At 42.3% G+C, this 72,089-nt stretch overlaps 2 protein-coding genes across 3 annotated transcripts in view; both read right to left on the bottom strand.

Annotated features, from left to right (window-relative positions):
* The window catches only part of RGS21 (regulator of G protein signaling 21), a 9,333-nt gene extending 6,878 nt beyond the window's left edge, over positions 1–2,455 (bottom strand). Inside the window, exon 1 of the mRNA XM_033151004.1 lies at positions 2,445–2,455. Within this exon, the coding sequence (XP_033006895.1) occupies positions 2,445–2,455 (11 nt within the window). The remainder of the gene's footprint in view (positions 1–2,444) is intronic.
* Positions 2,456–45,373: 42,918 nt separating this feature from the next.
* LOC117048051 (regulator of G-protein signaling 18-like) lies at positions 45,374–65,022 on the bottom strand. 2 transcript variants are annotated; one of them, XM_033151392.1, is made up of 5 exons: positions 64,998–65,022; positions 56,570–56,671; positions 53,127–53,188; positions 49,634–49,800; positions 45,374–46,257 (listed from the first exon to the last, which is right to left on the bottom strand). In XM_033151392.1, coding segments are annotated over exons 1-5 (591 nt in total). In that variant the 5' UTR covers positions 65,000–65,022; the 3' UTR covers positions 45,374–45,999. The 2 variants fall into 2 exon arrangements, with proteins under 2 accessions (XP_033007283.1, XP_033007281.1); XM_033151390.1 differs by lacking the exon at positions 64,998–65,022 and adding an exon at positions 59,071–59,419.
* Between the last annotated feature and the right edge of the window lie 7,067 nt (positions 65,023–72,089).

Raw genomic sequence — 72,089 nt, 5'->3', positions numbered from 1 at the left:
ACTGGGAAACACTGGGCTGAGAGTGCTCCAATTGGAAAACAGCCTTTACCAAAGGTGTTCCTTTAGCCTGCTGACTTCGTTTTGGTTTTTAAAAATATTTCCATGCCGCTTTCCCAACAGCAATGTTTGAGATCAAAGAAGCTAACAACAATGGCAAAAACATCACCAAAAAACAACAACCAAAACCAAAAAGCACAATTCCACCAGTGTCAAGAAAATGTAGACACCCAAGAAAGGGTGGTCCCACCCTGCGGAATAATTGACATCAAGTGTCATCAAGCGCAAGTGTCTTCTTGCGGGGTTCAGAGTGGATAGGGTGCTCTAAAGGGCTGGCTTCAGGGACCAGTGACACTGAATAGCTGGTATACAGGGACATTTTGGAGCAGGGAGATCTCTGAAATCTCTTCTTTTGCAGAAAGTTTGCCTTCCCCTGCCCTCTGTGCTCATGTGGACAGGCTGTGTCTTATTTCATGAGGTGGAAGGAGGGAAGAGAGGGTGAGCTTCTGTCCTGCAAGAGATCTGATAGGACAGGACATTTTCCCTCCTACCCCTGTGCCTTTTCTCCTAAAGTGCCAAAAACAAGCACAAGAGATGGACTGAGCTGACTGTAGTCCATCATGCCCCAGAATTTTCTGCATCTAAAATTTGCTGTTGGCTCACCTTGATGGAGAGATGGAGCAATATGTTTCATTAACATAGCCAGATATATTGAACACATTTACAAAAAAAGAGAGACCCTGTGCATTGATACATGTGGGTGTATCTAGTGGAGTACACTACTAAGGTAAAAGGTGAAGGCAAAGGACTCCTGGATAGTTAAGTCCAGTCAAAGGCCTCTGAGAATCCTTGAAGTAGAGCCTCCACAACACTCTTCCTTGTGACTGGTGTGCAGAAAGGAAGGGGTTCCCCTTGTCTCCTAGTCAGGTATGCCAATTGAATAAAATATGGGGAGGCAGGTACGTAAAGGTAAAAAAAGGTAAGGATCCCTGGACAGCTAAGTCCAGTCAAAGGCGACTATGGGGTTCCACTGCTCATCTCACTTTCAGGCTGAGGGAGCCTGTGTTTGTCCATGGACAGCTTTCCTGGTCATGTGGCGAGCAGGACTAAACTGCTTCTGGCTCAACGGAACACCGTGATGGAAACCAGAGTGCACGGAAATGCTGTTTACCTTCTCGCCGCAGTGATACCTATTTATCTACTTGCGCTGGTGTGCTTTCAAACTGCTAGGTTGGCAGAGGCTGGGACAGAGCAACGGGAGCTCACCTTGTCACAGGGATTTGGACCGCCGACCTTCTGATCAGCAAGCCCAAGAGGCTCAGTGGTTTAGACCACAGCGTCCCTTAATGCATCTGATATCTGCAGGAGCACCCACAGCTCGCCTATGCTCTCCAAACTTCCTGACATGAACTGGGCTTCCCCCACACTTCTGGCATAGTGATGGTGGGGAAGGCAGTGTCTATTGGGGTGCTGGTAGAATGGTAATGTTCATGGAAATCTCCAGGTCCCTTTGCATGCCAAGTGAAGTGCTGCTTCTAGTACAGCGAATTAATATGACAAAAGGGGAAAGAAGAGGACATTTTACTTTAGATTAAAATTAATGTGCAAACCTATGATGCAGACAAGCCCAATGAAAGTTAGGGCTTAAAGTGAATATCCTTGTTGCATAATTAATGGCCGTTGGAGTGAGAGTAAAGCAGAAATGAACTGATGATTTGCTATGGAAGTGAGTCTTTTAGATGGTATGTGGGTGCATGTGTCGTTTCAAAAAACAATGGAAGGAAAAGACAATGACAACTGTATTTGAGAAGGGGGTTCCCCCAGTTTCTCTTCATGGTGGGGAAAGTCAGATAGGCAGATAACGAGGGAGGAAAGAAGGCCGGTATTGACATTAGATGTTTTGGCCATGAAGAAGTCTTTGGGGTTTTAGAAAGGATGAGCACCAATTGAGAGAGCGTGGTGTGGTCATCTGTGATTTCATCCTAAGTACGTAAGAAATGCCCTCTGAGTCAGGCCAAAGGGTCATCTAGGATCTGAATGCAACAGCTCAAAGTGTTGGTCTTAATTGCTCCTATCAAAATAAAGTCGCTATTGCGCTGTTCATTGTGCCGTTCAATGAGAGTTTGGCCCATTTATCACCAACTTCACCATTTTATTTTCTCATAGTTTGTTTTAGTTGGTTTCCAGTTGGCCCAGTCAGATTGCGAAAGTTGTACCGTGGAAGAGGGTGTGCTGCTGAAAGGAGAATGAACAACATCTCCCTTGATTATAAGACAGCAAATGAAGTGTGACATGGCAGAGGCTAGGGAGAATACATTTTACATGTTTAAAACACATTTGGATGCAGTGATCCCACCTCCCCCAAGCTGATAATTATGCAACTTTTGAATTTCATATGTTGCCTTTTTTTGGTTAAAACCCATGAAAGTCATAAACAAGGAACTCACTTCACTGGCATGGCTTGCTCCACTGTTTGTCACAGTTAACACTTGCGTTTTCTTTCTGGTTGGTTTTCAAACTGTGGGTAATATAGGACAGCAGAACCATTACATTTAACACACCAATAAATAAATCATAGTTTTCAGATTGACATTCCCTATTTATCTGCTTTAGTGTAATTTCCCACAGTGCACCTATTATTCTCCCAGTGATAGCTGTGAAATAAAGAAGATAATAATAATAATAATAATAATAATAATAATAATAATAATAATAATACCCTTCAACCAAAGATCACAGGGCATTTTATAACATAAAAACACAAAATGCTTGTTTATTTGATTTATTGCATAGTTGATGGTCCTGGTCAGTGGTGAAAACCTATTTAATTCAGGTTATTGAGATGATTGACAGCATACTAGGATTTACCCTGCTTTTGAAATGTGTGTATGGTTTGGGAGGATCAGGAAAAATTGAAGTAGGTAAGTTAGATTATAGATAAGTAGATCTATGAAGCAGTGGAACAAAAGCAGCAACCAACCTCGATAAATGTGGGCCTTGCAATTATGTAGTCATTTTGCTCATTCTTCGGGGGGGGGGGAATTGCTCTTTCCCTGTCACAGGTCTTTTGTACAACAGCACTGGGTCAACTTGGGAAAAAAATGCTCATGGGGAAGAAAATCAATAAAATGTCATATATTTGCAGTAGTACCTAATCCTGTATGTCCTTGGGTATGCAGGACAATAGTAAGCATGCTAATCTTGAGCTTGCAAAGCAATAAGGTAATTGTGAAGACATGATTGTGTCAGGAGTCATACACTTAGACATAGGTTTCTTTAAAAAAACGATACTAGGGGCACTCTGTGTGTTAATTAAAATTGGAGACACATTTCACTCTTGTAGCCAAAAAGATGCACCTATGCTTTCTAGAACAGTTCCCAGAACAACAGATAGATGATAGATAGAGAGTGCTCATAGGCCTGCCATCAAAATTGATTAGACAGGCATTCCCTGGAGACAGGGACACCAAGGTGGTGGCCCCATGCTTGGAGAATTCCCTTTGACCAGTTTCGTTATCGGTTTCTAACTGGGTCTTGAAAACCCTTTTCATTTCAATCCTGCTTTTAGTTATAGGTGATGTGCTGGATCTTTATATGTATATACAGTTGCTGTCTTTGCTTAAAAAGGTTTCAATTTGTTTTAATGGAATTGTGCTGGACTATAGAATGCTTCACACTGTACTTTAGCTTTATAACCCCTCCTCCCAAAATGCACTTTTTACTTGTAATGATTTTTAATAATAATAATAATAATAATTCACACGCTAAACCCTTGAAAAACCAAGGCAAGATGGGAGGGATTTTTAGCTAACCCTAGGCTAGCTTCCAGCAATATGAAGCAAAAATAGATGTTGACAGCTGTTGCCTCATTTACAGCAAAATGCAGGGAAATGAAGACTGGATCTATCATACCTGCGATACAACCAATTGGGTCCAACAGAGTAAACCACACACCGCTAAATGCCTTCCATTATAAAAGAAAAATGGCATGATTACAAATGGTACAATTAGTATCATGCCCAGTTAGTCCCTCAGCTTCCAACCTCTGTTTCAGATATAGGTAAAGGTAAAGGGACCCCTGACCATTAGATCCAGTCATGTCCGACTCTGGGGTTGCGGCACTCATCTCACGTCACTGGCCGAGGGAGCCGACATACAGCTTCCGAGTCATGTGGCCAGCATGACTAAGCCGCTTCTGGCGAACCAGAGCAGCGCACGGAAACGCCGTTTACCTTCCCGCCGGAGCGGTACCTATTTATCTACTTGCACTTTTGACGTGCTTTCAAACTGCTAGGTGGGCAGGAGCTGGGACCGAGCAACAGGAGCTCACCCCATCACGGGGATTCGAACCGCCGTCCTTCTGATCAGCAAGCCCCAGACTCTGTACTGCCATAGCTTCCTGCAGAGAATCCTGGGAACTGCAGTTTGGTGGGGTTGTTACCTCTGCCTACCATCTCAGATTCCTAATTCTCAGCTTTCCTTGGGAAGCTGAGAATTAGAAATAACAGTGAAAGCTCATTAGACTCCTTCATAGTCTTGCCCATGCATCTTCCTGGGCTTGCTTGCAACACCAGCATAATGCAGTGAGGCATGATGTTTCATTCCCCGACTTGTCATTGTGTAAGGGTCCCACCCCGTCGACTTGCTTGCTGGCATGTTAAGCCTTAGGATCAAGCTATATGCTATTCAGTGCAGCCACAATTTATTGCATGTGAATTTCAGGCTGTCATCCTTCTGTTCGCCTGCCCTTTAGGGAAGAATCAGAGTACCTGTTACCCTTCCTCTTCTCCTCTTCATTTTTTAAGCTTCACCTTGTTCCTTCCAGTGCTTGGAATTGTATCAGTGAATTCAACAAAAGCTTCGCATCCAAGGCCAGCTCAAATTATTTTTCTGCCTGGGGTAAAAGACAAGATCACACCCTCTCTTTCCTTGAAATTCTGTACCATAGCTGACCAGACTGACAGCATAATCTTACTTCAATGCCTGCATCAGGACAGTATCAGACTGGTGGCAGAGACAGATGAATATGTCAGTTTTGTTTTGACTCATTTCTCCTTTCCCTGATCTTTAAATTCAGTTCTCCACATTAGTTTACAGTTCGTTTTTTTTTTTAAGGCCTCCTGAGGATTCACCAGCGTCTTAGTGCAAATTTCTCCTAATGTACATGTTTTTGCAACACATTTCCTTGGATGTGATGCATTTTGCGTGTTATTTTCACTAATACTTTAGTCCACGCATTTTGGAAACTTTCCTTGCCTGGAGAGGTGGATTGCAAAATTCAGAAAATTGTGACTTTTGAGGGATGGCTGCGTTTCGGTTGGTATCTTGTTTGGGAAAGTGTGAATTGGGTTTGTTTGCCTTTAAATGCAAACTGACTACAATTTCTCCCATGCCCCTCATTGGGAGGGCTCAAGTGTCAGCCGTCAGCCTCGCTGACACCCTTTCTTGACTCCTCTTGGTCCCAGTGAGTGGGAACATTGACATAACCCTAAGGGCAGTAGCACATTTCACACACTACGAAGGAAGAATAGCAAGCTTGGGTTGAAGGCACAAGGTAGTCTTTGCAGCACACATAGCTCTGCCCCCTTCCCCACTCATCAGCACCTGCAATCTGAGGCGGCTTCCTTACTCTGCGTAATGGTAGAGCTGTTTCCGACAGCTTCATAGATTTCCCTTGAATACTTACGGAACAAGCAAGACAGCACTAACAGTTTCAGAGTCTACTGAGTCCTTGCATGTCTCCCATCAAGTAATCTGCATTGTCCTTAAATTGAATATGATTCGTATCCAGATATGAGTTGGAGAGAGAGAAGGAGGAAGCTCCACTCATTCTCTACAGCATTTATTAAAACGGTTTCTGTCTGGGCACCTGTAAATTGCAACAAATGCTATTTTCTGGCAGACTGGGAATGAGTTTCTCTTAATTTGTCAATTATGCCTGGAATAGCTCTCTCTTGCCACATTATAAAGGAGTTTGGAAGTTATCAAGTCACCGCACACCAATGAATCAGGCAGTAACAACTCTCATTTAATTTGTCATCCTGCGACCACTTGAGGGTGTGTGGAGATTTTTGCTGTTGTTCTTAATCTTATGATTTGTGATGTCTGGGAAGTATTTTCTGAAGGAAGAAATGTGCGGTCCTCCCTCCTGCTGTGACACAGGTGCTTATAACACGGACGGGGAAACATAGGGCCCCCTAGGAATTGTTGTCTGCAAATCACATCAGCCTCATCCAACATGTGCAGCACTCAGGGAAGGTGGGGAGTTGTATTCCAGCAACATTTGCAGGGCCACAGGTTTCCCACCTCTGGTTTATAAGGACATTAGGAGAGCCCTGCTGCATCAGACTAAAGATCGATCTGGTCTAGGAATAGGGAACCCTTGTCAGAAGTGACATTCGCTTCTAGGCAACTTGTTAGTGGTGAGCATGTCTAGAAACAAAAGTGGGAAGAACAATGAATGTAAAATCACTCAAAGAATGTGCAGAGCATGGCTGCTGGGGCTGTGGCTTGTGGGGAGGACTAGCTAGAGTGGCCTGGGGGGGGGCTGCATTTAAGCCCTGGGTCTGAGGCCCCTCCACTTCTGAATTCACCCAGTATTTAATTTCCTGCCATAGTCAACCAGATATGAGCAGGAAAGCTCATAAACTATAAATGACTATAGCAGTCCTCCCCTGGTATTATAGACTCATAGAGTTGGAAGGGACTCCAAGGGTCATAAAATCAAACCCACTGAAAATGGGATCATATTTAATGAGGGTTCTGGTTGCGCATGTGCCCCTGACACAACCCCCACCAGGCTGAAGGTGCTGGGCATGGCCCAGGCCTTGTCTGTATGGCCCCACAATCACACCAGGCCATTTGAGTCAATCAGTGCAGGTGGAGTGATTTGTGGGGATCTATAAAAGTGGCAGCGCGATGTGGCTGAGGCACTTGCTTTGCGCTGCGGAGCACCCGCCCTCCTGTCCTTATTTGTAGGTGTTGCTGCTTTGGCCTTGCTTCAGATATTGGTTGGTCACCTGTTTTGGAACAGGGGCCAGGTAGGAATTTTTCCATTTGGCAAACTGGCAGTGGCCACTTGGTTTTCGCCTACCCCCTTAGCAACCATCACAACTTTGTAAGGTTTGGCGGTTAGGCATTGGCTTAATGAAGTGTGTGGGAGGGGAGGTGCAGCCATCACCTGCCCCTCCATGAATAAGGGTATTCCGGTAAAGGAATTCAGGGGTCTTGGATCTCATCTGAAGTCCGCTTGAGGGACTAGGGCCATGCCAGGACCACAGGAACCCTGGGGTGAGCTTCGGTTGATCTTCATCAATGTTGCTCCCTCGTTTGGTGTTTACCCTTTCAGACTACCAGCCAGAGAGGCAGGAGTCAGTTATAGTCTGTTGCCAAAGCCTAAGCCAAAACCACTCACTTTGCTGTAATCAATAAAGTTGTGGCCTAAATTTTGCCCGTTAACTTAAACCAAAATTACATGTCAGTGTGAAGTCATTTACTTGGGGAAGGGCTTGGGGGCCTCGGGGCACAATGCAGGAATCTTACCCAAAGCATCAAAGACAGATGGCCACCCAACCTCTGCTTAAAAACCTCCAAGGAAGGAGAGTGCACAACCCCCTGAGGGAGACCGTGCCACTGTCGAATGGCTCTTACTGTCATAAAGTTTCTCCAGATGTTTAGTTGGAATCTCTGTTCTTGTAACTCGAAGCCATTGGATCAAGTCCTACCCACCACAGCAGGAGAAAACAAGCTTGTTTCCTCTTTCATGTGACACCTCTTGAGATATTTGAAGATCTCCTCTTTTCCAGGCTAAACATACCAAGCTCCTTCAACTGCTCCTCATAAGGCTTGGTTTGTCCCTTGATCATCTTGGCTGCCCTCCTCTGCACATGTTCCAGCTTGTCAACATCCTTCTTAAATTGTGGTGCTCAGAACTGGACACAGTATTCCAGGTGTGTTCTGACCAGAACAGAGTGGGAGCTTCATGCACGGTATATAGTATACCTGAAGGAGCGTCTCCACCCCCATCGTTCTGCCCAGACACTGAGGTCCAACGCCGAGGGCCTTCTGGTGGTTCCCTCACTGTGAGAAGCAAAGCTACAGGGAACCAGGCAGAGGGACTTTTCGGTAGTGGCGCCCTCCCTATGGAATGCCCTCCATCTCATGTTGAAGAGATAAACAACTACCTTACATTCAGAAGACATCTGAAGGCAGTCCTGTTCAGAGAAGTTTTTAATGTGTGATATTTTCCTGTATTTTAATCTCTGTTGGAAGCCACCCAGAGTGGCTGGGGAAACCCAGCCAGATGGGTGGGGTACAAATAAATTATTATTATTATTATTATTATTATTATTATTATTATTATTATTATTATTATTATTATTATTACTACTACTACTACTACTACTACTATTATGTACTCTTTTTACCTTTCTTGGTAAAATGGTGGTTTTTAATGGGAATGCAGTGCACAGAGGCATGCGGGGGGGGGGCACTTGTCTCTTACCTCCCTAGTACAATTGGAACTAAAATCTGTTCCGATTCTTCTACCCGTTACTTTTTTCACCTGTTGCCTCTGTCACAAGAGATTAAGCGGCTTGGTGCCAGGAATTACTGACCACCTCCCCATGTGGGGAACTGCCTAACTGCAGCAAGAACATTCCAGATCTTTCCTGGCTCCATCCACTCAGGCTAGCCAACCTCCTGGGCAGGAATAAGTATAGAAGACTTGAGCCATTTGACTGCTTCATTAAAGCTTCATTAAAGCCTTATACTATGGAAATTGCAAAAAAATAAAATGCTAGTCACTGAAAAATGCAGATATTGAGAATGTTGAAGCGGTGGTGGGTGAGGAGAGAGACACTAGACATTTCAGAATCTTTCCTTTCTCCAGGAACATAGTTTCACTCCCACTATGATATAGTGCTGTCACTTCATGTTCCCCCTTCCAACCAGTGCCATCCAATGACAAGAGAAGCAAAACCACATGTCAATAGGATGATGTTGGTCCTAAGATAACCAAGGCCTAGCTGGTAGATTTCTCTCTGTGTACAGAAAGAAGGATGAGTTGGAGATTTCAGAGCTGCAGTGGGGAACCTCAGGTTTGAGGGCTGCATAAAGCCCTCTGGGCAACTCTTGAAACTTTCTTCAGGCCACAGTCCTCATTGACCCTGCGTCGGATCTCCAGGATGTTCTCCTTACTCAAATGTGTCCTCAAACTCTGATACTTCCTCTTGATTGTCTGGAGAGGACTGTGGGAAATGGATATAGAAACATTTCTTCTTCTGCCTCTTTCTGCCTCCAGCCCTACCCACCACTGACACATGACCCTCAGAAGATGGTACAAAAGGGCTGAAAGTATTCCCCCGCTTTTCCTGTTTTTAGAGGGCAGGCACAGCAATTGAGCCCTAAGCCCCTCTTGGATAGAAATCAAAGGTCCCCTTGTCACTTCAGGAACATTGTGAGGAAGATTTGTTGTTCAGTCGCTCAGTCGTGTCCGACTCTTCGTGACCCCATGGACCAGAGCACGCCAGGCACGCCTATCCTTCACTGCCTCTCGCAGTTTGGCCAAACTCATGTTAGTAGCTTCAAGAACACTGTCCAACCATCTCATCCTCTGTCGTCCCCTTCTCCTTGTGCCCTCCATCTTTCCCAACATCAGGGTCTTTTCTAGGGAGTCTTCTCTTCTCATGAGGTGGCCAAAGTACTGGAGCCTCAACTTCAGGATCTGTCCTTCTAGTGAGCACTCAGGGCTGATTTCTTTGAGAATGGAAAGGTTTGATCTTCTTGCAGTCCATGGGACTCTCAAGAGTCTCCTCCAGCACCATAATTCAAAAGCATCAATTCAGTTAAATTGCATTCCCCCTCCCATTCCTAGTTTTTAAAGGGGGGAGTGGAGGGAGCTAATACAATGCAGAAAAATGAAATGTGAAATGCCTGAGCAATTGTTTTGTTTTCTTCTGGCATTAAACAAGCCCTTTCCGGCTCTGTAGAAGAAAGGGGCACATCAGTGGGAGAACAGATTCTCACCAGCATATTGACCCAGGAGCAGTGTGGTAATGAATAGGGATATTTTGTTTGGCGAACTGAACAGCAGATAAATATTCTAGATGCTTTCCCAAAAAGCGTTGATGCATGCTGCTGCATTTCTTTTAGAGAAGGATTATGCTTTGTAGATCTGACATTGTTAACCAGGAGCCTGTTTTACTATCAAACAACAACAGCCCCCAGTGGGGCAGTGAAACTCAATCAGGTGTGTGGCAAAGCAGGTGTGCAAAAGTTTTATGTGCCAGGTAAATCTATCAGAAGAATTTTTTTTTTGAAGGGGGGTGGAGTTGCAACTAAATTACATAACCACCTTGGTAAGAGACCTGTGGTAAGAGATATCAGTTTTGAACTGGGATGGTTATGGATAGCTGCTTTATGTTATTGTTCTGATTTATTATTTCCTTGAACCTTGAATAGTTCTATATTTAAAAAAAAAACCTGTTGTTTTTGACTGTTTGCTATCTTGAATTTCTTCCAAATTATTAGAAATTGGAATCAGAAGAGATTTAGGCTGTAGTAATCAGAAGTTAAATTAAGAGAGGATATAAGAAGTTGGAGTTGTGTAATGTTTATTTTATTAGGAATAAGATTTTAGGTATATGGTGATTTGATTTGTAAGATTAAGATAAGTTGTGAGAAAGAAGATTTTACAATGTTACAAAGTTACTAAAGATTAGAAATGAACGCAGAAGAGAGGATGCGAGGAAGTCCCAAAATAATGATTATGAAGAGGATAAGGATAGATAAATAATTATGTGTAAGTTTTCTGTTTTTTGTATTTTTGTATTGTTTTGTAGTTTTTTGTAGTGTTTGTATTTTGTGTGTTTTTACTGTTAAAATCCAATAAATTCTTATTAAAAAAAATAAAATGAATTTCTTCCAAAAGATAAGAAATACATGTATTTAAAATAAGATAAAATGTAAGTGACCCATTGCAAATAAGAATACAGCAGCAAAAGGAAAAGCTGTTCACAATGATCCATTAGTAGCAGTTATTTGGAGTAAGTTCATTAGTAGCAAAAGAACCTGCTACTGAATAGTTCCACCGTAAGTCTTGGGTGTACCTGAAGCAGGTACCTTGCTGAAGCCAAGCAGGTCTGGCTCTGTTGCCTTGATGGAAGACCACCTGAGATTGCCATGCACACCTCCTTGAGTTCCATTACTGAAGAAATGTGGGGTATTATAAATGCACCAAATAAAGAAGATAAATAGTATCTGTGCACATCACACAGCAGTTACAAAGTAAGGAATGGTTTGCAAGATGGTACCTGTGATGCAATAATTATAATGTCTAGAATGATTTTTTTTTTAAAAACGAAGCTTTCATTTGTGCACAGAGAAGGATAGGGCAAATCTGTCAATTTCGTTTTTTCTTGGTTTTTTATTTATTTTCCCCATCTTAAGTTCAGTTTTCCACAGTGCACATAGGAAAAGGAATGTGCAAGAAGGAAACCAGAATGTACATCTACGTACTCTGTCTTTTGTGCCAAAGCTGTGTGAAAATCTTACAGGGGTTGTTACCTGTTTTTGGATTGTAAACGTGTAGTCACGACAAACTGGATTTTCACATGTGACATATTAACCCTAAATGGATCTCTCTCCGTGCCAAAAGAAGTCACTTGTGAAGTCACCCTGATGTTTATTCTCATTCCTGGCTCTTTTTGAGGATATCTAATGGGCCAGGAATCCAGATCTTATCCCAATACAGCATGTAAAATTTAAAAGTTCCAGCTGTGGAGACCATGCCTTGGATGAGTATTTCAACAGCATTTCTGCTGTAGGGTTATCTTCTGCTTGACGTGCTTCAGAATGTCTTTCTATCCATAGTGGCCTCCACTGGGGGTTCAGACTCTTGGAAAATGCAAGCAGAGAAGCAGAAGTCTACTCATAAATGATGCATTTTTTTCCTGCAGGTGTTAAAAGATGAGGAACAGTGGTAGCTTATGCGTTTATGCAACCACATTTTGGAATGTGTTGGTCTTGACAACTGAAGTGTGTAACATCTTGAATTATTTCAAGATCCAAAACTATTCCACCACAAAACTAGAGGAATACAGATTTCGCAGTGGCTGCTGGCACCGCCAACTGAGATGCACCTACTGTTGTAAAAGCTGGCATTTCTCAAGTAGTAGTTCAGGGTCAAATCCCAGGGGATTGGTGTTAACAAGACAACGTTGAACTTTTTGGGACACACAATATTTGGGGACCAATAGATGCAAGAGCAGCAATTTCCCACACAAAGCAACTTTCCAGACAGGGTTACGTGTAGCCCACCATCTCATTGAAAGGGTACTTTTAACCCATGCACTCCTTCATCCACAGAGCCCACACTAATTTCATTCTGGGAAAATGGACCCACCCTCTATTGTAAGATGGATTGCCTTGTCTTTTATTATCATTCATAGATATATAGATAGATGATAGATAGATAGATAGACAGATAGACAGATAGACAGATAGATACAGGTAGGTAGCCGTGTTGGTCTGACGCAGTCAAAATAAATTAAAAAATTAAAAAATTTCCAGTAGCACCTTAGAAAACAACTATGTTTCTTCTGGGTATAAGCTTTCATGCCCATGGGATCTGAAGAAGTATGCATGCACATGAAAGCTTATACCCAGAACAAACTTAGTCTAAGGTGCTACTGGACATTTTTTTAATTTTTAATTTATTTAGATAGATAGATAGAAGATAGATTAGATAGATTGATAGATGATAGATAGATAGATAGACAGATAAATAGATAGACAGATAGATATATTTAGTTGCAGTAAGGAAGTCAAGCTGAAGCAAGGAATCTGTGGTCTTACAGATGTTGCTAACTACAACTCCTATCACCCCCTGAACATTGGTCATGATGTCTTAGGTTGATGGGAATTGTATTTCAACATCTGGAGAGCTATACATTAGCTGGTGTAAGAGATTACCTGACCGTCTTCTTTTTTCTGTATTGGGGAGGGGAAATAGATTTGTTGTATTGCTATGGAACTCAAACAGTTTGGTCACTAATTGCAAACGAGTTAATGTTCGATGCAACCCAGGAGTGGAGTCAGTGAACAAAGGCGTGGGAGAATGGAGATTTTAGAAACAGACTCACCTAAATAAGACCTGCTTTCCTTTGATGCCTTCTGCTTGTCGCTCCACGCTGGTCCCAACGTTGCTTAGGCTGAGTTGAGAATGTGAATTCCTGTACCTACCCCCCAGCATTTACTTCTTATCACCCCCTCTATTGGGTTCAGTGCTTGGCCATTGTGGAATCCATTCCATAGCCAAGGTTCTCTAGGGTTCTTATGGGTCGAAAGGAAATAGTCTCTATGTCAGTGCAATCTTTGCCACTGTGGGAGATGCCAAAATAGAATAAAAGCACCTGAGCAAGGTGAAAGTCAGCATCTGTCATACGACATGCAAACTCCCCTTTTGTCAGCGCACTATGCAAATCCCTGTTTTTCCCACTGCCCTGCACAGATTGGAGAGAAGCAGGTCGGCAATGAAAATATCTTCCTTTTCCATAAGCCCGCTTTGCTTGTCTACATGTGGCACCCTGTTTTTGCATAGGAAAACTTGCTTGGTGCAGTGAAGCTCTATGCAATGCAAGTTTAGGAAGCAAAATGTCTTAAAACCGAAACAACTGCCTTGGCATGCTTGCTTAAGGCTCCTTTGGCAGGTCTCGTTTTTATTCAATAGAACATAGCCTATTCATATATCAGGCGTGCTTTTAATTAAAAACGTGATAATTTGCCTTGGGAAGCATATTCTTTTTTTCCGGGTGGTTCCCAGTTGTTTGCAACATGCAAAATATTTGCAGAGCATTTCTTCTCTGGCTTGTATATTCTCAGAGCTTTCCTGTGGAACACAGTGCTGTGACACAACTGGCCTACCGGCAAGCAAACAGAGCCCTTAGGGGCTATTTGACACTAGTGTCTGGGAACACCTGAAGAACATAAGAAGAATCTTGCTGGATCAGACCAGAGAACCAGCTAGTTCAATATCTTGTTCTCACAGTGGCCAACCAGATGCCACTGAGTAGGATGCAAGCAGGAGCTGAGCACAATAGCAGGAAGCCAACAGGAAGGAAGAAAATGGCAATCTTAAGAGGTGCTGGACTCTGCATAAAATGAGGTTGAGGGTTCCTGTGTGTGTCCTACTGTGTGGTGCTGTGGTCTGAACCACTGAGCCTCTTGGGCTTGCCGATCAGAAGGTCGGTGGTTCGAATCCCCATGATGGGGTGAGCTCCCATTCATTGGCATAGGAAGGGCGGGGTGTAGGTGCCTGGGGTACCCCGGGCAGTGCGATCCCAGTAGGGTTCCATCTCGGCTGCCCCCCCAACCGTGCTGTGCGCCCCGGCCCCAGAACGTGTGCCCTGCCCCCAGAACACGCGCCCCGCCCCTACAGGAGGCGCGTCACACCCCCAGAATGTGTGCCACGCCCCTGCAGGCAGCACACCACACCCCCAGAATGCGCACTAGCCCCTCCCTGCCTCCTTCCTGCCCCCGGTGCCGGAGCATTAATCTCCGCCACTGCTCCCATTGCTCTGTCCCAGCTCCTGCCAACCTAGCAGTTTGAAAGCATGCCAGCGCAAGTAGATAAATAGGTACCACTGCGGCAGGAAGGTAAATGGCTTTTCTGTGTGCTCTGGTTTCCATCACGGTGTCCTGTTGCGCCAGAAGCGGTTTAGTCATGCTGGCCACATAACCTGGAAAGCTGTCTGTGGACAAACGCCAGCTCCCTTGGCCTGAAAGCGAGATGAGCGCCACAACCTCATAGTCGCCTTTGACTGGACTTAACCATCCAGGAATCCTTTACCTTTACCTTTACCTACTGTAATGTTTCTATCCCTGACATTGCTCCACAGACTACGCCACAAGGTAGACATTTGGAATATCTGAGGCAATCCACGCAGTGGTTTGCTTGACTGCCTGTCTGCTTATCAGGTTGACTACCCTGCCTGGCCAGTGACATTCTCAGAGTCTCTTCTCTTTAAAGCCATGCCTTATTGTTGTGTCTGATAATTCAAAAGGTTAGACATGGCCATTTGAACACTAAAGTCTCTGTTTATTTTTAAAATTTCCCATCCAAAGATCACAGGGCAGTTTACAAATATTTAAGCAGGTTCTGAACTGTCCCTTTAATAATCAATAGTTCTTAAAAGAGTTCAGTTTGCCAGGATTGTGCTTATTGTGCATGCAGTATGAGCTACCAGCTAACTATACGCCTGTTGTATTTTACTCATTGCAGTCTTGGAGCAACCACCAACTTCCTAGTTCACAGTTTTTGCCAGTAGATGTCAGTATTAAGCTATTAACTTTACTGGAAGTGCTGAAGCTACGGATCACAATTTGACTTTGTTAAATGTCTGTATCCTTCTCTATTATCTCATCATACTCTTCTGATTTAGTCAATTATTTTTTTGTTAGTTGGGACTGAGAAAGTTTTGCTTATCCGGGATCATGAAAAGAGTTTCTTCCAGGATAGCTTTATTATCTTTCACACACACAAACTCACCACATCTATCTGTCTGTCTGTCTGTCTCTTCCCCCCCCCCACCCCGCTGGAATATCTTTTTCATGGTCAAAGCAACTGTTTCTGCTTTCATTAATAATTTGGCTGTGTCCTACTATTTTGTTACAGACTCTCATCAAGCCTTCCCCCATATCCGTGTACCATATTTTTGATGGATATTATTTTCAATAATATGGACGAGGCAATGTTCTGATAGGCATTTTCAGCACTATTGATGGCTAATAGTATTGACAAGAGAGACAACAATTCACAAAACAAAAAAACTGAAAGGTTTGTTGGCCCTGCGACACTTACACCCCCCCCCCACTCACCCATACTCTAAATCAGGGGTCAGCAACCTTTTTCAGCTGTGGGCCGGTCCACCGTCCATCAGACCATGTGGTGGGCTGGACTATATTTTTTTTTGGGGGGGGACTGAACTAATTCCTATGCCCCACAAATAACCCAGAGATGCCTTTTAAATAAAAGCACACATTCTACTCATGTAAAAACACCATCCGTGGGCTGGATTGAGAAGGCGATTGGGCTGCATCTGGCCCACGGGCCTTAGGTTGCCTACCCCTGCTCTAAAGCACTTCAGTCTGTTCCAGCATACCCCAGGCCCTGCCCTGTCATATCTGAGGTTCAGGGAATATTCCAGAGGAGGCACCCGGTGCATGGTTAGGTGGGTGGACCAGAGCCAGAAGTTGAACTACTGACTGTATACACAATCAGGTTTGAGGCATACAAATAGCTTTTTGGCTGCCGGGCTTATGTTTGTGCAAAATTGTTTCAGTTCCTCTGTTCTAAAACTGAGGTTGTACTCAAACTGTGAACAGTAGCCTGGGATTTCTTCATGACCCATAGCTAAAGTGAAATGGGAACTTGAAATTTTGTAAAAAAAACAAAACAAAAAACACCTGGCATCCATCTGTCTTGAGAGATAATGGAAGAGTATCTCATCAGGGTAAAGTCAAACCATTGGAGAGTTATAGTGCCTGCTGTAGATGTAGAGACCAATATGAGAGAGACATCTTTTGCTGCATCTAGGGCAGATGAAGGCAGATGAATATTCGCCATGGCATTTCTTCTCTCTGCTGTCTTCCCTGTGTTCATTTCTTCTCTGGTCACTTCTGTGGATACACAACCTGGCTGTCTCTAGGCACTGTGTTTGTCTAGGCACTGTGTTTGTCTGGTGGAGTTAGTGTTGCCAGCCTTCATGTCATGTTTGCAGACATCGTTATAACACAAAGTTGGTCTGCCAAACACATCCTTGGGGATCCTGCCATCTTCCATTCTGTGTACATGACCAAGCCAGCATAGACATCACTGAGAAAGAAGTGTGAACATGGGTTTGGTAGAGCACATCTTTGTTTGAGATTCTGCCCTGCTATGTGATGCCCCAAATCTTCCTGGCACAGCACATATGGAAGGCACTGAGGCATCGCACCTGGTGGGTGTAAGTTGCCTACGACTCACTTCCATAAAACAGCGTTCTCAACATGCACGCCTGGTAGACCTTCATCTTGGTATTGGGCATTAGCATCCCATTCTCCTATGTGCTTTTGGAGAGGCAAGCCATTGCTGTAGCTGTTGTATCAATACACTTGTCCAGCTCAGAATCAATGGAGAGGTTGCTGGTTCATCATTGACTACCTCAAGTTTGTGGTCACCAATGTTGATGCATGGAGTGCTCTGGCGATGTCCTGACCCAGGATGTTGGTCTTCGTCAGACTGATGGTGAGGCCAAACTCCATGCAGGTTTGGGCAAAACAGTTGATGAGTCTTTGTAGAGCTCCCTCAGAGTGTGCTATTGGGGAAAGTGTCCCTTTATAATCCATGGGACTAACTTGTGAGCAGTGCTCAGGTGGATTTTCTCCAAAATTCTCTATGAATTTTGATGCTGAATATTTTCTAGATATTCTCAGACTTTTTGAATAGCTGTTGAATACTCAAACGTGAAATGTTTCATATCTGCACTGGAAATTCCTCCTTCACTTTCAGTATCTGAAATTTGATACCACCGTATTTGATAGGCACAGAAATGTTGTTTTGTTTTGTATCATTTGCCATTTAATAGCTGGTGTGTGATGGAATGCAGAATCTGACAGCATTTGATAGACTTCAGGTAACAGTACTAATATTTGACAGTATTTAGTAAATATTAACATGGAATGATATTTAATATTACAGGTGCCATCTTTTGAGATTTGGTAATTGGTGCTTGACAATAAAATGATGTCAATAGGCTTTTATGAAAATCTTCCATTTTTAGATGCTGTTGTAATATTTAACCTTCAAAATGTGATGTTGCATTTTGAAGGTGAGATTTCGTATTCAAAAAGCATGATGAAATTTGAAAATTTTGTGAATTTTGAGTATTTGTGGAGACCCCCCCCCTTTTATGGGGAAACATAATTTGGGATCCACATTTAAATTCACACTTGCATCACTGGGATCCATATTGCACACTTCTTTAGTCTGACAGCTGAGTTGCAAATATATTACTCATGGGTGGAAAGGCTTATGGCATCTTGGATCTGACAGCCAGTGTGGTGTAGTGGTTAAGAATGGTAGACTTGTAATCTGGTGAACCAGGTTCGTGTCCCTGCTCCTCCACATGCAGCTGCTGGGTGACCTTGGGCTAGTCACACTTTGAAGTCTCTCAGCCCCACTCACCTCACAGAGTGTTTGTTGTGGGGGAGGAATGGAAAGGAGAATGTTAGCCGCATTGAGACTCCTTCGGGTATATCAAATCCAAACTCTTGTTGTTGTTGTTGTTGTTGTTGTTGTTGTTGTTGTTGTTGTTGTTGTTGTTCTTCTTCTTCTTCTTCTTCTTCTTCTTCTTCTTCTTCTTCTTCTTCTTCTTCTTCTTCTTCTTCTTCTTCTTCTTCTTCATTTGGTTAGTAGAACCCCAAAATCTACTACCAAGTTAGAGGAAGGTGCAAAAAGCCTTACAGTGAGAATTGACGCATGGAGTGAATCCGAGCATATTCTGAGCCTAGAAATTTGTTTTCAGAGCTAAACTGAACCTACAGTCTGTTCACTGAAAACTGGTTAGCTTCTTTCATTTCAGAAGCCTAATTTAGGTGCATGGTTGGAATCATTCTGTTATTGCTATTGTTAAAACAACTGGGAGTCTGAAGTCCTTGCCAATGTACTGCAAATCACCCAGAGATCTACAAATAAATCCTGATGTGCCCGTCTGCCCAACACTGTAACATAAAAGCCACTCGTAACAATCCTCTGCTTCTTTGGCTTCTTTGCATTCTCCATGGGTGCGAGTGCCATGCCCGACTCATGTTTATCTCCATTGGTGTGCTCTGTGATTCCAACCCTGGAAAGTAAACAAGCTTTCAGTGCTCCATAATTCAAACAAACCAGGTACAAGGACACAGCACTGTGATTGGGATATGAGGATTCAGATAGCTTGCGATGGGCTCTCCCCCTTTTGGCCTTACGCTGTATCTTGAATAATTTGAGCATGATCAATTGTCTTTCTCTTTGTCTGTCTTTCCTTCCATTCCTCCTTTTCTCTGAGTCTTGATTCTGATTATCTGGATATATATATATATATATATATATATATATATATATATATATATATATATAGAGAGAGAGAGAGAGAGAGAGAGAGAGAGAGAGAGAGAGAGAGAATCTTTTATGTAACTACTTAGGGATGCCAAAATCATCAGCAAGATGGAACAGTTCGGAGCGCTACCCAAATCCCAGCCTGGAAAGAATAGCTGTTCTGCTCCAGAAGATCCCTTTCATCGGCATCTCAGAGCAGAAAGGTTCTAAAACCTAATAACAGATTCAAAGGCAAATAACTCCACGAGGCCTAATTTACAGCCAAATCTTTCAGAACAAGTAAGGAAACTGATGCTAATTGCAGGTTCCCATGAATTATTCAGAGAGGTCTAATGAATATTCAAAAAAACCCAAGAGCAACCAGTGCATTAGTAAACTATTGTTCTGAGAATCTCCGGGCCCTAAGTGGGTAGGGGAGAATTTAAGAAATGTTAACGTCCCATCCCATTGTTTGCTTCTCAAGACTAGGTTTAGCAACTTGCAGGCTTATGCATAGAAAAGCGGTATCCTTTTTTGAAAAGAAACCTTAAGTGTCAGGATGCCACATACTGTGTTTAATTTATTAGCTGGGGTTCTACTTCACAATATTCCGAGCATGCTCAGGAATGAGGAGATGTTCAAAAACTTTTGACACCTGCTGTGGTTTCTCTAGGCTCTTAATTTACATGTTATGAATAAGAAAAGTGTCAGCGCAGTGCGATTTTTGCCTCCTCCTGTTCCCCCCCCCTTTTAAATACAGATTCTTCATGAGCAAATTTAAATGGGTTCGGATGGCCAATTGCTAAGAGGGCACTGACAATGCAATGGCCTGTAGGCTATGCAAATAAAATTTGTTGTTGTTGTTGTTGTTGTTGTTGTTGTTGTTGTTGTTGTTGGCACTGACATACTACTTAGTAAGGGAGCACATACTTTAGGATTGAAGCCATGGTGTGTAAGCCTGTGCAGGAATGTCCCATTGTGGTCAATGTGGGTTCTGTTAGCAGCTGAAATGACCGTGATTCTGTTTCCTGTATTTTCCCATAATGACTTGAAATGCCCAAACAAAATGTATCGTGGCCACCTGAATGGCTTTTAACAGTGTTTTTTTTTTGGGGGGGGGGTATGCAGGGGTACACATACCCCTAAACATTTAGTGAATCTAACAGGAGAAGAAACTAAAAGAAAAAATATATTATTATTTTTAATTCCTTCTCTAGCGTGGTGAATCGTCGGTTCCATTGCAACCCCCATTGGCGGCCTCATTTCCTGTCACAATGTTTCCTGAGTCTCAGATGGAAGCGAGCGTTTAATGTGTGAAGTAGGAGTTGGAATCTAGCACAGCGATTGGTCAGTTTTGTTGTTACCACCTCCAATAGCGACTTCACTTCCTTTCCCGGTGTTTCCTGAGTCCCAGACGGAAGCGACCGTTTAATGTGCGAAGCAGTGTGGAATGTGGATGTGTGGTGTTTTACTGATGAAAGTTTGGCCTCATTGAGGGGCAGTATTTCAATATGAGTAGGAAACTTATGAACTATTTTTCATCACCACAGCCAGCAAAGAGGTGTAAAGTTAATGATGACTCTGTAAAAACAAAAGATGGGACAACGGTGTTTTGTGTGTCCTCTGTACTTTTGTCCATTTACTGTATTTATTTTCCTCATTTGAACCATAAAACTGTGCTTTTCTTGAGTCAAAATGAGAGTACCCCTAAACATTTTTTAAAGAAAAAAAACCACTGGCTTTTAATGGGATTTTTCTGTGTAAGGAAGTGAATCTGTCCAATCTGCTTAATTGAGAAATGTCCATATTAAATACATGTACAAAAGAAAACTAAACTCTGGTGAAGGGACTTTTTCATTTGCATAAAGCAGTGATGGCCAAATTTGGCCCTCCAGCTGTTTTGGGACTACAACTCCCATCACCCCTAGCTAACAGGACCAGTGGTCAGCGATGATGGCAATTGTAGTCCCAAAACAGCTGGAGGGCCAAGTTTGGCCATCACTGGCATAAAGCAACTGACAAGTGTAAGTAAGGATAATGATGATGATGATGATGACAACGATGATATTGAAGAATATTTCCACTCCCTCCCCAATTTTTTTTGGTGAGGGGCTGGAATTTGGCAGATGTGATTGGGAAGGCAATATGCAACTTTAGCTAGGCCTGGAAAATCATGCCTGGATTCAAGTATAGCTGCCAAAGGCCCTGGCCTCATCTCTTCCACTTTGCACCTAAGTATTAATGCCTCGTTACAAATATCTATCTCAAAATTATGAAAAGAGTAGGTGTGAATGTAAGCTTGCTCTCTAGCCCTTATTCATATTCATTCCAGACTTAGGGAAAAAAATTCAGCTCCCTGTCCTCCCCACTCCACTTGAAAAAGGAAATAATTCAAATTGATTCTCAGGGCTTGGCTTCCCCTCTATGTGTTAAAGAGTTTCAACTGTAACCTTATACCCTTGTATGTCTACGCTTGCAAATCACCTTTTTTATTAATTGAATCCTGCAGATAACATCTTATCCTAGCCCAGGTTGTGCACGCGACCTGTCTACAGAATTTACTCATCGGATCTTCCCAAGCTTGTCTTTATGGGGAAAATCAATAGAACGCCTAAAACAGGTATTAGCCAGTCACTTCGGTGTAGTGACCTCATTTCAGTTTGAATGCCAGCTCCGTGGTTTCCCTTTGTTTGACAACGGTAATTTAGAAATGGGTTGCAGGGAAGATTATTTAGGCCGTGTCTCTGGATTAGAAGACATAAATGTAGTTGAAACGCCCTTAGATGGATCCTGAAAGTATTTGTTTCCCTGAACTGTGTTGCGGGCATTTATTTGAACTATTACTGTGTGCTCTCTCAGAAGAAAGGTTGTCTTCCCTTGATTGCATCACCATAAGATTCAAATCTTGGTACTGCTGTGGCTGTTCCTAACAGAAGGGAGGACTAGAGTTCAGGAGTGGAGCATCTGCTTCTCAATCAGAAAGTCCCAGGTTCAGTCCCTGGCATCTCCAGGAATGGTTGGAAAGATCCCCTTTCTGAAACCAGGGAGCTGCTGCCAGTCAGTGTAAACAGTACTGAGCTAGATGGACCAGTGATCTGAATCCATATGAGGCAGCTTCCTGTGTATTCTGTGTAGCTAATACTACTACTACTAATAATAATAATCATCATAATAATAATTTATACCCTGCCCATCTGTTGGGCGGCTTCCAACAAAATATTAAAATAAAATTGTCTGTTAAACATTAAAGTTGAGCTCAGTCACTGAGAATCAGGCCAATTCCAGTATCAATCAATCAATCAACCATAGAATCATAGAATCATAGAGTTGGAAGAGACCACAAGGGCCATCCAGTCCAACCCCCTGCCAAGCAGGAAACACCATCAAAGCATTCCTGACAGATGGCTGTCAAGCCTCCGCTTAAAGACCTCCAAAGAAGGAAACTCCACCACACTCCTTGGTAGCAAATTCCACTGCCGAACAGCTCTCACTGTCAGGAAGTTCTTCCTGATGTTTAGGTGGAATCTTCTTTCTTGTAGTTTGAATCCATTGCTCCGTGTCCGCTTCTCTGGAGCTTCTCTGGATAATCAATCAATTATCTATCTGTCTTTCTTTATATCTATCTGTTCATCAATCCATCTAGCCATTTATTAGATGATGATGATGATGATGATGATTTTATTTATTTATACCCTGCCCATCTGGCTGGGATGCCCCAGCCACACTGGCTGGCCACTAACACGTTTAAAAACATAATGAGACATCAAACATTAAAAACTTCCTGATACAGGAAATGTCTTCTTAAATTTGTGTAGTTCTTTACCTTTAACTGACATCTGGTGGGAGGGTGTTCCAGAGAAGGCCCTCTGCCTGGTTCCCTGTAGCTTCACTTCTCACAGCGAGGGAACTGCCAGAAGGCCCTCGGTTCTGGACCTCAGTGTCTAGGCTGAATGATGGGGGTGGAGAAGCTCCTTCAGGTATACTGGGCTGAGGCCATTATGGCTTTAAAGGTCAGCACCAACACTTGGAATTGTGCTCCATCCTCAATGTTATTAGAACTCTGTCTCTCAGTGTCTAGTGTAAAAATCCAAATGAAGGTAAAAGTAGAAACTAAATAATAGCTAAATAGTTTTAAGACTAACCTATGCCAAACAGACACCCACAACCATGTAGGCACACAGGACACAAGAGATAATCAATTCAGTTTCTGGCCTGGAAGGCTCCAGAGTGGTCCAACAGCAGGGACGATATGAAATTTCCAATTTAGCAGGTAGCATTTCCATGTGGAGTCTACGGAATCAATTTGTATACAGAGCACACAGAGTAAAATAAAGTTCATGGCCAGATGTGAACATTGTGAATTATTGTCTGAAGGCATTATGCACAGACCTGTCAAGATCAACATCCAGTAAGACTAGCTAATGGATGGTGCACTGAAGGTTAAGCTGCCGCTTCCATTACAAAAACATATTCTTATGGAGTTAACAGCTTTGTAACATAATATCTTTCAGGTTAAGTCACATTCTCCCCCTTGCCTGCAAAAAAAAAAAAAAGACTTCAGAAGATAAAAAAAATCAGGGAAAATAACTATTTTATTGTGCCATGAGAGGAGCTTTCAAATAACTGTTGGGCTTGATCTTCCCTCACATTTCACATGGCGCAATATTAACACACCAGATGCAAATCTGTGGTATGCTGAGTACAGGTCACAAAGATTGTACCATTCTTGACGCCTGTACTTTTATACCATTTAATGCCTGTACTTTGCTGCTTCAGAGCTGGATCTGTTTCAAAGATTTGCTGCTATGAGAAGATCTTTTGGATTAAGACAATGACACAAAGTTCTTTGTTGTATCACTTGCTTCCCTTTAAGAAGCTCAGAGTGGCTTACTAGGGAGCTTTCCGTGGATTCTGTCTGCTCCTACTTAATGTCACCATTATTGCAGGATAAGGTGATCCCAAAGGGACCCAGCTCAAGCTACTTTGCCGCCCAAGGCAAAAATTAACTGCCTTCTATGCATCTTGTTATACATGGTGGTACATATGAAACTGCAGTTCTTTCACCTGAGTTTTCCTAACTGTAGCCCTTGCTCCATAGAAATGGAGTGAAGGAAAAAGAGACTAAAATTGGGGAAATGGTTAGAAATAAATGTGTATTTATCGGGGTGCGGTTGTTCCTCCTGTAGGATTTTCCAGATTAACATTGATTTCTGGAATTCTGTCATAGAAGGCAGGTGTGTTTAATAATGGTACCAATAATAATAATAATAATAATAATAATAATAATAATAATAATAATAATAATTTTTTATTTATACCCCGCCCTTCCCCGCCAAACCGAGCTCAGGGCGGCTAACACCAATAAAATCACAACAAAAACATAAAACAATTCATTGAAATACAGATTAAAATACAATTTAAAATTAAATCTAAACTGCAGCCTCATTTTTAAGTAGCCCACCAATCACACCAAAAGAACGAAACATCAGGGTTAAACTGAAACCAACCCAAAGGCTAGGTGGAACAGCTCCGTCTTGCAGGCCCTGCGGAAAGATGCCAAATCCCGCAGGGCCCTGGTCTCTTGTGCCAGACTGTTCCACCAAGTCGGGGCCAGTACTGACAAGGCCCTGGCCCTAGTTGAAGCCAACCTAGCATCCTTGTGGCTCGGGACCTCCAACAAATTATTATTTGAGGATGTTAAGGTGAATGACAGGTGAGCAAACCCTGACCTGTCAAAGTGAACAGTGGGAAAGGGGAGAACCTGGCTTTCAAACTGAAAATCATAGCTGTCATCCTCCCCCCCCCCTTTTTTGCAGGAATTTCCCCTATCAGTACTATAGTATTGATAGGGGAATTTCCTGCAAAAAAAGGGAAGGTTGACAGCTATGCTGAAAATGTTCCCTACCTCTGACTTTGGGTCAGCCCTGCTGTCGTATGACTTTATTTTAATAAATGCATCTAAGGCAAACCCAAAGTCCTTAAATTGTAGCTATAAAAGAGGGATGAACAAATATATATGTATGTATTTCCCCCCAGAGGGCATCAAAGTCACAATTAGATATGGCGTGCGAACAAAACTCATTGCCAAAAATAAATGGTGTCGTTCGGTGTTATCATATCATACTTGCTTTTATCTCAACTTTCTTCCTGCAGTAGTTCCCATGGCATTGACCTGCTGTGGTCTCAGTTACACATAACAGTTATCTTTGGGAAACATACAGACGCTAATGGTTGCCAGTGAAATGTTTGCTTGTTTTCATTATAGAAACGGATGCTGCCGGCAATGCCAAATGAGAGAGCTGAAGCAGGGTTTCCTGGAGGAGCCTCCTCTTTAAACTAAAGGACACCTGTTAAAATAAACACACACAGGCATATACACAGAGGCATCCTGCTGGCATGTAGCAGGATGAAACATGCTATTCGGTGGTACTGTGAGGGAGGACAGGTGAAGGGAGGAACTGGTATCTGATTGGTGCAGACAATTCACCATGTGGTCTGCGCTCCCATCACAAACCCCCCATGTCCCTAATGACTGAATCACCCACTGCCAGGATCGATCTACAGTGGGTAGCTGTCACCTTGAGAGTAAGATACAGCTGCTGCTGCTTCTTCTTCTTTGGCGATCACTCATAGCTGAGTGAGATTGTCTTCCATAAACACAGTTTTAAAAGAAAGTCCATAAGTGACTGTGGAGGCCAATTCTGGATCCACACACCCTTCCACAGTGGGGATGCAGGTTTCCGGGTGGTAGTTGATCACGGTGAGGGTTTGCCAAGCGTGCCTTCCTCTTAGCACATTTCTCGCTGAATTCGAGCGTCTTCAAAATCTACAACACCTTTGGTAAAGGCTGTTCTCCAAGTGGAGTGCTCGCAGGCCAGTGTTTCCCAGTTGTCAGTGTCTATACTACATTTTTTTTTTAAGATTTGCTTTGAGAGAGTCTTTGAACTCCTTTTGTTGACCACCAGCATTGCACTTTCCATTTTAAAGTTCAGAATAGAGTAGTGCAGGCACCCCCAACCTTCAGACCTCCAGATGTTTTGGGACTACAATTCCCATCATCCCTGACCACTGGTCCTGTTAGCTAGGGATCATGAGCATTGTAGGCCAAAACATCTGGAGGGCCGCAGGTTGGGGATGGCTGGAGTAGTGCTCCCTCTCTCAGTTTGTCCCTGTCAGGCACAAGCTTATTCCCTGAGGGCCAGGAGCAAACACACACGCCATACTTTTCCGTGTATAAGACGAGGTATTTTTACTCTAAAAGAATGTCAAAAATTGGGGGTCGATTTATACATGGATATATTTTAGGGGGTGGGTGGGTGATTGGTTGCAGCCACAAGCAGGAGCTTGGGTGTGCTTTCCCCGGCTGCTTGCGTTGAGTGGGCAGCCACTTGGTGGCTTTGGCGACACGTGTGATTGGCAGAGTTTGGGGGCAATCTGCCCCCAATTTCTTAAATTGTAGTCCCCCCAAAAAGGGGCCGTCTTATACACGGGGGCGTGTTATACACGGAAAAATACGTTAATTTCTGCTCAGCAGGCAGACAGACAGCAGGCAACATTCTACACAACACACTTGATATCCCTCACCCCCCCTTGCTGGTTTTATACCTGCATATCCATTTTCATAACTTATTAATTTACCTGAGAGCTTAGAATTTTTTAGGTCACTGAAGGAAGGGACAGAGTACTTTTTTCCCTTACTGCCGAACTCACTTGTTAGGAACACTTGTAAAAAATACCTTAGCAACTTATTGGAATTCTTAAAAAGGCATGGTTACAAGGCTAATCTTGGGCATGTGCACACTCTTAATATATGGAGTCTTCCCCAACTTTGCATTTTATCCTCACAACAAACATGTGAGGTAGACTAGGCTCTGATAGCTGGTTACAGGTTACTCCAAGATAAATCAGTTGTTGTTGTTCAGTCATACAGTCGTGTCCGACTCTTCATGACCCCATGGACCAGAGCACGCCAGGCACGCCTATCCTTCACTGCCTCCTGCAGTTTGGCCAAACTCATGTTAGTAGCTTCGAGAACACTGTCCAACCATCTCATCCTCTCTCGTCCCCTTCTCCTTGTGCCCTCCATCTTTCCGAACATCAGGGTCTTTTCCAGGGAGTCTTCTCTTCTCATGAGGTGGCCAAAGTACTGGAGCCTCAACTTCAGGATCTGTCCTTCTAGTGAGCACTCAAGATAAATCAGTACAGGATTGCAAATTTAGATGAGTATTTGGGATGCCTAGATTTATTTTTCCATATTTGGACACAATCCATCCTGCAGGACTTTATCTCCTTCCACAGGGCCTGTAAGACAGAGCTATTCCACCTGGCCTTCAGCTTAGTCTGATCCTTATTCCTTTTCCCTTCCCCTTTTTCTATGAAGAAACCCTACTGAGACCCCACATTAATTTTCTTCCCTGGTCTCCTTGCTGGCCCTAGCAGGACTGTTCGACAGTGGAATTTTCTGCCAAGGAGTGTGGTGGAGTCTCCTTCTTTGGAGGTCTTTAAGCGGAGGCTTGACAGCCATCCTTCAGGAATGCTTTGATGGTGTTTCCTGCTTGGCAGGGGGTTGGACTGGATGGCCCTTGTGGTCTCTTCCAACTCTATGATTCTATGACTAATCTGGCCAGTTAGCCCTGGTGATGCCACATTTATGCTGTATTTATGCTGTTTTTAAAGTCATTTTTAATCAATGTTTTTATGTTTGTTGTTAGCCGCCCTGAGCCCTGTTTTGATCAGTAAGGGTGGGGTAAAAATAAAATTATTATTATTATTATTATTATTATTATTATTATTATTAAAGTGCTCTTAAGATAAGATAAGATTTCTTTGTTGTCATTGTACAAGTACAATGAAATTGGATGCCAACCCATACAAACAACTTGGGGTGGGGGGATAGTTTCATCTGCCCATACATATACATACATACCCATCGAAACTCTCCAAGGTCATATTATCTAGTTAAAGCATTTAAGATGGTTATGGCTTTTGGATGGAAACTGTTTTTTTAATCTATTTGTTCTTGATTTGATTGTTCTGTATCTCTTGCCTGAAGGCAGTGGTGCAAAAAGACTATATCCAGGATGAGATGGATCTTTTAAAATATTTTTACTTTTTTTAAGGCAACGGGAACTGTATAGTTCCTCCAAAGATGGGAGGGAATGAGCAATAATATCTTGGGCCTTGTTTATGACTTTCTGGAGCACTTTCTTCTCCATTACTTTACACAAGGAAAACCAAGCACAAATACAATATGTAATAATGCTCTCTATGCAGCTATGGTTTTTGAATTATGGTGCTGGAGGAGTCTCTTGAGAGTCTCATGGACTGCAAAAAGATCAAACTTATCCATCCTTAAAGAAATCAGCCCTGAGTGCTCACTGGAAGGGCAGATCCTGAAGCTGAGGCTCCATTACTTTGGCCACCTCATGAGAAGAGAAGACTCCCTGGAAAAGACCCTGATGTTGGGAAAGATGGAGGGCACAAGGAGAAGGGGACGACAGAGGATGAGATGGTTGGACAGTGTTCTCAAAGCGACTGGCATGAGTTTGGCCAAACTGTGGGAGGCAGTGAAGGATAGGCGTGCCTGGCGTGCTCTGGTCCATGGGGTCACAAAGAGTCGGACACAACTGAATGACTGAACAACAACAAATGCAGCTACGGTAAAAGGACACCAGCAGTTTCTCACTTAGATTGTTTTAAATATATATATATATATATATATATATATATATATATATATATATATATATATATATATATATATATATTTGAGAGAAAATAAGGATGCAATCCTATGCACACTTATCTGGGAGTAAGCCCCACTGAAGAAGTATCGGGTATTTCTGAGTATACAGGAATATGATTGTGTTACACAGCAGTGTTGCATGACTAATGCAGCTAAGTCCTCAAGGAGATGGGAACTGAAGTCTGCAATAGAAATGAAACTAAATGTACTGGTGCTGCAAAATTTAAGTAACAACCACATGTTTAAGTGCCCTCTTCCTCTCTGTATCATCTAGAACAGTTGAGGGGAACCTTTGGCTCTCTGGACATTGCTAAACTATACCCCCATCACCCCTGGCCATTGGCCATGCTTGCTGGGCCAAAGATTCCCGATTCCTGTAACTTCTCTCAGGGAAATGTAGAACGACATGGTGCCAGGACGTGCTCTGCTACACTTTATAGAGGGGTGTGTGGTGTTCCATGTACAACAGTCACCTGAGTGACAGCTGTTATTTATAATTTGCTCCAGAGTTAAGCAGTGCTGCGATTTCCTTTCCCTCCCCGTTCACTTTGTAAGTGGCAGTGATCGTATGATGAATGATTCTAAAGAGCAACTTCTGAAGGGATGCAGGGCAAATAACAAATCGTACCCTTCAGGTAAAATGTTGTATGCCCAACATTGCAAAGATTTAGGGCTTTGGTGTCATTGTTTTTTTTGTTTTTGTTTTTGTTTTTGATACAGTAAATATGAACGCCGGCTAATTTGGGGAGCTCGGTGGCTCAACATTGCTCTTTCCTATTCCCTCGATGCATCACGGCCTGCTTTAGAATCGCATCATGCTCTCAGAGCCTACCACAAAGGTGAATCTACTTTGCGTTGCTTAATAGCTTTCGCTCGATGATGGTGTTTCTGCATTCTAAAAGCCCTTTAGTGGCTGGCATTTTGCTGCATCTGTTCTGCTAGGCGACCCATTAACGTCTCACAGAAGTCATTAGCATGCTTGCTTGTATCGGGACCATTCAAATTGCGCTATAAGGAGGCTCCCCCCCTCCCTCACGGGTGCCATTACATCCTTGGAGCTCGTGAGTGAAAGGCACATTGGAGGCAATTGGGTCTTATTTCTTTACTCACAAATCCCTCTAAAAATCTGTTGCCGCTCTTTAATTAGAAACAGACATGTGTTCACCGCTTGTTAAATTTAAATACATGTATACAATGAAAATGCTGTTTTTTCTGATTCTATGCAGTGTAAGTTCCCCTGTGTTAAATAGAATTTCTATGCATTTATCATATGCAGTGTACATAAGTTGCACCACGTTCAACAGGGTGTCGATGTGTGTAACTGAAGCCAAAAAGCTAAGATTTGATTTCTTTATTGCCTTACAATTATATCCTGCATTTCATTTTTATTTTAAAATAAAATTATTAGGATATCAGAGCTTGGCTAGAAAAATAGGAGAAGTAAAAGGAGTGACAAATGAAGCAGTAGAAAGAGATTGGGAATCTCTTAAGAACTATATGGGAAACATAGTGGAAAGAGCCAATCTTCTAACAAATGTATAAGGGGGTCTCAAGAGTAAGTTAAGTAAGAAGAAGGAAAAAAATTAGGCATACAAAAAATATATATAGTTAGTACAAACCACAATAACATGAAGGCTGGAAGCTAGTATTTTTTTGGGGGGGTGCACAGATTATCTTTTGTTTTTGTTTTGTTTAATGTTTTACACATAACTTTATGTATATATGTATAAATGTATTTTTATGTCTCTTTTTTGTAATTGTTTTAGAACTCAATAAAGCATTTAAAAATGTAAAGCAAAACTTAAAAAAGGAAAAAAAAATATATCCTGCATTTCAAGCCAGCATACATGTGGTTCCAACAGAGTCACCCATCCAGGCACTGACCAAACCAAGAATTGCTTAACCTTTTGGTGGCAAGCTTTGAGGGATAAGGCAAAAGACCCCTACATAGAATCCAGCTGTGAACTCTGGAGGGCCTGTTATTTTCACACTGGGTTTGGCAGGAGGCTCAGTTCACACACACCCCGATTCAAGCCAGCCTTGGCCCTGGAACCAAAATGGTGGCAGATCATGGAGAGGCATCCAGAGACTATCAGAAAGTTGGGTGGGAAGACTGAGAAGCAGGACTCAGTTGACACCCAGCCAGGGAAAGAGCCTCGTGGCACCCAGCCTGAGGGTGCCAAGGGATTCTGTGAAGGCGCCACACTGGGACACGTCAAAGGAGAGCCCGACGCCTGGCAGGTGGTGCTCTTCAGAGAGGTGGGACAGAGATACCACCTGTGCAGATAAGGATGCTTTGCACCTGATCACCAGCCACAGTTACCCCAGGGGGTGGTTGGGGGGGTGTCAAGAAATGTGTCCCTCCCTCCCATAAAATCAGAATGCATTATGCACAACTAAAGGGAAATATGGACTTGATTTGTGGAAGGTTTTAATGTTTGACATTTTATCGCTTTATTATGATTATTATATTCTGTTGTGAGAAGCCCAGCCAGATGGGTGGGGTATAAATAAATTATTATTATTATTATTATTATTATTATTATTATTATTATTATTATTATTATTACTACTACTTCTACTTCTACTTCTACTACTACTACTCCAGACCACACCACTCTACCAAAATAGAACCTTCAGCCCTCTACCAACATAGTACCTTCAGCCCTCTGCCAACCACCTTAAAAAGGTAGTTCAAACAGAAAGGTCTTGCAAGGAGGCATGGACAATTCTCTCTATTTCAGTTTCTTTCAGTCCCTCGTTCCTCCTCCCCTCATCTTCAGTTTTTCACATTTCTACATCAGTTTGCATTTGGGGGGGGGGTGTTTTTAAAAATTGCACTTGAAAATTCGCCAGCATTTTACCGTGAATTTCTCCGAATAAAAAACATGTTTGTATGCAATTTTGCACCATTTGCACATTTTTGCAAAGCGATTTCCCCTTCATAATATGCAATTTGGCATGTTATTTTCACCAATATATGCATTTCCGTGCACACTTTCCCCTGGTGCATACAGTTTTGAACACATTACATGCCTGGAGAGATGCACCGCAAAATTCAGAGAAGTGAGAATTTCAGAGAAGGGTGACTGTGTTTTGGTTCATATATTGTTCTAGAAAGTGAACATTAGGTGGGTTTGCCTTTAGTTGCAAACTGAATCAAATTTATTTCCCATTCCTACTTAAAAGTTGTAATATATTGGAAAGGACCCAAATCTCCAAATCTACCAAATCACCAAAGTCTGCAGAGTCAAGAAACACCTCTCTCTGTGCCTTCAAGAGGCTAGGGAACTCGGAGAAGGGCATCTTAGGCCCACACTAGACATGGTAGGAACAGACTTAAGAAAAACACATACATATCTAATCTGTTCTAACAGAGATGGGGATTCATTATGAGAGCCATATGGAACTTCCAAGTTCAGAGTCATTACGCCTTTAAGTCTTAGGAAACAGATACATTAGAGAACTTCTCCACATAGGCACCTGGTTGGTCACTTTGGGAAACAGGATGCTGTACTAGTTAGGCTTTTATTCTGATCTAGTGTGGCTCTTCCTTCATTAAATTTTTACGCTGTTGGTATGCAGTCCTTTCAAACACCACTTGCATATTTCACATTCACACAGAATTGCTCAGGAGCCTGAATTTCAAAGTAAAAGGTCCAATTCAGAGCAAGCCTTGAGAATATTTGTGCATTGTGGACAAATCCAAGCCGGTGTATCTCCAAAGTGACCTCACATCTGCTCAAACCAGGCATAACAAGTGAATGAATGAGAGAATGAATGAAAATAATGTCTGTGATATTAGGACGGGTCAAAATAGGCCGCTTTCTAAGCATTGGTAGTTCTTCCCCTTGCTAACAATTTGCAATTAGGCAAACTCAAGGTAAACACAACTCTAAATATAGCTTGTGTGTTCTGTACCCAAATCCTTCTATTTGGATATAGGTTGACCTCCATATTCAGAGCATTTTTTTTCCACCACTCCTGCTTTACATAAACCTGTTGACAAACATACAAGAAGCATATGTCAAAACAATTCAATAACCTTGCAGGCTGAAAATATGTCTTTGGGAGAAGGACAGTTTATTGATTGTGACAAGCCAACCTTGAAAGTATCAAAGGCAGAAAGACTGAAGGAGCATTCTAAACAGCTGGCAAATGTGGGTGTCTGAACTGACAAAGAAGAACCTTCCTAGTTGTAAGCCAAGGAAGCATTTGGATTCACATTGATTTATAACCCGATGCATTGCCAAAGTAAAGATTACAGCAAGAATTATATGAACGATTGCACCTTTGCAGTAGCACAAACTCTGATGCTATGCCAATATTGCATGGATGCTATTTTGGTGCATACTGTATATAATCTCTCTCTCTCTCTCTCTCTCTCTCTCTCTCTCTCTCTCTCTCTCTCTCTCCCATTTCTTAGATACATATCCATTTTTTCTTCCATCATGGATCCCAAAGGGGGTGTATATGTGGTTCCCAAGTAGTCAGCTATTCGGGCACCCAGGCTTGCTTAATTTCAGCATGGTGATGACCTCATGTGCCTTCAGATCATGCTCTGATCTGGTTACAATTTCATAAACAAACGACAGGACAAAATAAGTGGCAACCGATGTCAATTTTGACTTAAGGTAGTGTCTGCATTAGGCCACACGATCAATTCAATGGCAGCTGGACACCAGGTATGCAGGAATTCCATTTGGGAAAACTGCTACCTTCAAAAAAGGAATTTACATGATTGGTGGTGAGATTCCAACCTGAATCTCAAGATGACAATGTTCATGCTTTAGTCCTGGGGTTTCCCATGTGGTGTTCATGGACACCATGGTACCCTAAGACACTCTCCCTTGGTGCCCCCCCCAATTATTTTTTTTTAATTAGTTGGTTCGGATGAGTTGAAAACTTCTTATTGTCTTTATCTTTGTTTTGGAATGTGTGTAGGTGTTTTGCCTGTTTGGAATTTTGGGGGGAGGGGGCTGTGTGTCTGAGAATCTCTCTCTCTCTCTCTCTCTCTCTCTCTCTCTCTCTCACACACACACACACATCTCAATTTGACCAAGACCCTAATACAAGCACAAGAAAAGTGAAGGGGGGCTTTCTTCCACTGCCACACCACACAAAGGATTCATGGCCCACTAAGTGAATGAACCCTACCATTGTTTTTGCTGCAACTACGTGTTCAAAATGATGTCATGGTACAGTTGCACCCCTTCCAGTTGTAAGCGGGAGGTACTATTTGAATGCACCCTCATTTCAGCGCTACTCCACATATAGAAAACCAGGCTGTAAGGTGGAAGATTCATCTAGAATTCTTCTACCTAATGAACAAGTTGTCAGGGTCAGGCCTGCCATTGGGCACAGTGAGGCACCTGCTTCCAGCAGCAGCTGCTCGGGTGTGTTGGGCAGTGACTTCAGCCCTGGAGAGCCAGTGTGGTGTAGTGGTTAAGAGCGGTAGACTTGTAATCTGGCGAACCGGGTTCGCGTCTCCGCTCCTCCACATGCAGCTGCTGGGTGACCTTGGGCTAGTCACACTTCTCTGAAGTCTCTCAGCCCCACTCACCTCACAGAGTGTTTGTTGTGGGGGACGAAGGGAAAGGAGAATGTTAGCCGCTTTGAGACTCCTTCGAGTAGTGATAAAATGGTATATCAAATCCAAACTCTTCTTCATCTTCTTCCTCCCCCTTCTGAGTATTCCTTTTGAGCCCCACTAAGCCTTACCTTTCTTTCGGAGATCATACCTCTGTATGTCAGTTGGCCAGACCTGTGCTGCCTGGGCTAGCCTGCTTCCCTTAATTTTGGTGAAGAATGCCATCTCAAATGCCAACCCAGTGGAATTGGGGTGAGCATCTTATTGTCCTTTGCCTCAGCAAGCAAAATGTTTTGGGTCTGCCTTGGCAGCTCCCCATACCCCAACTTTGTAATTGGAGCTTGTGATAATTTCTCTGAACTTGATGCACTTTTGGGACCGTATGTGTGTTGGGGGAGATGATCAGTAGCACCCCCCCCATAATTTTTTGGGGTGACCCTGTTCTGAATTAAGAGAGCGGAGACTTGCCCAATGCTCCTTTTACTGGCTGAGGGAGGTGTACTAGGAGAAGGTTTGAAAATCTCAACCTTAAAGCAACACATTTTCATTTATAAGCTCTTTGCAAACCACATGAACCATTTGGGTAATTTGCTAATTCCAGCACAGAGTGTATACATTATGCGGTTCAAATGTTAATGGTGAATATTCATTAGGAGTTCTCCCCCCCCTTCCATTGCTGCAGAATTTTCAGCCCACCAATAGGCACTTTTTGATTGTAAATGAGATTCTCTCTCCTTTGTCTAGCCTAACCCCTAAAATGAACAAGTGAGGCAGGCAGACTTAGCTCAGTGAACCGGTGCCCTTGGTGCACCATCAGAAATTTTACGCCGCAAGAATTTTCAATGGCCCTTCAGACACTATAGCGCATCATCTTGAAAAGTACATAAAGATGACATCCCACCAATTGCTAACCTTTGGTCTTGTAATTAACAGTTATTGTGTTGGCAGCTTCAGACATGGGAAAAGTAATTTGTACAGAATGTCTGGTAATTGCCTCGGATCTTAGGAATGCAATTTGTATAGTTATTTATTTCTTATGGTTCCAGCCCACTCTTTCCTTGAGGAGTTCTGAGTGCAACATTAGCTTCTCAGAAAGAACACTCTAGATTAAAAATAAATAAACAAGAGACATTTCAGGCAGTTATTCAGTAACTGTGCTGGAGGTGTGGGTCTGCACTCATTTCTACCACACACCTCATGACAAGAGGTGTGGACGATGAGCCGAGGACTAGTTGTCATTTTCTTTCCTTTTCAAAAAATGGACGTGTTGCCCCAGGGTGGTCCACAATGACTCCTGTTCTTGTTGGACACAAGTTCTGCTTTCCAAATCCCTGCTCTGATATTATCTGACAGATTGCCATCAAGCCAACTGACTACCACTAAAAGTCAGTACTTCTCATGTGGGCGTCCTTGCCACAAGGGAGGCATTCATGGTGGGCTCCAGCACCTCTTTTTCCAGAAAAATAGCACTGGTTAAGGCAATGCATTTTCATGAGGCACCGTTCATGGAGAATGGAGGGGAATAGATTTTTCCTTTCATTTGGTACTTCTGAGGGGCCATTTTACATAAAAGCTGTGGAATCTTTGCTGTTCTTTTAAAGGCATCAATACCAGGAAAGATTCTAGAGCAGATCATTAAGCAAATGGTCTGTGAGGACCTAGAAAGGAACACTGTGAGGGCATCCTGATCAAGTTTGCAGATGACACCAAATTGGGAGGGGTGGCTAATACCCCAGAGGACAGGATCACACTTCAAAATGACCTTAACAGATTAGAGAACTGGGCCAAAGCAAACAAGATGAATTTTAACAGAGAGAAATGTAAAGTACTTCACTTGGGCAAAAAATAAAATAAAAATAAAATAATGAAAGACACAAATACAGGATGGGTGACACCTGGCTTGAGAGCAGTATATGTGAAAAGGATCTAGGAGTCTTGGTAGACCACAAACTTGACATGAGTCAACAGTGTGATGCAGCAGCTAAAAAAGCCAATGCAATTCTGGGGTGCATCAATAGGAGTATAGCATCTAGATCAAGGGAAGTAATAGTACCACTGTATTCCGCTCTGGTCAGACCTCACCTGGAATACTGTGTCCAGTTCTGGGCACTACAGTTCAAGAAGGATACTGACAAGCTGGAAGGTGTCCAGAGGAGGGCAACCAAAATGGTCAAAGGCCTGGAAACGATGCCTTATGAGGAACGCTTAGGGAGCTGGGTATGTTTAGCCTGGAGAAGAGAAGGTTAAGGGGTGATATGATAGCCATGTTCAAATATATAAAAGGATGTCATATAGAGGAGGGTGAAAGGTTGTTTTCTGCTGCTCCAGAGAAGCAGACACGGGGCAATGGATTCAAACTACAAGAAAGAAGATTCCACCTAAACATTAGGAAGAACTTCCTGACAGTAAGAGCTGTTCGACAGTGGAATTTGCTGCCAAGGAGTGTGGTGGAGTCTCCTTCTTTGGAGGTCTTTAAGCGGATGCTTGACGGCCATCTGTCAGGAATGCTTTGATGGTGTTTCCTGCTTGGCAGGGGGTTGGACTGGATGGCCCTTTGTTAGCAAAGAACTTGCTAGAACTCAGTTCCGGCACCTCTTGGGTGGGCACAACTGCCATCCTAAGTGAACAAGGGTACAAGAGAACAAGCACCGTGTGATGTGGTAGTATATCAACCACAGTTCCACAGTGCAACAGATAATGTAGTGTCAAAGGGACATTTGAAACCAAGAAAAAATCGCTAGCATTATTACCAGGAAAACTAATGCAATAATCCTGCACCTGAATGACCTCTTACTTTCTAAGCTTATCAAGTTGGGGCATGCCTTCTTCTGCAGTAGTGTGGTCACCTTAATAGCAAGAGAAGCCTTATTTCTGAACAGCAGTGATATCATCAAAAAGAGTTGGGTGATAATTTAAGTGATTTCCAAGCCACCTCTGAAAACACCCAACAGGTCTTCTAGATATAGCGATTCTACGCAATTATTTAAGAAAAACAGTGCTTTCGTGTTTTACAATAACATCCTATTCAGCAATAAACCCATTAAACATGACTTGTGTGCTCCTTCTTAATATATTTTAATCTTATTCATGATTTCTAATACTGTGTCTCTACTTAGGTTAATCTAGGTATACCCAATCAAGTGAAACAATAAATATAATTATGGATTCAAAGTTAAAATGAGTGGGAATTAATTATATTCATGTATTCCTACCCCGCCACCATATGACAAGCAATTAACAACACATTACCATACACAGTGAGCTCGAGGAAGGCAAAAAGGAGTAGCACAGAGTTCAGCATGCATATTCAAGGCAGGGATGTGACTTGGGTTTTTCCTCTTCCCAAAGTCAGAAGCAGTAGGAAGAACTTTGACAACCAGACCCAAATCTCTGGATCATGATGACTGTTTGCCAGAAAAAGAAACTCTTTGGCCTGTTTACTATGATTGATGCTACCAAGGGTAGCTGGATAGCAGAGTGTACTACAGCTTGACAATGTTTTCTTTATCTGATTTCATTTCAGCCAAGCAGAAACACCCAAGGAAGGGTGCAAAGCAAGGCCAGTGAGAGTAGTGGCCTGGGGGGAGAGGGTGTGTGGCCTGGGCACAGTCACGAGAGTCAGATAGAGCATATTTGGTGGCTGTATTCAGCTCCTTGGCCTGAGGTTCCCTACCCCTAAATTCTACTCAATATTGATCCAGAGCAGATTCCAATGTATAGTTTTTTGTTCCTTGATAAATTTGTCGCCCCCTCCATTATGGAACATGGGGTGGCCCGCCCCCTATGCCCCCCTTGCTACGCCCCTGTGTACACATCAGATCAATACTTTCTGCACTAAGAAATGCAAACTGACAATCTTGAAAGTCTTGTTTGGTCCCTCAACAAACACACAAGTGTGTCATTTGGGCCTTTAGTGCACTTGGAGGTTCCATTGACACAAGTTGATCAAACTCATGCTCACAGACATACAAGTGTCTGTTTTCCAGGAACAGCCCCAGATTTATAGAAGCGGCCCTAGTTTCTATTTTTTTTTTTATAAGATTTTTATTATTTTCCAATAAGACAAGAGAAAAACATAACATAACATAAACCCCAACATTAACACAATAAAAAACACATTACATAAACACAATCGACAAAGAAAACAATTAAAACAAAACCAAAACCAATACATACCTAAACTGGAACACCAATCTATCTCTTACTACTTAACAAAATCTAGTTTCTAATCTTCTAAAGGGACCTCCCCCGCTTTCCCTCCTCTGCCTTCAATACTAATATACTTTGGTAACATCCATTTTTAACATTACAATTCATTATCCAACCTTTTGTAATATCATAAAAACTTAACATCTTATAGTATCATGAAATAATTCTTACATCAATCTTATATTTCTTTTCACTTGAGCTGCTGCTATTAATCGGTTACATATCTCTTCACTAATTCCAAATTCCCAAAATCGTAACATCAAAATCTTAAAACTTAACATCAAAATCCTAAAATCTTAACACACTATCTTCAGGGTACCATAAATCCATCCTAATTCAATTTTTATCATTTTCACCCTATTCCCCTTCTCACCATTTTCCTGCTCTCTCCCATGCCCCCCCACCATTCATCTTTACATTCCCCTCTGTTGTCCTTGTTCAGTATCATCTTAAAATTTATAAATCTCCTCCTTGGGCGCCTCAAGAGGCACCAGCTCTCCTCTCCCAGCAACTCCATTTCGCAATTTTGGTTTCCTTCCACTTGTGTCTTCAAAAATCTTCTCATCTTCATCTCTGGACTCCCACTCCAGAGACTGAATCTCGTAGCTCCAGTCAAAACATCAGCCCTGTGTTTCTCACTGCACCAGGGCCGTCCATTTACCTGGGGTTGCTGAATCAATTCGTCCCATTTCTCCAGCACCTCCCCCAGTTCCCTGGAGAAATCTGCTTCCAAATTATCAAAATTCTCCCAAATCTGGCTGGTCTCTCCTGCTCCACAACAGATTTCTTTGAAATTACGTCCTAACCAGTTCATTTTCCGATTCACAAACTCCAATTGCAGAAGGATTGTTCTTTGTTCCTGGGTAATACCCGGATCTAGAATCAGTTTAAAAGCGAAAGCAAGCATGGTTGGAGAAAACAAAGGGTGTCAAATGTCAGTAATTTTCCATCTTGCGTATTAGTTTTCCAACGCCATTTTCCCTGAGACAGGGTGCCAAAAATAATTCCAAAAGCCACAGAAGAGATATTTCCAAAATCTTCAATCCCTCAAATTGGGATTTAATCCATCTTCTCTGTCAAAATGCTTCGTAGCAACATTGTGTCTAGTGATGCAGCTGCAGCCGCTTGAAGCTTAATTACCTCCTCTGCACAACAAAGGAGAGGGACGGGCTTCCTTTTATCATCCCTCCCGGTTGCCAATTATTCAAATGTAAATCCAATTAGTCCCGTACTTACAGCAGCCGGGGTTCCTCTTTTTTCTTTGAAGTTAGCAGGAAAAGCTTGGTGCTCAGGTCTGGCAGAATTGCTGCTTTGATCTCCCGGGGGGGTGCATCCGCCTCTTCAGTCCCGTGTCGGTAACTCCGCTCGCTTGATTTCCCCCCCTTACGAGGGTCAATCAAGAGCAGAGACGGCACGTCTGGGACCCACGAGGCCGCGGTCCACGGGACGCTCTTCCCGTGGCTTTAAGGGGCCCTTGGCGCAGACAAGGAGACCCCTAAAACCCCCCGGGGACTGGAGCTGATTCAGCTCCACTCCGCCATTATCCGGCACCAAACCGGAAGCCCAGAAGCGGCCCTAGTTTCTAATTTGATCTTGGAATGTCCTGCTTTTCCTTGGGATGCCCCTATTTTCATCGGAGAAATGTTGGAGGGTATGTGCTCACCAGTTTGGATATGAAGGGGTGGTTAGATGAAATATTTTAATCAGTAAATACTGGGCACAGGGAATGGGTGTGAAACCCGCCCCCCTCCTCCATCTCTACTCCCTCTGATCCACAACTTTTATTCATCACTCAAGCCTGACTCATACCGGTGAGCTGGCAAGGGAGAAAACTTCAAAGCAGTGAGCATGGCAAGGTAAGTTGGACAGGGGAGCAGATTTCATTTTTACCCTTCCCCAAACACTCCACTTTATGGTCAAATACTTAACAGCATGATTAGCAGATATGAACATCTGGCCCTTAAACACTGGCTTGCCTACCTGTTCTATCTCTCTGTTCTACCTTGAAGTGTTTACTTGATTTCATGAATTTATTTAGAAAATGTATCGGTCTCCTTTCTGAAAATGGGCACACTCAGAATTGTATTAAGAAATGATAAAAATAGAAAACCGGCAAAGAAAAAACCAATTGTGTTTGGCCATTTATTTATTTAAATTAGTGTTCTTCTAAATATATATATATATATATATATATATATATATATATATATATATATATATATATATATATATATATATATATATATATATATCCATAATGCGTTTCAGCAGTCTGAATTCAGAGTGGCTCATCATCATCATTATCCTATTTTAAATTGCAAACCTAACCTAAAAACACCAGGCCAAAATGGGAGGAAGAAATTAGGGAATTGACACTTGTCTATGTGCTTAAGACTAAGACGCAGACAATTTTATTTCTCTACTTATTTAGAATAAATATGTGACTGAGACTGATTGGCAAACAAACAGAAATACTGTGAACTGGAGGCTAAACAGAAGACAAGCTGGACAAATGTTTTGGACTGGTCTGAATCTATTTGGTTTTAGTTTGATTCAGAGCTGTTTTTCAATTCAATTAAGATTTGGTCTGAATTGGCCCAGTTTGGTTTGGGATTTGGCCAAATCAGTTGCAAAGCCCCGCTGACATGTACTAAATAAACACATTAATAGGCCGTCAAAGGTTATCCCTAACACCTTGAACCAATCCCAGAAGCATGCAGGTATCCACTGCAAAGAAACTCCCCAGTGATTAAGAGACTCCATTCTCTGCCTCTCATCTTCAAGCAATGCACTAAACCAATGCAGTAATCAATAATGATTAGATACTGAATGAACAAACACCAGTTGTCACATGGGTTAGACTCAGAGAGATCATTGCCACAAGCTTCGGATTTCTCTTAGTCAGAAACTGAATGAACTTTTCGGTTGCTCTGTCGGCAGCATCCACTACTCAATATCTGTAACTGTAAGAGACAGATCATTTTTCTGACTTTTGTGTGACAATATTCATGCATCTAACTTATTAATAACATGTCTGTGCTGGCTTTATTTAGTAATGTTGTGCTTGTTTCTTGTCCCACCATTATCTTTCACGCTTCGTGGTGGGAATCTCACGGGAACACAAGCAAGCCTGGCTTACTACTTTAAATCTTGTTTTCTCTCACTAACCAGTCATACATTTTACATGATAGATCTCACAACACTCATGGAGGAATTCAGTCAGCAGCATAGCTTCCACAGTCCAAAAAAATATATTCTAACTTCACCTTTACATCATATTTCTCACCTGAGTTTCTCTTAACTCTAGTTATTCATTCAGCAATTCCTGCAAGCAAGAGCCAGATGGTTAGAAATAGCTGGCCTTCCATGTTCTGCTATTGGGGCATATTGTTTCATTTTTTTTAAGGAAAAAAGGTCCTGCCACAAATCATGCTTTGGAGGCTATGGCCCTTTGGTGAAAATAATTGTAATTCTAATGTCTTTGAAATAATTGTAGTTTTTTTTTTTTTTAATTGAAAAATTTAACACACTCACATAATAATTCTTACATACAATCATATATACACATACACTTACATTATCAACTTTACAGTACCACATCTTACATATCCTCCATACCACGACCCACCACGACCCTCCAACCTACCCCTGTTGTGATAGACTTCCAATCACGTAAATTGTAGTATCTTTTAATCTCTGTTAATTTCCCTTGCATATTGATAACCTTGCATATTTCTTATTCCTCCAAATTCCATTATTATCTGTATAGACTATGATAGCGAAATGTCATTACGTATTTCATTTTCCATTTCTTCCTTCTGCCAATTCCGGAACTTGCCTTAATCTGATATCAGTTCTGGTTTTTCAATACAGTAAAAAAAATGCCTTCTATTCCTTCTCCACTTTTGCCTTTGGGATCCCTCCAACCCTCTCCACCAATCTCACCATATTATAATATTCTATTAATTTCGCTAACCATTCTGTTTTAGTCGGTATCAGGACACTCTTCCAATTCTTTGCTACCAGAAGCCTTGCAGCCACTGTTATGTATAGATATAATACTTTATCAACTTCTTTTAGGCTTTCTGGTATTATTCCTAATAAAAATCCTTTGGGTGTTTTCCTGAATGAATATTTAAATTATTTTTCCCATTTCATTATATATAACATCCCAAAATTGCTTAATATTGGGGCATTCCCACCAAATATGTAACATAGAGTCTGTTGCCAAATTGCATCGCAAGTTACCCCTTTCTAGGTGAGGGACTCAGAGGCAGAGAGACTCTGCCTCTGTGTCTGAGACCCCCTCCCATTTTTTTTTTGCCTCATTTGCTGGCTGCGGTGGGCAGAGCTGATCTGCTTTTCTTTTTGAGGCAGAAACTGCTGCTGCCTGCCAGCTTTTCTCATGGACGTTGTGGGTGCCCGGCCCTCACAATTATATTATTGTGGGTGCCCAAGTACCCACGGCCCCCTGGAGTTGGCTCCTATGGTTCAGGGTACAGAATACCTGTCATGTACTGAGCTTGGATCCTGGAACAACAGGCAGGTAGGATCCTAGAAGGCAGCAACCTGATTGGTCTGCAGGAGCTGCCCAATCCGGCCCCAGGAGGAAGTGAATCAGCAACCTGATTGGCCTGCAGGAACAGTCCAACCAGACTCCAGGAGGGGAATTGAATCAGCCAATCACACGGGACCCATTGTGTAAATAATGTATATATAGCCAGAGGTTTTTTTTTGGGGGGGGGGGACACTCACTCACTGTTTACCATGAGCTGTATTAAAGAGCATGAAACCAACACTCAACTCCGAGTATATTTCAATACCCCATGTGCTGTAAAACAAAACAAAACAAAACAAAACAAAACTGAGAATATAGCACCCCCTGGCTTCTCAGCAGATTTTATTTTGTGTGTGGATGTAATAGTACTGTAAGTCTTCTGGGCACTGCAACCATTTTATAAGCTACATCGATAATGTACACAATTTGTCATTCCCGTGAATGGCTTCTTTTCACTTCGATTGCTATTTTAAAGGGTGGGGGGGGGGGATGCAATTTTGATGCAGTACTGTTGATTATACCAGTCATGCTTATTATTAAATCCTGTCATTGCTGAATTATTGAATAAAAACCCATGTTTAATATTTTAAGAATTGCCTTGCGCTACAAGATATCCCTACCAGACTCCCTGCAGCAAAAGGCTGAGTAATTGACACATGTTGACTCTGGGACTGGAGGCATGACTTGAATGGTAAATATTTGAAGATGGCGAGCTCTCCCTCCCTGCTTCCAATTCTCTGTAGACAGCATATTCAGCAAACAGCTTAATTTGAAAACTAGAATGACAGCTTTCTCGTGGTCTCGGTGCTTAATTCTCCCTTTCAGTTTTAGCATTCCCCCCTTTATTTTCCAACAGCGCAGCATAACTTTATCATCAGGCCTCTGATCAACAATAGACCATCGACTTGATTCGGTTGCATCGAATGAATGGAAAGTCATTTCCTGCCATTCTTGTAACATACATTTCTTTTAATACTCCTAGTTACTGACGAGTTCCTTTTTAAAACACACTCACTCACACACAAATGAGAAAAGGAATGAGATGAGAAGTAGTTGCTTTCAAGGACATATCAGCTGCTGGAATACCTTTTTGTTTAAAAAGAAAGAGAAATAGATGACCATATTTAGTTACACATATGGAAAGAAGGGATGAGAGTCCCTCAGTGTATGAAGGTGGGGCAACCTATCAATTTCTGTTTCTCCTTTTTCTGATCTTAAATGGTCTGCCCAATTTCTGCATCAGTTTGTACATTTTGTAAAATTCTGCAAAAAAAAAAATCATATGTGTTTCAATGCATATGTTCCCCCAGTTGCTTTTGGTGTGTGCAGTTCTGCATAATAGACACATTTTTAATGCAGTTGCTGCAATATGATGTATGTGCATATTATTTTAACCAAGATGTGCATTTTTGTGCTCACTTTCCTCTATTATATGCTTTTTTTGTTGGAATATTGCATTATAGGATTCAGGGGAGTGTGAATTTTGAAGAATAACTGTGTTTGGTGTGTGTATTGGTTTGGGAAGTGTGAATTAGGGTACGTTTGCATTAAATTGTGACACACACACCCCTAAAAAAAAATCTGTTGGATCCAGTAATTGTTATTTTGAGATGCTGTACTATGCTTTCAATAGGCTCCTACCTCAGTGACAGACCGAAGAGCACCTCTTACTTTATATGGGAAGTTGTCCCCTCAAAGTAGTGATTGTCTTCCTTCCAGAAGAGTGAACACTAGCCATTCAGTTGTGTGGAAGAAAGGATCTCCAAGACAGCTGCTTACAGACACATGGTCATCATAGTTGTAGTGTCTATATTGTTGTACTCATCACACGTCTTTGGACATTGAGGAATTCTAGAGGTACAGTGATTACCTAGATTTGGTTCCCTTTTGAAGGAGGTCACTAGAGGTTTATGGGTGCTTGGAAATACTGCATTTATTTACAATTACACAAGTTGAGTGTAGGTGGACACGTAGCTTAAAACACTCCAACAGACAGCCAAAGTCTACTGTTCTCACATCAGATTTCCAGCAATACAGCCAGCATCTTAAGATGGTTGCAAAGCCTGAACTCAGTCTCTTCCTTCGAGTCAAGCTGCAGTCTCACACACAAGCATCTGGATTACCTCAACCTTAGCTGGAAAGAAAGTCTTCCCCTTTCTCTTGCATATTCAGAACCACCCCAAAATGATCCTGTATCAAGAAGCAATTATGTAAATATTTAGTCCCATGGCACCATTTCACTTATGCTGAAACATCCTCTTCTCTGCATTAAAAAAAAATAAGGTTGAGCATGAATATTTTTACATCTAGCACATCTCAAAAATATTTGGTGCCTCTCCAAATAAATGAGAGCCATCTGGCACCTCTCAGGCAGGTCTGTTTTGTCCCTACAGAAATGTGTTTACGGTGTAAGAAATAGAGATTTCCTTACTTTAATTTGACATCTCTTGTTGCATGTGAGATGCAAATATACATATTTGTATCTAAACCATTATGCTGTGTGCATGCGCTCTAAAATCATGAGTACCTTATTACGAAATGGTGCTCCCTGAATTAGTAGCATCTGACTGCAGAGTGAACCCAAGACAGTTATAAAGCTGTTCCCCATTCATGCATTGGTTGAAGCTAAGCACTGTAGACTTCACAATGTGATCATCAGCAAGTTAACTTGGACACCATTCCACGGGAATGGTGAAGTTACACTCATGTAAGCCATTTGAGGCGATGTCCTGCTGCTCCCGCCAAGATGTTCTCAAACGGATGGAAGTCCAAGGGAGAATATTTATTTAAAGCCAGATGGCAAAATCTGGCTGGGCATCTTTGAACTCATTGAAGGTAAAAGAGCGTGATCTCCTTCTAAGAGCAGAACAGCCATGAGGTCTACCGTGGAGTAAGTCTAAGTAAAGGTTGGACCTCAGGAAGCGTGGGTAACAGTCTTGCTCCATCAGGGCATAGATTTTGGTCTGCGCAGCATCGAATGTGTTGAGTGTCGGGTGACTCATGCTCTGACTGGTGCATGTTTTGGTGTTAAAGTCAAGGTTGACCTAGAAAGAAAGAAAAAAGAACGAAAGGGGGAAAAAACACCTCACATGGCAAAGCAAATATTCTTACAACTACCTTACATTCAGAAGACATCTGAAGGCAGCCCTGTTCAGGGAAGTTTTTAATCTGTGACATTTTAATGTATCCTAATATCTGCTGGAAGCCGCCCAGAGTGGCTGGAGAAACCCAGCCAGATGGGTGGTGTACAAATAAATTATTATTATTATTATTATTATTATTTGTACCCCACCCATCTGGCTAGGTCCCCCAAGCCAATTCTTCTTCTTCTTCTTCTTCTTCTTCTTCTTCTTCTTCTTCTTCTTCTTCTTCTTCTTCTTCTTCTTCTTCGTGTTCTGAAGCTTCTCTCTTAATGAGTGCATGGCTTACACTACAAGTTCACATTCAAGTCCTGTGCATGCAGTAATCATGTACAAGCTGACATGTGATTTTCCACACATGGCCAAGAACAGATGTTGTTGAACTCCAGCTCCCATAATCTGTGACCTTGCTGGCTGGGGCTGATGGGAGTTTAACAACATTTGAAAGGCCACAGGTTCTCTGTCCCTGCAATAGATGCTTGACTACATATAGGCTTGTGAAATTGTTTCTTTTGGATCAAGGATACACATGTTCTAGACCCTTTTAGACCATGAAGTTCATTAGGTGACTAAGGGGAAAATATGGTACTCTGCTTCAAGACCTTGAGATTGTTTGGAAGTGGGGAGGGAAGAAAGAAATATTGTTAACAAGTGTGTCACATGGTTTTGTCAAAACAAAATAGAAAATAAAAAAACCCTTCCAGGAGCACCTTAGAGACCAACTAAGTTTATTCTTGGTATGAGCTTTCGTGTGCATGCACACGTCTTCAGATACATGGTTTTCTGGCATTTTATCCGTAATGCACTGTTGCATAAAGTCATTTATCCACTCTGGCTTTTAAAGTGTGCTGAGAAGATAAATTCTAATGCTTGCAATTTTGTTTTAAATGGCAAAGTGTCTTTGCACTATAGAGGAAATCAGCTATCTGATTTATGTGAGATTTGGGGGGAAATTGTGTGTGGCTACTGCTGGGGGGGGGACCCCAGTTTCTGCCGAGTTTCAGCCTTAACAGTAGGCTTCTACATCATAGTTTAATTTTTAAAGCACTCTTATACAATTTAAGAGTCATGCCCCCCACTGCCAAAGAGTTTTGGGAACTGCAGTTTGGAAGGGGTGCTGAGAGCATTTGGAGATGCCTCACAGAGCTACAGTGCTTAGTACCCTTAGCAAACAATACAGGATTCTTTGGGGGGGGGGGTGAGGATGTGTTCTAAAAACCAATTAGATCCCGTTGCAACAGCATGGTAAAAAGCGCATCATAAGGAGCATGGGACATTCTAAAGGCAGTCACATGACCCCTATCAACATGCGGGTGGCATTTTCTTGTGATAGTCGCAGGCTGTGCGAGTGCCACTAATCACATTGCTGCAAGGAGAGCACACAAACCACAGACGGATGCTTATCAAATCTTCAAAGAGGCATGATTTGTACTTCTGTAGAGAAGCCCTGCTGGATCAGATTAAAGGCCCATCTAGTCCAGCTTCCTGCTTTCCCCTGTGGCCCAAAGGATACCTCCACAAGCAGGACATGTGTATTGTAGCCTTTCTCCATTGTTGTTTCCCCAGCAGCTGCTATTCAGGTCAGGAGCATCTCACACCCTGAGATTTCAGGGCTCAAACCTGAGACCTAGGGCAGACCCTGGTGATGTCATGGTGTGATTCTTCCTCTGTGCTCCCTCCTGCCACTGAACCCTGGAGACGGAGGTTAATTGGGAGAGGGGAAGAGGGAAGTCACCCCCCCCCTAACATCTATGCAATAATTGGAACTGGATGTGGCATATATGACTAGTCACCACTGATACCTTTTTCCTCCATGAATTTGGGCTGTAAAGATAGGGGAAGGGACATTGGCTCCCATGAACTGCATGAGATACAGTAGGTAGGCTACAAATGTGAGGTGCAGTTAAAAGGAAGCACAGTCTGCCCCTGTGCATCCCAGTGTGAGACTTTCTCCCACAGAAACTGAATGACTGGCATTAACTCCTACCAGGAAAAAGCATTTTCTCCTGGTATCTATATACTGTTTCCCAGCCAAAAAGCCTAAAGTGGATTTCAGTAATAAGCAAAATATACTGCTACATGTGGGGATAATGTTGCACTGGGCTTGGGATGATATCTTAAATCCTGGACTGTCAAAAGTGCATTGGAAACAAGATGATGATGATGAAGAAGAAGAGTTTGGATTTGATATCCCGCTTTTCACTACCCGAAGGAGTCTCAAAGCGGCTAACATTCTCCTTTCCTTTCCTCCCCCACAACAAACACTCTGTGAGGTGAGTGGGGCTGAGAGACTTCAAAGAAGTGTGACTAGCCCAAGGTCACCCAGCAGCTGTATGTGGAGGAGCGGAGACGCGAACCTGGTTCCCCAGATTACGAGTCTACTGCTCTTAACCACAACACCACACATTACTTCTGGAAGATGACCAGGCTTGGGTTTCAGTGAGCCTTCATGAGAAGAAGATGTCAATGGGGTTGAAGATCTCCTTTTCCCAATCCAGTTGGGGCAAAGAGACTTTCTTGCTTGATTGTACAAGTCATGGTAGTACATAAGGATGGAGTTTGTCTCCTATAATAAGATATGCTAATATGCAGGTCTTCCCTACTTGACATGATGGGCATTTTGCTAGTAAGATACAATTAAGAACCTGGACTGAAGCATCAAGTGTGTGTATATTTGTTTACATGTGATATGTCACTAATACACCATCATTAGTACCGCCTTTTGGAATAAATCTGTAATCAATCTTTTTAGATGCTTATAGCACTGTGATTATTACTTCAATGCTGTGTTTAAGCTGGTGATTTGTTTTATTCATTTGGCTTATTATCTGAAATCTTGGCAATGTAATAGGAACGGTTTGTACGTAATACTAATTGCATCTATAATTGTGGGTTTAGCAGACTGATGAAAAGTAATTCTAATGTACTAGCATCAAATACAGGCAGATAGATATGGGCACATAAATAATATTTGTACTTCCCATTGATGCATGTACTATAATTTTCCTGACATGTTTTCAAACTGTGGCCTCAATGCAGACAAGGTGAAGCACCGTGCAGCACAAGGCCATGCATTTTTACTCAGAAATAGGTTCTACTGTGTTCAATGGGGCTTACACCCTAGCAAGTTGGTTTGGGGTTTCATCTAGGTCAGACTATTCCTCCATCTTGCCTGCTATTGTTTTCTCTTACTGGCAGAGGTTTTTCCTACCACCTGTTGCCTGAGTATTTTTAAACTTATGCAAGACAGATTGCGTCAAAAAGATCGTTTTCACTATACCTCTTTCGGAGCTTCTTTTTCTATGAAGGTCTCATAAATGGTCTTTGCTTTGAGTGAAAGTTGGGAAGCGTCTGTGTTCTTCTTGTAATCTTCACATGCCATCCAAAATTCAATGTTCTCTTCACTAAACTCACTTTTCAGGAACCTTGTGAATGCATCTAATCCACCTACGGAAGAAAAGAGATCATCATTCAAAGCAAGACATATTAAGTAATAAAACATAATTACCTGGTACATTTCTTCAATTGCAGTTTAAACAGAAACACCTTTTTAATAATAATAATAATAATAATAATAATAATAATAATAATAATAATAATAATAATAATAATATTTATTGCTTATACCCCACCCATCTGGCAGGGCCTCCATGGCCACTCTGGGCGGATATTAAAAACACAATAAAACATTAAAAACTTCCCTAAACAGGGCTGACTTCAGATGTCTTCAAAAAGTCAGATAGTTGTTTATTTCCTTGACATCTGGTAGGAGGGTGTTCCACATAGCATGAGGCCAGGCTAATTATCTCCCTGATAACTAGGTTTTCTATAAAAAATATCTTTCAAAAAATGTTCAGTTACAAAATCAATTGTCTGTTGTGATTTAGTTCAGACACATATTCAGAACCTCAGTGAAAACTTGACTAATCGCTAGAGATTATAAGACCTAAATGGGCGTATGGAAATAAACATTTAGAAAATAGAAGGCCCCACATCCCTTTTCTATGTTCAATGTGACAAAAATGTTATAGGGTGTGTGTGGAAAACACCTCCCCTTTCTTTCCCCATCTTGCCAAATGATCAGTGAAATTATATCGATTCTATTATAGGGATATTGATACCTGAGTTTTTCTTATTCCTGCATGGCCATATCTGCACCATACCTATAAGTACTATAATACCACTTTAACAGTCATGGGTTCCTCCAAAGATCCCTGGGAACTGTGGTTTGTTAAGGATGGTTAGAGTGGTAAGGAGATTGCTATTCCCCTTACAAAGGTAGAATTCTCATAATTGTTTGACAATCAAACCCTATTACCAGGAAACTCAGGGACGGGAATAAGTGTCTCCTAACAACTCTCAGCACCCTTAACCAATGGCAGTTCCTGGGATTCTTTTTTTTATAAATCATTTTTATTAGTTTTCCAATAAAAACATCCAATTAACAAATCTATCAAATCATAATCCAATTAAAAATAATAAAATAAAATAAAAAACAGCCAAATTACAACCCAAATTATTAATTATTCTTCCCCCCCGGCTTTCCATAGTCTGGACCTCTGAAGTATATCTCTAATATTTTCATTTATGCCTTCTTCTTCTTGTTCTCATATTTTCCAAATTCTGATCTTGACGCTTTAACATTCCCCGTCCCTGGCTGTACGATTCTCAACCATGTCAAAAATCATATATCCTTTCATCGGGTACAGCTTTATTTGTGTATATATATATTTTTCAACTGTCTATTTGCAAGCACAGCTTTTCCTGACTTCATTCCAATCTTCCAATCTGGGCTGTTGTCCAAGCCTGTCATTTGAAGTTTAATGACGCAGTAACTCCCAAGTTGTTAAATTGTTACCGTTCACGATAATTTCCCAATGTTAAATTGTTAAGCATACTGTTTGCAGTATTGCAATGTAAATGAACTGTATTCCACAGATATAAGTCATTTGACGATCAATCAGCTTTCCCGGAGACCACACAACCCCCCCCTCCCGGGCCCTAGAAGGGGGGTTGCTAAACACCTACTTAGCCTTCTCTCTCGCTCATAATAAAGAAATTCTGCAAACAGATGCACTGTATGTTATCCCAAGTTGTTATCTCAAGTCATTATAAAGTCAGCTAACAAGTATTTCCCACTTCCCTTGAAAAAGGGAGGAATTCTTATTTTTCCGTGCTGCGTCATGCTAACAAGGACCATCTTGTTTCTTTTTTTATCTTTATCAAGTCTAAGCAAAGCTGCATAGTTGAATACTTAATTATATATAGAAGTCCATTTGTATTCCGTTGTTGTTGTTGTTGTTTTAAAATAAGGTTTCTTAATGAGGCTTGGCGTAGAAAAACAATTGTAGACATAAAAAAGAAGAAGAAAAAAAATGTACCAATCACCTCCGTAAATCCAAACACCATGATGAGAATCTCTTTGAAGTCTGAGCTTAAACACCAGAGACTTTGCAATTCTGCAGATTTTTTCCTCAGTCTTCTTCAGTCCAGACTATGTCTGTTTATTGTCCAAATCTGATTATTTTATCAAACAGATATTTCTGGCTTGTGAGAGTGACTTCGGAGAGTGCCAGCCATGCCATGCTCTGAGACCCAGCATTCCACCGCTAGCACCTTGGATGCCAGCCGTCAATCTTGGACGATCTGCAGGTCTACGAGACAGTCCTCCCCACACTCCACCCTGGGGAGTCCGCCAGGGCTGATTACCCCCATATCAACCCTGAATTACTGGCATGGCTGAGGTTCGATTGTGTGGGAGTTAGCCATTTCTCACCACTGGAAACAGGAAGCCTCGCATTTCCTGGGATTCTTAGTTGGAAGCCATGACTGTTGAAGTGATAGCATTGTGTTTTAAATGTGTGGTGTAGAAGTGACCAATATTGAAATTTACATGCTGACTCTTGCCCAGCTTTGTATATACACAGCAATAGGTATCAGTTGTCTGATCGATCAAATTCAGAATTAGTTGATAAACAGATTGTGCTAAGCTGATTTGCATCCCTACTTTCAAATGTTACATTTTACGAGGTTGCCAAGACCAGCAAATAAATTTGAGGGCAGCATGAGTGGACCCATTGAAAACAATGAATTTAAGTTGGTCATGCCCATGGATTTCAATGGTCTACTCTGAGTATGGGGGGGGGGGAACCCATGTGCAAATGCAAAACCACCATAGATCACAATGTTCTTGGCTTTTAACCTTACAATGAGCAAGCCTTTTCCTTACTGTAGTTCCTAATGGTGTATGACATTTGAAGAGTCTTTTTGATATGAAAGATCTCTAATTCCAACATATAACAATTTACAATTCTCTGTAAATATATAATGTACAAGTCACTTAATCCTCAACTGTCTATGAGGGTTCCTCACATCACCTTTGAGCAACATGGCCCGCTGAATATTTGTCATAGCTGTCAACCTTTCCCATTTTATTTTTTTTACGGGAAATTCCCTTATTATAGCATTGGGAAACAGCAGAGAGGGTTGACAGCTATGATAATTGAAGCTCAGCCACTTCTAAATTTTCTCAGGTCTGTTTTCTGATCAAAATTCAAGGCCACGCTCCACAGGAATCCATTTGTTGTTGGAAGTCGGACTTAATAGACTTACTCTGTTTACACATGGCTAGTCCTCCACCACAGAAGAATAATCACAAACGAGACATTTCGGCATGAAATATAGTTTTGAACCTACTTTCAAAATGAAAGGAAGTGTGTGTGGAGGGGGACCTTTTACGCAGCGTAATTCCAGCTGAAAACCCTAACACAAACCTTTCTGTGAAATCAGTTCGTCAAAAGATTCACCCCACTTCTTTACAGTTTCAGGGGATTCACTGCGAGAGACCAAAAAAAGAGAGAGCGGGGTAAGGAAAAAAATAGTTATGCATTTTTAGTAATTTGGAGGCTTTCCTCTAACACACATTATCTCCTATTGCTGCCATTTTGCCATATTTTACACAGCGTTGAACCAGATTACTTTGCAAAGGGGAGCTCTTTCCCTCAAGCCTTCAAAAACCGTTTCTCTAATTTTGCTGACATTCCTCCCACTGTTGAATTGTGCAGACCCCCCCCATATTCAAAGTGTGTGTGTGGGGGGGAGTACCATACTTTTCCGTGTATAACACTAGGTTTCCCTGCTTACAAATCATGCTAAAAAGTGGGGGTCGTCCTATACATGGGTAGTGAATAGGGTGGGCGTTTGATTGGCTGCTGCCATGGCTGTCAGCAGCTATTGTGAGTATTATTGGTTGCTGCGTCAATAGGTGGTGTCGATTGGCTGACGCTGCGGCAATTGGGCGGGCGATTGGAAGTTTCTGCCGGCGAGGGGACAGACGGGAGGCAGATTTTGCGATGCATGTGGGTGAGCGATATTCAGCATTGCCCCCTAAAAAAAAAAAGCTCAACAACCTTTTGCCATCTACCCCCATTTTCGGAAATTCCAGTCCCCCCAAATCCATGGGGGCATCTTATAGATGGAAAAGTACGGTACTTTCCCATGGATATTATTTTGTCGTGTCCCTGGTCTTTAAATAAATAATAAAAAGCCCAACCATTCTCTATGGTAAAGATCATAAGACAATGGGGTCAGCTGTCTTTCCAAAATGGTGAGGAGAAAAGCATGAAAGCTAAAACGAACCGCTTTCACTGAGATGGGGTTTCAAATGCAGCCTGCCTAAGAATCTGTGACCACAGACTATTTTTAACAGTTCTCAGGAAGCTCTATGGTACATATGGGAACAAAGATGCATACGCAGTGGCCCCGTAACAATTTTAACACACAAAGCCTGTCATTTTTTTTAACAGCAAAATAACATTTTTCAAATGTCATGCTATTTCTGAAGCACCGGATTTGATTTTATTTTATTCTGGGGGCAGGGAACAGGTAAGAACAGTGTATTTTTTTATTTTTATTTTAATTTTAAAATCAAATATGGCAGACTGTGAATTTTGTTTATTGATCTCTGGTTCTGTTGTTCGCAGAAAGGTAAGTAGAGATCTCATTCGTTCTCCCGGCGGAAAGGTTTGGGGAATGACCTTTCGTAACATTTGCTTGGCTACCCTTTAGGGCTGTCGGACTTATGATTAAGGCAAATTATTACACAGCACTTCGTAGAGTAATGTAAGCTGAAAGAAAGGCTGCAGTTCCTGAGGGAGGTTACAATATAAATTTTAGATAGCTTGGGGAGGGATTGACAACAGAGAGAGGAGGAAGCAGGGCAGGCAGGCAAATGCAGTGACAGCAAAACAAGGAAAAACGAGAGAAAGAGAATGAAGGAGATCAGGAGATTCAGAGGCTCAGACAACCATGTGATTTTAGTACAGTCAGGGGGTGAAACTCACAGAAAATCTCTATTTATTGGAAATCTATAGCTGTTGTATGTTCTTATTTATTTATTAAACATATTAGTCACTTGTAACCTGAAGGTTTCTAACTGACTTACAGCAAAGAAATGTATATAAACATACATAAGACACGGGTGGTGCTGTGGGTTAAACCACTGAGCCTAGGGCTTGCTCATCAGAAGGTCGGCGGTTCTCATCCACGCAATGGGGTGAACTCCTGCTGTTCAGTCCCAGCTCCTGCCCACCTAGCAGTTTGAAAGCACGTCAAAGTGCAAGTAGATAAATAGGTACTTCTCCAGTGGGAAGGTAAACTGTGTTTCCGTGCGCTGCTCTGGTTCACCAGAAGCGGCTTTGTCATGCTGGCCACATGACCTGGAAGCCGTATGCCGGCTCCCACGGCCATTAACTCGAGATGAGCACCACAACCCCAGAGTCGGACACGACTGGACCTAAAAGTCAGGGGTCTCATTATCTTTACCTAATACCATGGCGGCTGTGGTGGTGGTGGGGAGATTTTATATTCCATTGATATTTTGTATAACATAACAAAAAACAAAACAAAAACACAACACAACAGCTGTATAAATATTAACAAACAAAACCCCACCTTTCTTTTCTCCCAACCTTACACTCTATACGACATTAAAGTTTCACAATGAATATAAGTGATCTATAGAAAGGACTTTACGATCTGAAAAAAATTGACCATGTATGTACTTTTGTAACCCAGGAAAATCTTTAATAAAAACAAATAATAATAATAATAATTTAAAAATGCTGGCTGTTGAACCATTGCAATTAAAGAGTTTAAAGTGGATTGGTGAGATTTCCCTTCAAAATTATGAATACAAATAGTAACACTCACATAGTAAAGAAAGCAATATCCACATCCACTAATTAGCATATAAACAAAACCTCAACCCCCTCGCCTTACGTTCATATTGTTTCATTATTGACTGCACCCCAACTGGCTGCAGCTTCTGCCCCCCCACTTCCCGTCATCCTTCCTTCCTAACAGAAGTGATGGCATCAGACTGGACATTGCTGAGGTTACACTTTCTACACCATATGGCCCTCATTCTGACCGTATTCATATTTCCACACATCTTTGAATCTCTTCGCACAGCAGGCAGGGTTGGGAGCTTTCTCCAGGTTGGTGAACTCTAGAAGCAAGTCCCCATTTTGGCTGAGCTCTATGTCCAGCAGCAACATTAACTAGGCCAATCGAGGCCAGTTTAGAACGTCACACGCTCCTTTGGCTTAATGGGAAGGTGAGGTAGCAAGGCAATTTTGAAAGAGTCCAAAACAGAAAAGGAGAAACAGCTTGAATTATAGTGCCTGCTTGCTACTACTTTTGGGGAACTGAAGCTTGCTGAGGATTAATCAGTTTGTTTATGCATGTCCTCAGCAGTGGTGGAGCTTCATGCTCTGGCACCGGGGGGGAGGCAGAGAGCGGGGGGGTTGGCACACACCCCGGGGGCGTGACCTGTGTCCTGGGGGCATGGCACACCACCTGAGGGGGCATGGCACCCAGCGCGGGCGGGGGGTGGCCACGATGGCACCCCACCGGGATTGCGCTGCCGGGGGTGGTGAGCTCCCCCCGCACTCCTCTTCCTCCGCCAGTGGTCCTCAGTTCTCAACTGCTCAAGCTGTACCCTTGCAAATAAGCAGTTATTCCAAAATTACCATGCAGTTCTCGTAATCTTTGCTCACAAGGAAACTGACTCCATTAAGCACCTGATCACTTGGAGAGGTGAAGAATGTTAAGCTACGTATATAGATAAAAGGCACAGGTCTCATGCTGGAGAGCTTCTGGAATTGGAAAGGGCTACTGCCTGGGATTATTGCTCCCCCCCCCCCCCAGCACTCACCTTGAAGCCATTGCCAATTTCTCAAATTTGTGAAGTGGGGCATCTGGGTGCAATTCAGACTTCTGCAGCAGGAGACTCAAACGGTTCCTCTTTTCCTGATCCCTACGAGAGAATTTGAGCCACCAAATATCACCACTGCAATAGATTTTCAAAGGCTTCCCCCTTTGCTAACGCACAACATTTCTGAAAAGGTGATCATTTCCCTCTCACATGCTATTGCACTGATGTTGATGTTATTTCTCCCACGTTTGCTATAGAGAATAACAAATTTCTCACTTACACCTTTGCATACATTTACATGTTGAATCACCTCCAAAGGGTAAATGAAAGTCTTTTCATCTTAACACTCGGGTTTAGCTTGTAGGTGGGGAAGGGCTGTGGATTTAATCATAGTGAGCATGAGAGAGGGTCAAGGTCTTCTGGTGCTATTAAAAAAAACACTACTAAAACAGGGAAATGTAGCACAAATTGCAGCATTAAAAGTTAACTACAAATTAGGTGAGAACTACAGCAGACATCTGTCTGTCACCAAAAAGAGCTACCTGAATTTCTCCTCCTCTCCCCCCATAATATGTAGTAATACACAGAAATGGATAGATTGGTTCTATTTGTGGTCCATACCAATTTCATAAGTCTGTTCTATCACATTCTTGCATTAATTAGTGATTTGGTAATTTTTGTATTTAATAATATTTTATTACAAGTTAGCTATTTAAATATGAGTGAAATCCAACTAAGTCATCAAGTAGAGGCATTGAGACTTTAGTCCAATGAATTCAATGGGTCTCCTCTGAGTCTGACAAGCATTGGATGTCACCCTATGTATTGTATCTCAGTGTATGCATTCCTAAACATATTGCATGCAAAATATGCATTTTAATGGATTGTGCTGCAATGTTCTGTGCAATGTCTTTGCAACTGTATTGCAAAATTCAGAGATGTGCAAAACCCGAAGGTTAATTAACACTCCAGTTCATGTATTAGTTTGGGAGGTGCAAATTAGGTCAGTTCACTTAAAAATGTGGACAGAACAAAATTCTCATTCATCCCTACTAAGAAAAATAAATCTGTTATTCGGCACCATCACACTTTGAGCTCCCCTGTCCCACTCCAATTCGTCGATTGCCATTTGTTGAGGTGAGGAAACTCAGAGTGGAATAGCATCATATCAGATGTTATTAGGAAGAGAAAGATTTGTGGGGCTGGAGTTTTTTAACAACAGCCAGAACATCTACTTCCAGCCTTAGCTGAGACATTAGCAAAGGCCTGTTTTAATTACCAGGTTTATTATTTGAAAACAATCAATGTAATGCAATTAAGTCTCTGTACATAATTTTCACCCTGGCAGCTCCTAATTTACAAACTCCACTAAAAATGACCCTGGGAAGTTGGAACAAAGACCTCACCATACTCTTAGGGAGCCTTGCATGCTTGGAAAATGTCCAGTTGTCACACATTGTTTCTAACTGGGTTGGCAAATAATAAGTAACATAACATAACATAACATAATACCAGCAGCAAATTATACGTACACCAGTTAAAAATCGTTGCAATTAAGAAGTGTATAAATCAAACTTAGACAAAAGGAAAGTAACAACCCAAGCTCCCTATAACCTGAGAACGAGCTTTTTTAAGTAAACAGAAACAATATACCTATTCTCCACCCCTTGGGATGCTATATGGCTGAACATTAAAACGAAAGAGTTTAGGTATTTGTTAGCAAATTGATACGTCAGCGCTTGAAACTTAGCAAGGGAGTGTTTTTCACCCTATTGGCAGTGTAAATCTTGCTTTATAATTCAGGGTATTATTTCTGGAGGTGTTGAAGGGCTTGTGCACCATGCCTTTTGTGGTCCCCTTTCCTACGTGAGCCCTCCTCCTCCTCTTCTTCTCCATTGTCACCACTACGGCTTCACCTGCCCTCTTCCTCTGGGCCTAATTCATATAACGAGAGAGAGAGAGAGAGAGAGAGAGAGAGAGAGAAGTGATGGCTGCCACCCCTGTCACTGTCCTTGACTCTGTCACTGCCCAGATTTGGGTGCAGTTAAGCTCTATTGATTTCAGCGTCATGCAAGTCCACCCAACTGTGGACTACCAACTTCATGGCTCCCTTAAAAACAAAAATCCGTAGAGCAGCGCATAAAGTTTCCCGACTGCACTGTGCTTCTGACACTTTGGGCTGCAGTCAATGGAAGTTTATGTCACAATACATCTGCTAACCTTTCAGGTACTAGCAGAGACTGCCGCTTTTGCTGTTGCACATTTGCAAAGCTTTGGGAATGTTCAGAGTAGTTGAGTAAAGCTTGTACCGGAGAATCAAGGTCATGGTCCCTTTTTTTTTTTGGAGCTGCAGCCCACATGCAGGATAATATTGGAATATTTTCCACTCCTTCCCTAGAGGGCTGTTGTCCATGACTGGCAACAGAAGGCAGTCACCAACCACTCCCTTGTGCAGGCAACAAAACATTCATCCTACAAAGGCAAACACGACAGCCTCTTACCTGCTTTTTGTGTCTGGCTTTGACCCCTCTTTATGCATGGATTTCATTACTTTATATAGAGATTTCACTCTTGAAGTAGGATTTAGCTGTGGGGATAAAAGCAATGGATTCTCCATTTTTTCTCTTGCCAGCTCCCTCTGAATGTACCTCACTCTTCTCTTTTTCAGTTTTCATGTGACACCTTCCTCAGTGTTGGTTTACTATAAGCAGTTTCTCATGCGGTCTCGGTCTTGATTTGGTATTGGTTAAAGGCCCGTAGAGTTTGTGGGAGGAAGCTCCCCACCCCCCAGTCGGCCTAGCTCGAACATCGAGTACATCAGATCTTTCAGTGCTCTCTTCTTCAGCTGCTGTTTCTCTTTTTCCAGGCCTGGTTACTAATGGGCCAACATTTTGCAAGTCATAAAGATAAACAAAGGCTTTCCCTCGGATGTAGCTTGTGGTTAGTGTATGTGGAACATGATCGACTGTCAGACACATTTGGCGTAATGTGTATTGAAACCAAACAAAGAGTCAAGGAGAGAGAGAAATGTATTTCCAAGTTATTTGTGCACCATTCTTCATTTACAAAATTCATAGTGCCTTATGTGGGTTGTCAGGAGTAACGAGAGTCACAGCAATGCTCTAGCATCATATGCTTCCAAACCATTCATGTTACTTGTATATAGAACTTCAAAGAATCATAGAATCTTAGAGTTGGAAGGGATCCCAAGGGTTATTTAGTCCAACCCCTTGCCATACAAGAATCTCAGCTAAAGCATCTATGACAGGTGACCATCCAACCTCTGCTTAAAATCCTCCATGGAATGAGAGAGTCCACAACCTTCTGAGGGAGACCGTTCTACCTTCTTCCAAAACAATGAAGGTTAGTGTGGAGAAATGTTGAGTCTGTCCATTTATGCTTTGGATAAGGTTTGTGTGACCTATTGGATGTCAGAGGGCAATGATCAGAGATGGAGACCTTATGCTATTGCTTTGTAGTAACTGCTTGGTGACAGGCTCTGTAAAGGGAGGGTAGCTTTTATGAGGGATGTGTGAGGCAAAGACTAAGAGAAAGAAGAGGAGGAAGACAGTCGCTAAGGCATGAATATTCACCACCAGTGTGTCAACAATGTAACTTTGGTGAAGATGGAAAGGGAATTGGTGGCCATGTTAGGCAATGAGGCTGCCCTGGGTAAAACCTCTAACAGAAAAAGGGCAGAAGTTAACAAATGGGCAGAGTCTAGCTGTGGGCAATTTAGCCTGAGGTGAAAGCAACATCATCTTGTGAGTCCTTAGAAACTGTCATTGGGCACATGCAAGACCCCCAAGTAACTATAGATACGTATTTCCTTAATATATTAAATGAAATATCCCCTTAATAAATATTCTTAAAGAATTATCTTGTCTCCAGCGCTGGTGTCAAAGTCACTCCTAAGCCAACTATGCTAAACTACTTGCTGAGGGAATAGCTGGCAGCAGGAAAGGGCGATGGTGAGGAACTCTAAATTGCAGTGGCAGGGATTCCCTAGACCCTGAAATATAAATATTGACGATGCAGAAATACTTAGACTTGTATTTATTAAAAAGTGGTCCTGAGGGAACAATTTTCTTCATGACTGGATTATGCCATTTTCTACATATAGGAACCCTGTGATGTTAATGAGGCCGAGGGAGCACACAACTGGCCCTCAATCGATGAGCTTCATGTCTAGTAGGGGACTGAACCTATATCCCCAGTAAAAGCCCAGCACTCTCTTCCCTACTCCCAATTGACATTTCCTTTTAAGACTCTGCAGCAAAGCAGGGACATCCATCAACTTGACACCCACTGCACAAGCTCCCATGTATGCCAGAGCCGCATACACAATCCAGAACAGTGGGTTTCAGAAGCAATCCCCTTGTATAATTAGCATCTATAGTTGTTTACGATAATTGAATAATGAGATGGACTCGAAACTATCCAGTATACGTGCGTATGTGCGAAATAGCTCTGTAAGTTTACCCTCGGTTTTCAGTCTTGGTCTCTGCATCTGTTTCACATCCTGCAACTCGAGTCTAACCACAAACATATTTAGTAATAACTTCTGCATTTTACAGAAAAAAAGACAGCTTCCTTTTCTTCCTGGATCCCCTCCCCCCCCTCGTTGCATGTTGTCACTTGCTGCCTGGGTATGATCTCTTTCAAACTTTTCCATACTGTGTTTCTCATGAATTAACTGGTACTTCTTAATAAAGACAAAATTTTCACAGTAGAACTTATGTGCTCCTGCATGCTTGGTTCTGAACTCCTTTCCCCTTCTTTTCTTTTCTTAGCATTTTTTTTACTTTTTTGAAATATGCCTGTCCAACATGCTCTCAGCTGCTGAGCTTCATTTCAGGATGCAAGGTTAGGATTTCTTTTCAATTGGCAGATGTCACTATCAGGGTTAAAAGTCATAGAATAGAATCATAGAATCATAGAGTTGGAAGAGACCACAAGGGCCATCCAGTCCAACCCCCTGCCAAGCAGGAAACACCATCAAAGCATTCCTGACAGATGGCTGTCAAGCCTCCGCTTAAAGACCTCCAAAGAAGGAGACTCCACCACACTCCTTGGCAGCAAATTCCACTGCCGAACAGCTCTCACTGTCAGGAAGTTCTTCCTAATGTTTAGGTGGAATCTTCTTTCTTGTAGTTTGAATCCATTGCTCCGTGTCCGCTTCTCAGGACCCGGCAGTGGCTGTTACTAATTAATTGCCTTAACATCATCACCCTACAAAGCACTTTACAAAAGTAACATAAGCAATGCCTAGATCTTTGCCCTAAGTGCAGTCATTGCCAGATTTACGTATAAGCTAAACAAGCTATAGCTTAGGGCCCCACTCTCTTGGGGGCACCCAAAAAAAATTAAAGGAAAAAAAACTGGATGTACATTTCCAAAATGTAAGATAAAAATAAAATAAAATAAAACCTAAATACAGCAACAGTGTTTTGTTATGAATAAAAATAATTTTAAGTTAGAGCTTAATAATTATGTCACTATTAATATACTTCTTAATTGTGTTTCACTATTAACATACTTCTTCTTAATTGTATTTCAGTACAACAGTACAACAACGCGGGTGTCGCTGTGGCTTAAACCACAGAGCCTAGGGCTTGCTGATCAGAAAGTCGGTGGTTCGAATCCCCGCGACGGGGTGAGCTCCCGTTGCTCGGTCCCTGCTCCTGCCCATCTAGCAGTTCGAAAGCACATCAAAAGTGCAAGTAGATAAATAGGTACCACTCCGGCAGGAAGGTAAACAGCGTTTATGTGCGCTGCTCTGGTTCGCCAGAAGCGGCTTTGTTATGCTGGCCATATGACCCGGAAGCTATACGCCGGCTCCCTCGGCCAGTAACACGAGATGAGCGCCGCAACCCCAGAATCAGACACGGCTGGACCTAATGGTCAAAGGTCCCTTTAACCTTTACAACAATTACTTTGATAAAAAACATATTTTGTATAAATACATACCTATTAGGTGCATAAATTACCATATAGCATATATTCAACACAAAAAACAGCAACAATTTGTTGTTGACAATGGACAGCTGGGCATATAAAGGGCCCCATTACCTTCAGTAGTTTAGGGCCTCATCGAACCTAAATCCGGCCCTGCCTAAGTGTATTAGTCTTTGGCTGTGTTCAATTGGTAAAACGTGAGACTCTTAATCTCGGAGTTGTGGATTTGAGGCCCACGTTGGGCAAAGGTTCCCTGAATTGCAGGGGGTTGGACTAGATTGCCCTCACGATGCCTTCCAACTCTACAATTCTGTTTCAGTCCTCTGCAGCCAGTGTGCTCCCACTGCTGGTTTGGGAAGTGGTGTTTACACAGGTCAACCGCATGTATCTACCCCCCCCCCACCCCGAAGTACTGCATTTTGTTGTGCAAACCAGCATTGATCCAAATTGAGGGAAAAAAGAACAACCCAGCTACGTTTTAAGATGGTATTGTGCACATCCTATATGCAGGCAGCCGTGAGGGTTGCCAGAGAGACAGGAGTGGAGGATGTCAGTATACAGATAAATCATATATCAGAAATAGCAGGGCATGTTTCACCCAAAGAAGGAAGAGGCAAGGATGACTAAATAGCAGAGGAAGCCCCCGAATATAGGGAAGGAGAAAGGTAAAAATGAACAAATCCCAGGGTATGGTCTGAATGTTTATGAGGCTACCACCTTGCTGAAATTTATGAGATCTGAATCTTATCAGATCTGATCATAATCTCATCACTGGCTGCCCAGGAACCCACCTTAACCACATGTAGAAACTCTTGGGTTCAATTCCATGTCAGGAATACACACACACACACACACACACACACACACACACATGATAGTATTACTGTATTATTTAATAGATTTCTATACCACCCTTCTCCTGGAGATCACAGGGCAGTTTACAATATAAAAAGACAAAAATGCATACCATAATAGCAAAAGCAATACCACCACCACCCTGTTTAAAAGGCCATACACTGTTTAATTAGCCAAAAGCCTAGTTGAAAAGGAATGTTTTCGCCTGGTGCCTAAAGGTGTATAATGAAGGTGCCAGGTGAACCTCCCTGGGGAGAGCATTCCACAAACAGGGAGCCACTGCAGAGAAGGCCCTGTTCTCATGTTGCCACCCTCTGGACCTCTCATGGAGGAGACACACGAAGAAGGGCCTCAGATGATGCTCGCAGGGTCCAGGTCAGTTCATATAGTGAAATGTAAGAAAATGAAACAAACGAATACAGTTGCACAACATTTCTCTAGAGAATAGATCCACTTTGTCCTATTTTAGGGCGAATTTGCCACACCACTTTCTGTTAACTCTCCTACAACTCTAAAGATGGCTTTGTACTGTCTGTCCTTCCCATTAGCTTCATTATTTTGTATGCTGGAGTGTGTGTTCTCCTTTCTCAGTCTCTTAATTTCCTTTGAATGAAGCTAACCTAATTTCAATACCCTTTTCTGACTGTCACCCTTGAATTGTGATATGTTTCCCTCTTCTGATATCTTCTTATATTATTTCTAGACTTAGCGCAATCCTAAACATGTCTACTCAGACCTATTGAATTCAGTAGGGCTTACCCTGCTAGGATTGCAGCCTACGATGCCTTTTTTTACCATCTTGCTTAAATAAAGCAATGCTAGAACTAAAAATGAAGAAAGTGTTAATTCATTCCTGAACATGCAGCACTAATAATACTTGATAGATTCAGGCAGCCTGCTGTTTGTCTTGTTTCCTATCGCTTTCTGGTTTTGAATGAGAGAAAACTTGGATTATAAGGGGATGTTTTGTTTTGTTTTGTTTTGTTTTGTACACACAAACACACACACACACACACAACGCTGTTCAGGTGATAATAGCATCTCACATGCTCATTTCTCTCAACTGAGGAGGGAATCTTACTGAGATATGATTCATAGCTAAAAATAAATGAATAAGTCACCTATGCTTTCCCACACCAGCAGAATCAATTATCAGATTTAAGATTGATTTCTTGTCAGCATTTTGGGAGTTAAGTGAGAAGTGAGTGATGCCTCTTTAGCACTGCTGCACAGGGAGAGTAGCCTATATTGTAAAACACATCTTATCTTAGAACCAGCCTTGCTCCCTGACAAAGGCGATACACAACCAGCAAGCTGGGAGACGGGAGAAAATTTGGAGATGGGGCTTGTTGTAATTACACCCAACAAAGGAAAAGGCAAGCCGTTTCAACTGAAGGAGTTAAACTGGCCCTGGCACATAATCTTTTGAGAATAATCTGGCCGCGATTGTGAGAGGGATGGCCCCATAGGATTCTAAATCTTGTTGGATAGTAATATCCCAAACAAAACAAAAATCACTAAGAACCACTACTTACATTTTTCCAGTTACAGAGACCAACTAAGTTTGTTTTTAGTATGAGCTTTCGTGTGCATGCACACTTCTTCAGATACTTACATTTTGAAAGATACGATTTCCTCTTGGACTTCAATTCCCTGGAGATACAGTATAACCACGTAGCTACCACTATAACCTCTAACTAATAAAATGGGTCCGTAACTAATAAGATTTCTCCCTCTAACACACTATCTCCCTTGCTACCTCTCTCTCTCCTCCTCACTACTTCTCTTTCTTTCTTCTTACTCCGCCCAAAGACTCACACTTGTCAAAGTCCTCCGTTAAGTTATCCAGTGATGAAATGTATTACAATGGAGGGTATGACGACACCATTACTTTAGCAACCTTGCTAAACAATTTCCATTGTTCCTCTTAATACAGTGGAACCTCGTTTGTCAAATGCCTCTGTAGTCAAACGTTTCTGCTTTCACATGTCACAAACCTGGAAGTAACTGCTCCAGTTTTCGAACGATTTTCAGAACCAAACGTGCTACGCGGCTTCTGAGTTTCCCTATTGTATTGAGGTTTCCGTATTGAGTTTTCTGTTTTTGAATGTTTTGGAAGTCGAACGGTCTTCCGGAACGGATTACGTTCGAAAACTGAGGTTCCACTGTATTAGCTTTTATAGCTTCCAACGGGTTAAACATTAGTTATTAGAAGTTTTTTAGATCACCCTTCATTGGATGGATTCCAGAGCAGTATGCAATCATAAGAATACGGTCATACCTCAAGTTGCGTATGCTCCATGTTGCGTACGTTCGACTTACAGACCTCCGCGACCCGGAAGTCCTCCCCGGAGCGTGCGTGACGCACGGGTGTGCAGAAGCGTTCTGCGCACTTTGCACATGTGCAGAAATGCAAAAATGTGCAAACTTCCAGGTTTTTTTGGGGGGGGGGCGTTCGTGTTAAGCATGCCCGTGTTACGTAGCGTGATCCGGAACGGATCACGTGCATAACACGGGGTACCACTGTACACTGTAATATAGGGGTCAGCAAACATTTTCAGCAGGGGGCCAGTCCACTGTTCCACAGACCTTGTGGGGGGCCGGACTATATTTTGGGAAGAAGAAAAATGAATGAATTCCTATGCCCCACAAATAACCCAGAGATGCATTTTAAATAAAAGCACACATTCTACTCATGTAAAAACACCAGGTAGGCCCCACAAATAACCCAGAGATGCATTTTAAATAATAGCACACATTCTACTCATGTAAAAACACGCTGATTCCTGGACTGTCTGCGGGCCAGATTTAGAAGGTGATTGGGCTGGATCCAGCCCCCGGGCCTTAGTTTGCCTAGCCATGCTGTAATGGAACAATATAGTATCTTTCTATGGACAACAAAAAAAGAGTGAGAAGCCACAAAAATACAAAACTATTGAATCATGCGGGGGAAACGAGCTGGAAACTTGGCTTCTTGGAGGCAAGGTTTTCAGGTTCCTTCCAGCTAAGCGATTAATCATCTCTCAGCCTTTCTCTTAAAAGGAAGGAGGTGGGCAGAGAACACTTCACAGCAGCTGAGATTATCATCGTCTACATCTGCCGTGTAAGCGTTGGGAAGCTAGCTGCTTTCTCTTCACCCTCACCAGAAGATAGCACCACAACTCTCCATAGCCTTTCCTTGCACTGCAAAATGTCTCATGGCTGAAGTTCCTTCATGATGCCTTCCTCTGCGTGTGGGCATGCACCTGGGAAGACAGTAAAGAGCTGGCAGAATGCTTTGTGGAATGCAAGAAAGGATGCTCACAAACACTTCTCAGCCACCTCAAAAGTAAGGAAAATGTAACAAACTCCCTGCACTCCTCTCAAAACGCACACATTTTCTCTCTGGTACTTTCGAAACACAGCATCTTGTCTTGTGAATCGATTGAAAATGGTAAAAACAAACAAACAAACAAACAAACGGGGGGGGGGGGAGAATGCAGGATAAGCTTTTGGCATTGCAACCTGCAAGCAAATGCCCCAGCAAGTAAATGCACGTGTGCCCCCCCCTTTCCTCACATGCCTGCCCTACTTAGCAGCATATTTATGAGCAGCAGAGATGTACAGATATTTTTATTCACATTTGAGTATGCCAGCTACTTTCCTTTAAGCTGGGTGTCGGCAACCTGCAGCCCATGGGCCAGAAGCGGCCCGCGGAGGCCATTTAACCAGCCCATGAGCCACCCCAGAACCGAGCCGCCCTCTCGGCGAGTCCCTGCGCTGCGCCGCTAACCAGTGCAGACACAGAAATTGTGTCTGCGCATGTGTAGACTTGCGCAGACGCCGGAAATCGCGGGCGCACTCACTCGTGCTCGCTATCTGGCCCACGGAGGGGGCTCCGCGGGACTGATCCAGCCCAGGCAAGGTAAACCTTGCTGACCCCTGCTTTACGGCTTTTTTTCCTGAGGGAAAGCAAAATTTACTTTATGTCAAGATGCGGAGAATCTCCTGTGCTTGCAGCATTGTGCAGGGTGACAATAGCTAAGGTAGAATGGAGCTCTTTTGTATTGTGGAGAACAGCTTCCCTGTGGGTTTGCTGTTCACCCCTTGCATTCCACGTGACCCAACTGGAATGCAGTGATCAGCCATATACTGAAGTTATTGGGGAACTGTGCCTTCAAATTGAGGGCTTATCCACACTTACATGTCCTCTGCTTTCCCCAAGCTTCATATCTGAGCACCATTCCCTGCCCCCTTTGCTCCAGAGTTTCCCCCAGAAAACCTGTTCTTTGAAGCTGAATTGGAGCAAACATCTATCAGCAAAAAGCCCAAATTGACATTTGCTGCAGTTCAGCTTTAAAGAGGAGGTTTCATGGGGAAAGTTTGGGGCAAAAAACAAAAACAAAACAGATGCTTCGGCACAGAGGGTCAAAGCACAGACCTCTGCCTGGAAAAAGCAGGGCAAAAAGGCAAGTGGGGATAAGCCCTGACTTTACATCAAGAATCCATTTCTGAAGCTTTCCAAAGGTTACTCTGGAGTGCCTGCATTCTCTTTTCAATCCTATTACAGTTATTGTGTGAAGATTACTAAATCACTCTTTGCAAAGGAGTTCAGAGTCATTGCATAAAGCTGATTTCAATGAATACAAATTATGCATTCGGTCATTGCACAGTCAAATCCATTTAAAACAACACATGCTGTTTGGAGGAGAGAGGAAAAAACCCTAAGATGGAAGTGAAAACTCATCTGTATTTCCCCCGCTCTTGATAATGGTATCATGAATTTGTTTCTGAGAGGGAGTGTTGAAGGCTCTTGGGGTATGAGTCCATTCCTTGTACTTCAAGGGATGTAAAAGTACCCCTCTATTCTCCCTTGGTCAGAACACACCTGGAATACAGAGTCCAGTTCTGGGTGCTACAATTTAAGAATGATACTGACAAGCTTGAACGTGTGCACAGGAGGGCAACCAAGATGATCAAGGGTCTGGAAACCTAGTCTTATGAGGACCAGTTGAGGGTGTTGGGTATTTTTATCTTGGAAAAGAGGAGACTGAGGCTGGATCTAGACACCGAAGTGTGAAGTGTTTCAGTTTAAACAGCCTTGGTCCTGTATACCTGAAGGAGGGTCTCCACCCCCGTTGCTCAGCCTAGACACTGAGGTCCAGCGCCGAGGGCCTTCTGCCGGTTCCCTCACTGTGAGAAGTGAGGTTACAGGGAACCAAGCAGAGGGCCTTCTTGGTAGTGGCGCCCGCCCCGTGGAACTCCCTCTCAACAGATGTCAAGGCAATAAGCAACTACTTTACTTTTAAAAGACATCTGAAGGCAGCCCTGTTTAGGAAAGTTTTTTTTTAAATGTTTAATGCTGTATTGTGTTTTTAATAATAGGTTGGAGGGTGTGTGTGTGTGTGTGTGTGTGTGTGTGTGTGTGTGTATATAATATTGTAAATCTAAACAGGGAAAACAGGTAGAGAAAAACAGGACTCCACATTGCCATTTGGCGGCACAATGTTATATCGCACATACAATGTGTATAAAACGCTTCTTCTTCTTTTTTACTAGTCTAGCTGAGTCCCGGGAGCAGATATTATAGCCATCTTCCAATATGTAAAGGGCTGTCATATGGAAGATGGAACAAGCTTGTTTTCTCCTGCTCTGGAGGGTAGGACCCAAACTGATGAATTCAAGTTAAAAGAAAGGAGATTCCAGCTAAACATCAGGAAGAACTTTCTGACATTAAGAGCTGTTAGACAGTGGAACAGACTGCCTCAGGAGGTCGTGGACTCTCCTTCCTTGGAGATTTTTAAGCAGAGATTGGATGGAAGCTTTTCTTGAGATTGCAGGGGGTTGGATTAAATGAACCTCAGTGTCCTTTCCAACTCTACAATTCTGTAATTCTGTGTGTGTGCCTTTAGCAAACAGGTTTTGAATAAATGTGCAAAGTTTATAAAACCTCAAAAGCCTATGTGACCAGAGGTGACAGTAGCAAAAGAAGGAATGAGTGTGCTCACCAATGGGAAGTGATGCTTTTCTCAAACTTCTTTTAAAGCATTCCATCTCTCTCTCTCTCTCTCTCTCTCTCTCTCTCTCTCTCTCTCTCTCTCACACACACACACACACACACACACAGATGTCACAAATGTTTGAGCAAGGGTGCTTGGCAAGGCCAAGTGTGGTGTAGTTGTTAAGAGTGGTGGACTCATAATCTGGTGAACCAGGTTCGCATCCCCGCTCCTCCACATGCAGCTGCTGGGTGACCTTGGGCTAGTCATACTTCTTTGAAGTCTCTCAGCCTCACTCACCTCACAGAGTGTTTGTTGTGGGGAAGGAAGGGAAAAGGAGAATGTTAGCCGCTTTGAGACTCCTTCAGGTAGTGATAAAGCGGGATATCAAATCCAAACTCTTCTTCTTCTTCTTCCTCACACTGTTAACATGTAAGTTGCACTTCCTCACACCCTCCCTTCTGTTACTCAGTGCTGAAGTATGGAATGGCTGAAATGAGAAATGAACAACAATTGAATGCTTTGTTCTCTGAAAACAAAATGAGTACAATTCTTCCTCCAACCTTCATGCACAACTAATGACAATCTTCCACTGACCTACCAGGCTTATGATGATTGGCCACCACTATGAGGGCTAGTGCTAGAGAAGATACTCTCGCTTTGTTAGTAATCTACCATTTTATCCATTAATCAGGCCTTTGATCACCATGTTAATCTGTTTACCACTCTGCAGACTTGTGACTTGTGATATTGTTTCTGATGAGTAGCTATTAAATTGCAAGCATTGAGGTTTATTGGACTTCTATTGCATTTCAGCCACTCTAGAGACACATGCTCAAAATGCCAGCATTTCATGCTTATCATTTCACAAACACAGCATACAATAATGCTTCAGTCCTGAACAGAAATGCACTGTGGGGTTTCCCATAAGCACAGGAGCTTGTCTTTATCAATATATTTGCAGGATTGGAGTGCAGTCAAACCAACATCGCCTTGAGATGATTGCTTAGATGGTGATTACTAAATCAACAATGATGCTAGTAATAATAAGCATTGGATTCTAAGATGTATGCTAAAATACAGGAAGTACAGTGAAGGGACTCACAATCTTAATTTCTATCCTGTTCCTCCCCATGTTTATTTAAAGCAGCCTTGCCCAATTTGGTGGGCTCTACCAGTTTTGAACTACAGTTCCCTTTAGCCCCAGCATGCACAGCCAATTGTCAAATATCTGGAGAACACGAGCCTAGGAATGGTTAACATGGAGCTACTGATTTCAGTGGGGTGGATTTCCAAGTTATTTCCCCTTACACGTTATGTGAAGGAGTAAAGCATGCAGGAAGAAGCTGCTGATCTGCATGTTTGGTCCCACTCCTGATCACAAATGGCTCCTTTCAGAACCATCTGTCTCTGCACTTCAGCATGGACATTTCAGTTGGGGGAATCCTTTAAGCCTTCCTCACATCTGAGAACCCAACCTGGGCTTCATCTGCACTATACATTTAAAGCAGTGTCATGCCACTTTAAACAGTACCCAGTATAATTTGGGAGAAGCCATAGAAGCAATGTGGCTTCCATGGCTGATGCAGTTGAAGAAGAAGAAGAAGAAGAAGAAGAAGAAGAAGAAGAAGAAGAAGAGTTTGGATCTGATATCCCGCTTTTCACTACCCGAAGGAGTCTCAAAGCGGCTAACATTCTCCTTTCCCTTCCTCCCCCACAACAAACACTCTGTGAGGTGAGAGGGGCTGAGAGACTTCAGAGAAGTGTGACCAGCCCAAGGTCACCCAGCAGCTGCATGTGGAGGAGCGTAGACACAAACCCGGTTCCCCAGATTACGAGTCTACCACTCTTAACCACTACACACTGGCTCTCGTTGATGTAGTTTCCTCCTCCAGAGAGGGAAGAGTCAAAATTCACAAGCTGATTCCCCACTAGGAACCCCTCAAGTTCAATCAATATTGTGATCTTGAGTTCCAACACAATAGAGGAGTGGTCAGTCCATATCATTCAGTCAGTCCATATCATTCACATATCATGTGATTTGCTTGCCACCCTGACCAGAATTTGTCCAGATGTATCACGTGCAGGCTGTTGGAGAAAGTTTTGAATGAATATATGCAGCTACTCACAGCTACTATTTTAAAAAGATATCCGCAATGCACAGTTAACAAAATGTGATGTAATATTTGAGATCCACACACCCCACCCAAAGCAAATGTTCCAAATACATTTCATTAAATTTTGAGTTGCCTCGGCGAGGACATAGACCTCTCATCAACTCATCAAGCAGCTTCATTTAGGGATGTTATGAAGGAGGAGATTCAAGATTTCCTTTCTTTTTTTTGCCCCCTTCTCCTTCTTACTGCAGTGGGAGTTGAAGAGTTGGAAATTAAAACTGCATATTTTGAATGCATTTGCATGTGAAAATTAATTTGGCGGCTCGCAAGAAACATTTCCACAATTTATCAAAATCAGATGAATATTTATGATGAGTTTGCTCACTCTTGGAAGGAACTGTAATTGGACCAACCATTTTGTAATGATACGATAAGCAATGAACTGCCGACATATGGCTGTTTTATTTAATCTTCAGAGTAAACCCATTTCTACTTCACAGAGTGATGCCTGTTTGAAAAAGAATATATATATAGCCAAATGAGAGCAAGTCCATTTGGATCAAATTGCTTAGTCAATTTTTTGTGTTAAACTTCTGGGCTACTTGTTAATTA

Source organism: Lacerta agilis, chromosome 6, assembly GCF_009819535.1.
Source record: "Lacerta agilis isolate rLacAgi1 chromosome 6, rLacAgi1.pri, whole genome shotgun sequence".
NCBI classification, from domain to species: Eukaryota; Metazoa; Chordata; class Lepidosauria; order Squamata; family Lacertidae; genus Lacerta; species Lacerta agilis.
Note: the sequence above shows the minus strand (reverse complement) of the source record. Positions and strands in the feature narration are given on the sequence as shown.

Bases quoted from the DNA above. Each gene is read 5' to 3' on its own strand.
- LOC117048051 (XM_033151390.1), bottom strand. From the start codon at position 59,186: ATGGAGAATCCATTGCTTTTATCCCCACAGCTAAATCCTACTTCAAGA. The intron at 49,801-53,126 runs GTTTGTGTTAGG...TTTCTTCCGTAG, and splicing joins CGAACTGATTTCACAGAAAG to GTGGATTAGATGCATTCACA. The intron at 46,258-49,633 runs GTATAGTGAAAA...CTTTCTTTCTAG, and splicing joins AAAAAGAAGCTCCGAAAGAG to GTCAACCTTGACTTTAACAC.